At 47.9% G+C, this 64,866-nt stretch overlaps 4 protein-coding genes across 4 annotated transcripts in view; 1 reads left to right on the forward strand and 3 right to left on the reverse strand.

The window, feature by feature from the left end:
- Nucleotides 1–3,892: 3,892 nt before the first annotated feature.
- ascl1b (achaete-scute family bHLH transcription factor 1b) lies at nt 3,893–4,522 on the reverse strand (the record flags this gene model as incomplete). Its single annotated transcript, XM_084451313.1, has 1 exon — nt 3,893–4,522. The coding sequence occupies one exon, from the start codon at nt 4,520–4,522 to the stop codon at nt 3,893–3,895; it is 630 nt and encodes a 209-aa protein (XP_084307439.1).
- Nucleotides 4,523–9,241: 4,719 nt separating this feature from the next.
- Nucleotides 9,242–13,238, forward strand: irf7 (interferon regulatory factor 7; the record flags this gene model as incomplete). The annotated part of the gene is made up of 9 exons (XM_084451314.1): nt 9,242–9,321; nt 9,617–9,779; nt 10,251–10,422; nt 10,534–10,607; nt 10,857–10,947; nt 11,649–11,851; nt 12,216–12,417; nt 12,556–12,671; nt 13,089–13,238. The coding sequence occupies exons 1-9, from the start codon at nt 9,314–9,316 to the stop codon at nt 13,236–13,238; spliced, it is 1,179 nt and encodes a 392-aa protein (XP_084307440.1). The 5' UTR covers nt 9,242–9,313.
- Nucleotides 13,239–14,945: 1,707 nt separating this feature from the next.
- On the reverse strand, nt 14,946–41,158 carry phrf1 (PHD and ring finger domains 1). Its single transcript, XM_084451094.1, has 17 exons — nt 41,042–41,158; nt 39,708–39,898; nt 39,503–39,586; nt 38,983–39,116; nt 38,760–38,851; nt 35,675–35,850; nt 35,064–35,196; nt 28,205–28,314; nt 27,896–28,089; nt 27,689–27,805; nt 27,240–27,388; nt 25,259–27,113; nt 22,973–24,972; nt 22,679–22,740; nt 20,291–20,452; nt 18,357–18,485; nt 14,946–17,021 (listed from the first exon to the last, which is right to left on the reverse strand). Exons 1-17 carry the CDS (start codon nt 41,130–41,132, stop codon nt 16,878–16,880), a joined length of 5,823 nt encoding a protein of 1,940 aa, XP_084307220.1. The 5' UTR covers nt 41,133–41,158; the 3' UTR covers nt 14,946–16,877.
- A 13,585-nt stretch (nt 41,159–54,743) lies between these two features.
- rassf7a (Ras association domain family member 7a) overlaps nt 54,744–64,866 on the reverse strand; it is a 37,778-nt gene continuing 27,655 nt past the window's right edge. The window contains 6 exon segments of the mRNA XM_084451096.1: nt 54,744–54,989; nt 56,948–57,055; nt 57,178–57,343; nt 60,628–61,393; nt 61,395–61,554; nt 62,802–63,001. Coding sequence (XP_084307222.1) covers nt 54,958–54,989; nt 56,948–57,055; nt 57,178–57,343; nt 60,628–61,393; nt 61,395–61,554; nt 62,802–62,904 — 1,335 coding nt within the window. The 5' untranslated portion in view covers nt 62,905–63,001 and the 3' untranslated portion in view covers nt 54,744–54,957.

A 64,866-nucleotide genomic window follows, 5' to 3' on the forward strand; every position in this document is an offset into this window, starting at 1 on the left:
GTCTCATGGCCGGTTGAAAGCCAAGGAATAAAAATGGGTTTTAAGACTAGTTTTAAAAATGGACGGTGATTAAGCTTGTCGAATGTGCAGGGGTAGGTTGTTCCATAGATTGTGAGCAGCGACTGAAAAGGATCTATCCCCCCTGAGCTTCCGCTTTGACCTCGGTACCTCCAGGAGCAGCTGGTCAGCTGACCGGAGGCACCGGGCAGGAGCATGAGGATGGAGGTAGGACGGGGCGAGACCATTTAAAGATGTAAAAACAAATAAAATAATCTTAAAATGAACTCTAAAGTGCACAGGCAGCAAGTGGAGAGAGGCCAAAACTGGCGTTCCCTCTTTCGTGTACCAGTTAAAAGACGGGCAGCAGCATTCTGAACCATCTGGAGACGTGCAAGAGAGGCCTGGTCCTTGATAATCAAATAAAGAAAGTATGCCAATACAGTATGTAAGTGCTAATAAATAATTAGATTTATTAGGTATTATTATCAATACAATTACTGGTAGAGAGAATCCCTCTCCCACCACTTTCCTCATTCATGTGATAAAACACAAACAGGAATAACCGTTATTGCCCGCGGGACCAAAATAACGATGTATATAGGACAACACGACTGTTAAACAAGTTCAACAATACACTCTCTACTCCAGGAGGATCATAACTCTCTCTCTCTCTCTCTCTCCCTCTCTCTCTCTCTCCCTCTCTCCCTCTCTCCCTCCCTCTTTCTTTCTTTCCTTCTCCCTCTCCCTCTCTCTCTCTCCTTCTCCCTCTCTCTCTCACGCTCTCCACCCCCCCCCCTCGCTCTCAATCTCTCTCTCTCTTGATAAGTGGTCTCCAGTATGACAGCGTTCATCTCGTATTCATGCAGATCAAATCGTTGCTAAGGGGTGCAATGATCTATGCTTTATTGAGGGCAGCGTATATTAACCTCTGCCGGTGTCTCCGGGCGCGTTATGTGGGCCAATTTAACCCGGGATAATGTTTACGGTGAATGCGCAGCCGGGAATGGCACGGCTCGTTGATACGTCAATGGTTTTTACGCATGACAATGCGCCATGCTTGAATGGGTTCGCCTTGATTTATTAGTCAGTATTTGATTACCCCCAAAATGAATATTACCCCTTTGCGCGTTGTGAAATGAGAAATCTCCCCACCGTTCAAATGGCGTGTAGGCCTATACATCTTCCTTTTCTCTGCCCTGTTATGGCTTTCGGGTCGCCTTAATTGCATGGCCATTGTAAAGAAGAAGAAAACCATCTACTGCACGTGCTATTTCCACTTGTGCGTCTTATGACAAGGACATTAAAAGTAGCATTTCACGCATGCAATAATAGGCCAGCGGGGTTTTGCGTGCCCACGTTGGTCTGGCTATTGAATTCCTGGGACGAGCGAGGCTCTATAAAGCAATGAGTAATTGATGTCATTTATCACTTGTTTGATTTCTTCCTATCCGTGCAGACAAGGCTCATAGCTGGACGGACGCGAGCCATCAGCCAATGGGAGTGCAGGGGTCTTTGTCAATGAGTACAGGCACGTGGCTTACACCTGCAGGCAGCGGTCTTTTATGGGATGGGGACAGAGAGAGGAGGCGGGGGCCGGGACACTCAGCAAAGTGTGAAGCGCGCGCGCTCGCGCGCGCGTGTGTGTGTGTGTGTGTGCAGTGTGTGTGTGTGTGTGTGTGTGTGTGTGTGTGTGTGTGTGTGTGTGTGTGTGTGAGAGAGTGAGAGAGAGAGAGAGAGAGAGAGAGAGAGAGAGAGAGTGAGTGAGTGAGTGTGTGTGTGTGTGTGTGTGTGTGTGTGTGTGTGTGTGTGTGTGTGTGTGTGTTGGAGGGGGGGGCAGTCAGTTATCTGAAAAGTCATAAACTCCAGCCCATGCAGTCAATGTTCCTGACCAAACATCTTTGCTATCAGTGCCCTTTTCTGGTGGTCAGATAGCCTGTATACTGTACGGCATTTAGCTATTGATCACGTAAAGGCCTATAGGATAGCAGCGCTCGGATTTATATAGGCTCATTATATCTCAGTGAGTATACAGCTTATTTTGCCCACACACACAAAAAATAATTCGAAAAATAACTCCTCTACGCAATGTCCCATTTCCATCAGTAAAGACCTGGAGCTCCAGTTCCTGTTATTAGTGTCTTCGTGGGTACCCGCTCACTAGGCCTATATATAGTTCCGTATAGGGACTAACGTCTGTACAAGTAACGCATATGCCGCTGCTGCTGTGTTTTATTCCTTTCACCGAGAGAAACACCAGATGAAATTAAACTCGTCATTTCTCTTTCTGCCTGGCTGAATTCGGCATCCGTGTTTATTTACAATAGAGGCCCTGTCATAATACGCAACGAGGCGCAAAGGCACACACAATAGTGCGCACAATGGGGCGTTGTGCTCCCCATTTCGCAGGAGATGAGCTTTCTGATTGGGCTCTGAATAACACAGTCGGGGATACAAGTACTCTACAACCCCACGTTTTATTTAGATTGATCTCAATCGGGCAATAAGAATTTTGACCCGCTGTACATTGTACTCCTGACTTTCCCGGCCCGTATTTCAAAGTGACTGTTCCCCGAGGGGAGTGAACTGCTGGGGCCCCCTCCCGTCTTCTCCTCGCTACAGGCCCTCCGGGTTGGCTAAAAGAAAGAGCATGAAAAAAAAGAAACAATGCAACAACGCATGAAACGTAATATTAATCTCCCCGTTCTCAATGCGGACAATGCGCGAGGGAAGGTGCGCGTCTTTAATGGCTGTTAAGTGTTCACACAGCTGCGAATGTCTCGCTTATGCGCCAAAAACAAGTCGGGGAAAGGTCAGACTGTTTGAATAGCATTCATAGAGGAAACTCAATGCTGGCCTTGTCGATTCGTAAAAAAAAAACAACGCAACACCACAGCATTTAATATAAATAGATTCGTCTTTATTTATAAAACTTGTTTTACACAAAATATATCTGTTAAAATCGCATATGTACATTTTTAGGCCACGAGAAATGGAGAGCAAGTGCATACATTGATAAAGGTCTCCATACCATGTAAAACCCTTCAATCGTTCACAGGTAGCAGTAGTAGCCTAAACATGTGTTGAACAGTCACACAACGCGTACATGCTAATTCGCTGTCCAGGATATTAACACTGCAGTTGCGCTGTCACTATCAGGAAAGTGGCAGTGTTTATATTGTTCACTGACATTTGTTTTCGTTTATCACAATGTACAAAAATATGTCTTCATCGGGCTATATACACAGACAGTGTAGGCTACGTCACAAGTTCAATTTCAGAGAAAAAAATCTACACCAAAAAAATAAAAAGTTCAGATCAGATTGCTCATCATCTTTGCTTTCTATCTTTCCAAAAGAAACGGCAGTGGAGGAAGGCAGTCTCGCTCTCATGAGAACAGGCTACAGACAGTAAAGCCCTCGGGAACCACACGACTGTGCACGCGCGGCGCAACACCCCAGTCTCTCCCGTCTCACGTATTTAATTGCACTTATTCAAACATCGATGAAGAATTCTTTAATTCCACACCTCAACTTGGCAGTCCCTCGAGCCCCCCGACGCTTTGTCCAGCACGCGCACAGGCTCCCTTTCTCCTGTTGTTCGCGCGAGGACTTTGGGGCCGCTGTACTCTCTGCCTTGCCGTAGCATAGCAACGGTAACCAGAGGCTCACTGCTTTAGCCCCTTTCTCCCGTTTTGTTTTGCACCTGCAAAAACTGCCTGGAGATGCGGAGGAGAGTCTTTTGCCAGCACGGCACAAAGAGTCTTGCCTTGTTGCAGGGTGAATCGAATAACTTTACCAAATGTCACTCTTTGTAATTCATCTTAGCTTCTGGTAGGCTAGGTTTACGCACGGGCGTGCAGTGTCAGCTGATGTTGACATAGGCTGCCTGTTTATCAGTACCTGTCGAACCAGGTGGTAAAGTCAAGCAGCTCCTGCTCCTCGGAGCTCAGCGGCTCGTAGCTGCCCTCGTCTGACGAATAGGTGGAGTGGGGCGACTCCGGGTCCGCGGAGTAGCTGTTGGAGATGGTCGGCGACGGCAGCCCGCACTGGAACGCCGCCGAGACAGCGTCGTGCTCGTCCAGCAGCTGCTGCAGGGCCCGGATGTACTCCACGGCGGACCTGAGCGTCTCCACTTTGCTCATCTTCTTGTTGGCGGCGCCGTTCGGGACGTGCTGACGCAGCGTCTGAAAGCCCATGTTGACCTGCTTGACCCGGTTCCTCTCGCGCTCGTTCCGCCGGGCCACGGCCACCGGCTGCTGCTGCGGGATGGAGTAGCCGAGGCCGTTGAAGCTGAGCCTCCGCTTGCAGCGCAGGAGCTCCGGCGAGCTGGAGCGCTGTCTTTTCAGCACCTTGGTCTTGCTTTGGTAGCCGGTGGCGGCGGCGGCGTTGGGGAGGAGGGAGGGGAGGACGCAGTCCTGTGCCGGCGCGTGCAAGGTAATGGTGGCGTGCCTCTCTGTCATTCCAAAGGGGCACGCGTTCTGCGCCAGCTGTGTGGTGGTGATGGTGGTGGTAGTAGTTTCCATCTCGTCCAGAGGTGAGATAGGGATCCTGGTGTGGCTCTGGCTGCTGGAGCAATACTCAAATGGAATAGGAGGAGGAGAGAGGAAGCGAACCGGTTCGCCCTTGCACCACTCTCGTGTCTTTCGCGTGGGGACCGTGCGGATGGCTGGTGTGCGCGCGCGGTGGCTATCTCAGGTCCAGGTCTCTCTTGACTGAGCTTGCTTACACCACGAGCCGATCTGACCCAAACTTTGGCAGCACTCCTCTTTTTCAACACGCGCCCCACACACCCCACCCCTTTGGAGACGCACGCTTCTCCGCGAGGCCCCGCCCCGCTGTGTGATTCTTCTGCCCACCGACTCCGCAAGCCAGGCGCGTGGCTCCGGGAGCTCAATAAACAATCCCGGGCTTTCACTGCGCCAGGAGCACGCGCTGGGCTCATTTACATTCCAATGTCTCCAACTTGAAAGCCCATTGGTGGATTCAAACGGCCTGCAACCGGGCGAAAAGAAAGAAAGACAGAGAAAGGGGGATACACGAGAGAATGAAAAAAGTGAATGGTTTGGTTCTTTGAAATGCCTTTTGAATTTGACAATGTACCCCTGGCAAGTCTTCAAATTATCAGTCTTCTCCCCTCCACCCGTCTCCTCTGTCTTTAAAAACCCAAATACCAAGGACGCTCTCTCCGGTATCCAGGCTACAGTCAAAGAAAAGAAAATAAATGGCAAGCGTGTTTCTGTGCAGAATAATTGGCCATTATCAACTCTGCATAGAAACACGATCAATTTAAAGGTAAACATAATGTTTTATGACATGTAGCCTATGTCTTAAAGCAGATCGCGGCCGTGCGTAATGACCCTTAAAATGAGTGCGCTACAGGTGCACATTGTCCGCAAGGACAAAATGTCAGACTCTGCTACCAAGCTATCTGGCAGTCTGCACTCTTAATGATTGTGAACCATTCCAGCACTCCAATGCAAGTCCAATCTTGGTTTATACGTGGGCGTTTTTGACACCTGAAGCTTTAAGTGACCAACTATGCACAGTGATTAGACTAAGCATAGCACAGATTACATGCGCCTAGTTTAGACGCCAGGCTTAGTTGCGTACATCTATGACTTGAGTTTCAGTGGTAGGTTACCATTCTACATCAACCTACAGTGGTAGGTTATCATTCTTTTCAGTAATTGTTTTCAGCACCACATTTGAGTGGACAGCAAGTGAAATGCCGAGAATCTGTCCGCAACACATCAAGGGTTCGGTCAATGCACATTCACGATAATCTTCAAAAGAATCAGTAAACCATTTTTTAGAAGAGAAAAAGCTACGAGTCGCTCTAAGTGGTAGATTCAAAATTACTCCCGGCGAGTATCTCATCTGAAGCACTTACCTGAACGATTGAAAATGAACATGGACTGACCTCTAGCGGCGAAGATAAGCAATCACACCATATCATCGCATCAATAGAGCGTTTTTTTAATTCCCAGCAGAGGGCAGTAGCGGATAACATACTACCCACCTGGTGCTATGAGGAAGAATCGGAATCTCTTGTTACTTTTTACACATGCTAGGGATTTGTTCTGGTCAGTTGGTGCACAACACTGATGGGCAGACAGCATTAGACAGGCCAAGGACGGGACAGGACAGTGCAGCTAAACTTGTGCAGTCCTAGATGCTATAGCTACTCTTTAAAATGTTATTGACTTTTCTGCAATAGCATAAAGAGGGAGGACATCACCTTCTTTTGGTCTCAGCTTGGTAACTCCATGAAGGGACTGTCTTGAGGTGTGTCATGGCTGAATTAATGGAAGCAACATCCTCACATTCTGCTTAATCAATTCTATTTCATTCCGAACTAGTGCTCTACCACCATCATATAGAGCACAGCTCGCTGTACCTCCTGTCAGTGTCACTCAGTGTAAACGGTAGTGATGAAACCCTGTCTATCTGAAACCAGTGACGACCCTACAGGTTGTATTGGTGACCCAACACATATCTCTGAACATACCCACGCACTGAATAACACGCCCTGGGAAGTCCAATATTTTCTGAGCCTGTGATTGTGCCTAAGTCCAAGTAACACACATGTCTTTACCCCTCTGTTTATGACACCGTCAGGATGATGAAACTACTCCAGCATGTTGCCTCATCAATCATGCCTGTGACGAGTACGCACTTCAGATGTGAAGGTGAGGTCCGCTATGCCTGCAGATTGTACTGATAGTCGAGTTGGAGCAGAGTGCAGGAGGCAGTCAGACAGATAGACAGACAGACAGGTAGGCAGGCAGACATACAGACAGACAGACAGACAGGTAGGCAGGCAGACAGACTAACAGTGAGCCAGACAGAGAGAGACAGACAGACTAACAGAGAGAGACAGATAGACAAGAGAGGCACAAACAGACAGACAGACAGGCAGACTAACAGAGAGAGACAGACAGACAGACAGGCAGACTAACAGAAAGGTACAGATAGATAGACAGACTCACAGAGAAAGACAGACAGACAAGATGCTGTTCTGGATTTCCCCATCAAATCTCCCTACAAGACCTGAAGGGCATTAGGGGATCTTTGCCTCAATCATACTTTTGCATCAGATTCCTAGCTCCCAGTGCTGCAAGGCACTCTGTAGGCTAATTGAGACACGCTGATGGTGAAACTGTTCAATCGAAGCCATGTTTGTAGCCTAATCTAGGACAGAAACCGTCTGATTCGTGAATATTTGATTCTTTAATCATGCCGAGGAGACTGTTGAGGCAGAGTGAACAGTCCACCAGAACCTGACCTGATGTAGTTGAGTGGTCCGCATAGGAAAAGGGATGTGAAAACAACACAATGAGGCCAGATCACCCGTATGAGCAGGAAGGGAGAAGTGCTCCCCGGGTCTGACGTCGCTGAGGTATTGAGGACAGTTTGAAGTGAGAACAGACAGAAGGCAGAACCAGCTGGACTATACGCCATACTTAGGCCTATAGTCTCCTCAGAGATGAGCATGTGGAGAGAGCGTGCATGGAGGTGGGACTTTCACTTTCAGTGGCAGTGCTGTGTCACTGACGTGGACTACCTGCTAGGACTACCTAGCCTACCTGATGTGACATGTAGGCTATAGCCTACATGGGTGGATATTAAGCACCACTAGTCAGGAACTTTTTTTTTTTTACCTCGGCCTGGTGAAACTCGCGGACTTGCCAAAGAGTCAAACCAGAAGCCAGGCTTGTTTAGCATGTCGTTCCTTGTGACATGTGATGCATGATGACTTGAGGATATAGGCCTACAGCAGGTGGTATTAATGTTTCCCGTGGTCTATGTAAAGGGTAAATGGACTGCGCTTATGTAGTGTTTTCATCCAAAGCAATGGCCTCCCCATTCACACACACATATTTACACACCAATGGTAGATGCTGGCACGCAAGGTGCTAGCCAGCTCATTGGGAGCAATTTTGGTTGTCTCGCCAGACACTTCAACATGTGCACAGGAGCCCCGACTCGAAGCGCCAACCCTACGATGGCAGGACGGCCCGCTCAGCCTCGCGAGCCTCATGGCACAGCCGCGTGGTGAAAGAGGGGGGCGGGAAAGAGGAAGCGTGATTTTAGGCCCCGGCTCAGCGACAAGCAGCCGCCTCTCTCTCAGGCCGGGGTCACCCCCACTCACACAGGATCCGCATGACGCACCAACGCACCTGCAGGCGTCTCGTTATAAAACTCCTTCTAACATCCCCCTGTATTGATCATGAGGAGATACATTCAGAGTTCGCAGGAATCAGACAGAACCTTTATTTAGAAGTTTCTTTGGATCCTCTCTCAACCAAAAGCAGCTGTTGGGGTTAAAGTTAGCACTTCTCAGGCTGCAGCGTGACTTAACTCTCATACTGTAACAGTAAACGTCCTATAGCCTACTGTGTGTCTTGGGGAAAGTCACCAACTATGGTATGAAACCTATTGTCAAATGTGGTGTCCAAGATACAGTGTACTTACATTGTGTGTTTTAATGATCTCTGTTTGCATGGAGAGTGGGGTCAAGTGTATCACTTTTTACTCTTTTCCAGATTACTTTGAGACTAATTCAACTAGATTAGTCATGTTTTGCTATATTATAGTTACACATGTCTATTAATTTGTCATATCATGTAAAAGTCCCCATAGATTACATAAAGAGTACAATATTGATTTATTTTCAGATGTCAGATTTTCAGAAGTCAGATGTTACAGTTGACCCCACGGGTGAAATTCAAAGTTCTATAATGTTTAAAAGCTTTTGGTATTCGGATTATACGTGTCTGCACTGCATGGAATCCATCGGTGTGACATGGAGGTGCAATTATGAAGGTAGGTGTCTGTCTAAATTCTGACACGCGCGCACATAAATAGCCTACACACAACTATCTTATCATTCTACTGTAAATCCTGTTTGATAAGAGATTCCGGTTTAGTGAGATGGGCTATTTTCGGCTGGTGTTTCATCATATCTTTGATGGTTACAGACAGTGATGCAAACAGGAATGTGCAATGTTTATTTGACTTTCGGTTTAAGACCGATGTTTTCTCGGGATCCTTCAGAGGGCAACACCCACTCCAAAACAATGAACTTGATAGGCTACAATCGTAACGTATCAATGCTGTAGCGGAAATGCCATAGTTGGAATCTCGTCTCCCTCTCTGCTAGGGGGTGCCCCTTCGTGTGACATCACTGACAGGGCTATATAACTATCGGACTCGCCGGAAACTGGCATCAAAACTGTTTAGTGAAACATTACAGTAGCTACGTATAGCCTACGCACGGTGCACGGTGAGATCAACGCGACGCTGCAGTGAAAATGCAAAGGTAGGCTATTTCGCATGCACTTAGTAAGTAGACGGACATGATATCATGTTACCATGCTGCTACTGTATATCATTTCGTATTCACAATTTGAACGACGAGTATAGCCTAATAAAAAAAGGCTACTGTAAAACATAAAATGACACTTGCGCTCTCACTTTAAAGAGCGCTCTCTCTCTCGCTTCTCTCTCGCTCTCGCTTCTCTCTCGCTCTCGCTTCTCTCTCGCTCTCGCTTCTCTCTCGCTCTCGCTTCTCTCTCGCTCTCGCTCATACTGATGTTATCCGTCCAATGTCACAGCAGCGCCCCGAAACCGCAGTTCGCGGGCTGGTTGATCGAGCAGGTGGGTTCGGGCCAGTACGCAGGCTTGCGCTACGTGGACAACAACAGGTCCAAATTCAGAGTCCCCTGGAAGCACAACTCCAGGAAAGATTGCTCCGACGATGACTGTAAAATATTCTGGGTAAGTAGGCACGTGGCTTTACAGTAGCACTCCTGTATCGCAAAATCATCAGTCATTATAGTGTTATGGGTCATTGGGTTGTTTGTGTAGACTACTTCACTTAAAGTCGCACTGAAATTAAAAAAGCATCACATAATTGGTCATAGTGTTCACCTATTCAACGCTATCCTTCTATCGAATCTGTCTAAAGTTCTTAAAACCCGTCCACTTGTCAATGTTCCAATCAAATTCCTCTAAACATAATAGAGGGACATATTATGTCCCACCCTCATAGCTTGTTTGCGTCGGAAATACGTCAAACTACGAAGTTAGATGATCTCAAACGTCCGTTTCAGTGCGACTTTAATGTTTTGTGTTGAGTATTCTAACATGTATTAGCATTTATAATGACTGCAGGTTTAATATTACGGTGGTCTCTTGCTGGCATTATGCCACAGTGTATTTGACGTCCCATGTCTATCTGGTGAACAGGCCTGGGCAGTGGCCAGTGGGAAGATCGCTGAGCACCCCAACGACAAGGCCAAGTGGAAAACCAACTTCCGCTGTGCTCTGAACAACCTGACCAAGCACTTCAAGAGGGTGGAGGACAACTCCAGGGACTCGGACGACCCTCATAAGGTCTACCAGATCATCAACACCGAGTGTAAGACAGCCTTTATAAACATACCAGGTTAATAACCGAGGATCTGAAATCGTCAATTGATATTCTGTTGGCCTCAGGACCGCAGCTATATTTTTTGCCTTGTACTTGCAGATAATTATGAGGACAATGGCATCATTCCAGACCATGACTTTCCAGACATCTACACCTCTCTCACTCCCACAGAGGTACTGTATTGTAGAAGAGAGACTGTCAATGTCACACCACGACTTGGATTAGTACTGTTCTGAATGGCATTCAATCTTCAGCTGTAGAAGCCAAGTGTTCCTTGAAGATGCTGGTCTGACTGGGCATGATCTATTTTCGTCTACTAAATATAAAAATAATCAAGTCTTTCCGTCTACTTCCTTACGACTGTCTGTTGCCTGAGGACCAAGGTCAAGGGACTCAAGGTTCTGCTTTTCCTCTCCCAACAGAACGATGAGCTGCTCATACAGAACCTAGACATCAACAGCCACCAACCAGACATCAACATTTACCAACCAGACATCAACAGCCACCATTCAGGTACGGTATCACTACCTTTTATATAAAAACACATACAGACCCTAGCCATCAACAGCCACCAACCAGACATCAACATTCACCTGCAAGTATGGCGTCTCTTTACTTGTGTAGAAGAACTTAAGCCACATAGACCCCTCTCTTCATTTGATTCACATTCTTTTGTTGATACATTACCTACCAAACCTCTATCTTAACTGTTGGATGTCCTTCAGTGGGACACCAGTTCCTCTAATGGTATCGCTTGTTGTATTATCTGAGGGCACTGGGAACGTCATACGTAGCAAATCTATGCATCCTATAAGTGTTAGAAATGGTAAATGGACTGCGCCTATATAGCGCTTTTATCCAAAGCACTTTACAATGGCCTCTCATTCACCTACACATTCACACACACCAATGGTGGCTTGCTCATTGGGAGCAATTCAGGGTTCAGTGTTTTTGCCCAAGGACACTTTGACAGGTAGTCAGGAGGAGCCGGGATTCGAACCACCGACCCTTCAATCATTGGAGGACCTGCTCTACCTCCTGAGCTATACAGCCGCCCTTAGAAAAATGAAAATATATTTGATCTGTCCTGAATATACATGTCTGACTGTTACTTGTGTGTGTGTGTTACTCTGTAGTCCATGGAAGCCTAAAAAAAATGTAAATATTGACCCCAAATATGGATTTTGAATGTTGCAATGTTTGAATTTGAACAGTGATACCAGAAGCTCTGCTGGAGCCGCTCTGTCAGCCGTCTCTGTGTGACCTGGAGGTGAGCATCCATTACAGGAAGAGGGAGATGTTCAAGACCACGCTGTCCTGCCCCCGCCTCCAGCTCCACTACCTGTGCGACGCCCCGGAGACCCAGAGCTACCCGCTCCGCTTCCCCGACGCCGACAGCCTGCATGACCGCAAACAGGTAGACCACGCCCACTCACCTGTTCAATTACTGTTGACCAATGGCCCATATGCGCAACTGCAGTACTTCTTGAAATTAGCCATGCTTCTCTATTTCCTGTCTTACACTATTAGATGAAATGATTATTCAGGTGTGCCTGATCATTGTGCTGCAGTCAGGCACACCTGATTAATCACTTCATCCAATAGTGTAGGACAGGAAATAGAGAAGCATGGCTAATTTCAGGAAGTACTGGAGTTGTGCATGTAGCCTATACTATAAGTGTCTATCAGGACTGCTGATACCTGCATGAGCAATTAAATCATAAAACAATAACGACATCACGATAAAGCAATGAAATAAAACAATGCTCCTCTTTTGCCAGGCGGAGTTTACGAATCTTATTCTGTACAGCATCCAGAGGGGTCTTGTCCTGGAGGTCCAGACCTCTGGCATCTACGGGTACAGGCACGATAACTGCCGTGTGTTCCCCACCACGGGAGACCCCCGAGAGGTCCAACCCAACCCCCAGAAGATTCCCCAGGACAAGATGGTGCAACTCCTCAGCTTCGAGAAGTACACGAATGGTAGGCGTGGCTCATGCAAAGAACGCCTATTGTATATGCACTTAACACACTGCATTGAGCCGCACACACATGCAAACACACACAGACACACACACACACACACACACACTCATCTGAATCGTCACATCTTTCTGTCAGACCTGATGGCCTTTCGGCAGAACAGGGGCGGGTCTCCGGACTACACCATCCACCTGTGCTTCGGAGAGAAGTTCCCCGACGGAAAACCCCTAGAGAAGAAACTCATCGTGGTCAAGGTAACACTTTTCACGCTCTCCCCTTGAGCTTGAAAGGTGCAGTAGGCGGTTTGGCTCAGAAACACTTTTTGTTATATTTTTTGCAATTCTCATTACATAACACAACCCGACAGCAATCAGTTGAGTTGCCAACTTGAAATGATTGGATGGCTTACCTGCCTGCCAACCTCCCACCCTGCCTAGCGAGTGCCATTTGTTTTCCCCCAGTTTGGAGGAGTGGCTTTGGAGGGAGGCCTGAAGTCTAAACGGGAAAACACAAACCGCACACTGCACCTTTAACCTGTAGTGTCAACAAAACGCATCAACACGCTGGGAATACGCACAATTTTTAAAAATATTATTTTATTTTTTTTAATTATTTTTTTGTACATATGTGACTTTCTTCCCCTTCACCATCTGGTGTCCTCTCGCGCCCAGGTGGTTCCCCTGGTCTGCCGGTACTACCACGAGATGGCCCAGGCGGAGGGGGCCTCGTCCCTCCACCAAGACAACATCAGCCTGCAGATCTCCCACAACAGTCTGCACGATCTCATAAACTCCACCTTCGGTCTGCCCAACGCAGACTGACCCTAGTCTAGAGACCGGCACCGATACTGGATCCACATGGGCCTTTGTGTCCATCCCAGAACCCTCTCTCTCTGGGCCTGCCTTCAGAACCACTGGAGGTGTCCCAAAACAACCCTGTCTTCTAGGCTAGGCTAGGCTAGCTGTCTCGGATCAACAACAAGAATGAACAAATGGTTTGGCGTTTGGTGGAGGCACGTGTGTCTTGATTTGGGACATACCAAGTCAGTCTGTCATTTCTGTTGGTTTCCTGCTGTCTCCATCAGCAGATCATATATATCATAACTGTGTACAGTCCTTGCGTGGTACCTTACCGGTAGCCCACATCACTCCTGGTAATCTGTCCTGGGGATAATATTGTTTACAAATGTATGTATGGTTCAGATTATTGTGTAGTTGAACACCTGAGTGCTAGTGTTGTTGATGTGTCATATGATGTCACACCACACCTGTGTTTATGAGCTGTTTCCAAAAGGTCAAAATCCAGTCACTCTCCCTGTCTGTTGTTTGACGAGCGCTCGGGTGTCGTAGTGTAGTGGTGTTTACTCTTCAACGGAAGAAGTCCCTTCTCTCTGCCCCTATGGGTCATCTAGACTGAACCATCGCTGTCTGATTTTTAGGACCCCCATTTCCTGCCGCCATGACGTCGGCCTGTCTTCTTGGGGGTCTGCTACTGTGTAGACTTGCACTAATTATCGCAAAACTGAACACCAAACTGCACTTTCTTGAAAGGAACAATGTTTATTATGCACTATCATTCTAATAAAGTCTATCTTTTTGTGCTAATATTGGCCTGGCCTCTGCTCTGTACCAGTACTTTACGTAATTTGCATGGAACTGCTTCATTGTACATAACACACAATGTCCTTGTCTCTATAGCTGATGTACAGGAGGTCTGTCCCCTGTTGAAGCTGACCTCTGACCTGACCTCTGGATATGTTGTGATTATGAAACACCTTAAAAGCATCTGTCGATCTGATCTTGATCAGTGCATGTTGCTAAGTCACTTGAAATAAATGTCTTCTTAGTCATTGAGGAAAATGGCACTCTAAAATCCATTAAAAAGCCTTTATTTTTTTAATTAAAAAGTTAAAAACACAGGCCGTGTATCGTCCATACAGCTCCTAGAGGGCAACTGTTTTCTAAATGATATGCCACTAAAATAAAGGCTTTGTAATGGATTTCAGAGTGCCTGGGACTACTTTTTCACTTGCGTATTTCACCGCTCAAAGTCAACTCTTCAGCAGGATGGACAGCAGTGATACTTGCAGTACAGACCTTTGGTCTACTGTCCTACAGTATGCAACTATGTATGTAGGTGGAGGAAGCGTAGATAGCACAGTGCTACAGGTCAAAGTCAGAACACCACAGTAAACTACTAGTGTGGCTCTCCAGGGCAGGGGGAGTGAGATTTGTAAGGCTTACTGCAAAGACTTATGGGAGTGCTGTTGGTGGGTGGCAACGCGTCCGACAGTTAAAACATTACCGGAAAGCTATGACATCTATGGGTTTGCTGGATGACTGTAGTCTAACAACAGCACGGTTCTTCCTGGGAAAACGATCAGTATTTCTGGTGACAGGAAGGTTAAATCAAATCTAGAGAAAAAGAAAAAGACATAAATGATTTATTCTTTCTTTATTAAAACCTAGTCCCAGAGAAGTATTTACAAAGTCAGTTGGAACCTTTAGTTCCAGACGTGTACAGGCATGTGAAGGCAGAGTAGGAGGTTGCCCAGGCAGGAGAACAGATATACAACAGTTCAATATCTGAGGGAACATCCTCTCCGTTTGTCCCAGTTAATCCCGCAAACAATGACTACTCACTAGCCCCAGCAGGTCAGTGTGGGGACAAGCACTAACAGGCATTTCTACCATTCTCCTCACACTTTAGGAAGGACTGTTTCAGATGCAGCTAGTCATTTTCTGGAACACATTTGTTCATGTTAACATTAGCAAATCAAGTTAATACATTATAACGGCAGAAAAGAATGAAGTGGGACAAATCCTGTTTTCCTAATTCGTTTGTGTTCCCTCTTTTGTAGAAACGCAGCCTCGAGTGAATGAAGAAAAAAAAAAAAGAGACAAACATTCAGATCAACTCAAGCACCTGTTGTTTACAATCCCAGGAGGGACAGGGCACGTCCACAGCAGGTCCACCTCTCATGCTCACCTCCGGTACGCGTTCTTCTATGTAACTGTTGACAATCACATGAGCATATCAAACGAAAGACATACAAGATTACTGTGTGGAAAAACACAAAACCGTGAAAGTGATTGCACAAGTGAGGAAGTGATCCGTAGTTTCCCTGGTAAAAGTGAGCGCTCGGTGGACAACAATCAAGTGTGAATCACGTTCAGATAACCATCTAAGGTCGTCATAATTTGGGGTGCAAGACGGGCACGAAGCAGTTAGAGGCTTTCCAATAAGCTTGACAAAACTGATCCTACACAAACTATAAACCGCAGTTCAAGTAGAGAAAAACCAGGTACTGTGTCTGAAGATGGTGGAGCACTCACAGCTTCAGACATACAAGCTCGACTCAAGAACAGTGTTTTCACTGGGTGCTCGGCACATTACTGGTCAACCTAAACCGACTGATATCGATGAACAGCAGACAGATCTGAGCTAAGGCGCGGTGACCCGGTTCCTCGTGTCATGATCAGTAGGTAACTCTCCACGGGGCCCTCAGGAGCACAAAGAAACATCACAAAATACAACTCTTCAAAATCAAAGGAACCCAGAGACAAGGCATCTAAATAATACGATGGAAGCAATTCAACTCAACTGGAAGACAACACAAACTGATATTTCAAAATCGTATCTTTCCACAAAATCTAAAATCCTAAATCATTCATATTTGTCCCTTGTTGGTTTTCTACAAAATTGCATACAGTATATTTCTTTAATGTAATATATTCCTGTACATATACTATATATATACTAATGCAAACATCACTCTTCACACCACTTATCCAACAAAATGAGGATTATTGCCACTGATAAATACACACACATATATATAGAAAACTAGAATACAACATGGCGTCCATCCTTCCAGCCATTCTGCCTGTAGTTAGCTACACCAGGCTAGGCTACTCAGTTACTGGAGCGGATATCCAAGGGCTGTTTCTAAGACGGAAGACTGAAACCGTATACATGGCAACATGGGGGATAGACATGGCTGTGTCCTTGAAGCTCCTTTCAGAAATGCAAGCTGACGTTTGCGAGTGTATGCCAGAAGTCTGGATATTATTGTTTATTTGTTTTGTTGTATGTTGTTTTGTTTCGTATGTTTCATTTATTGTATTTGTCTGTTTTGTGGCCTGCTGTTACTATACGACCCTCTCGAAAACGAGATACCTCTTGAGATACAGTAACTCCTAACAAAGAAATAAATTCAAATTAACAAATACAAGACATTGCCTGCTCTATAAATCCTTTCAACAATATACAAACAAAATTTATTTCCCCTCCAACCCCACCCCAAAACAGGACAGCATCAAGTGTCTGTCAGGGCATCCAAAGAGTCCAGGATTCTCTCACGACGTATCACCATCCAGACCAAATCAAATGAGACCAGGAAAAGGGTTGGGATGAGTCTTCCGGTATTACGAGGATGGATCCGGATCTTCTGGTCGTCATCAGGGGCTGTCGGAGTCTTTGGCCCCCTCCATCTGCGCGCTCTTCCCTCCGTGTTTCCTGGCGTGTCGGTATTTGTCGATGTAGGCCTTGACCAGGTTGGCCACCTTCACTGGGTTGATCTCCCCGCTCTTGCTGTGGCACACCTTCCAAAAAATAAGGAGAAAAATGGTAAATGGACTGCGCTTATATAGCGCTTTTATCCAAAACGCTTTACAATGGCCTCTCATTCACCCATTCACACACCAATGGCGGCCGCTGCCATGCAAGGTGCTAGCCTGCTCATTGGGAGCAAGGTGGGGTTCAGTGTCTTGCCCAAGGACACTTCAACATGTTGTCAGAAGGAGCCGGGATTCGAACTGCCGACCCTACGATCATTAGATGACCCGCTCTACCTCTTGAACAACAGCCATCCCAAAAATTTAATAAGGGTAAACGTTAGCCCAGTCAAATCATTCATCTGATTCACAGCATGAAGACGACTGGGGCTGCCATGTTTCTGTAACAATGTATTTTGATTCGTATTCAGATCTTTATTTGTCACATGTAAACGTACGGTGTACAAACACAGTGAAATGTTGCTGCCGGCTCCGTGATGTGCTCAATTACAGATAGGTTACACATACACAGTTTACAAATGACACATCTATACAATATAAGATCAAATACAAAGTACCAGTATGGATGAATTATGTACATGCTATAAGTATGTTATAAGCAAATAATCGAGGGGGGGGGGGGGTTATGTACATGCTATAGCTATGAATACATAATCCCGGGTGTGAGATATGCTGTCATCTGCATTAACAAGTATGGTGTTGTTATATACACTAGATATTTTTTCACTGTGTACACTGGGTATAGTGACACTGTCTACACTGACTAGAGTGGTTGGGGTACCGGATGGCTTGGAGGAAGAATGGACCTGCTAGAGGCATGCGTGCCTAAGAAACCGCTAAGAGTGAGAGCTGCAGTTGCTCATAAGGTCCAGCCCAATGGGCCGTTTACGTGCTAGTATCAGATCAGATCAAATCAGATGACCGAATGGGTCTGAAGATCCCGCGGGCCAACCTGATAATGAAAGGAGATGGGGCTTTTGCAGTGATGGCGCCGAAATTGTGGAACAAGCTACCTTTAAAATATCAAGTCCGCCAATTCCCTAGGCACTTTTAAGGCCTTGCTTAAAACCCATCTTTTTGATCAAGATGTTCTCCAAGTTAGTTTGGTGCTTTTGTATGGCTGAGGTGTAACGTTTAAATGTCCCCCCCTGTCTGTCTGATTGGCTGGTTGTTTGTACATGTCATCTTAAATGTCATCAATGTACTTTTTTTTTTTTTCTTTCCCCAGGCTGCGCCCTGGGACGATGTCAAAGTTGGACGGGGGGCGCATTATAAATGAAAATATAATATATCATAGTATCAAGGGGAACTGTCCCAGATGTGTTTTTGCATAAAGAACATGATTTAGTCGAGGCTGTGTACCTTCTGGACCGCCTTGCGTAGGATCTCCTTGTACTCATCCTTGGTGATGTCTCTCTTCTGGTAGAAGGGTTTGAGCGCCAGCTTCACCTCCTCTACAGCTCGCTCCTGCATATGCAGCTTCTTCATGTACTGGGGACAGTAGGCAAAGTACATACCGTTATTGTTGACGTTGTTGTTGTTGACAGAGGACAGTAGGTACACATACCATTGTTGTAGATGTTGTTGTTGTTGACAGCAGTAAAGTGTCAGTGTCTACTGCTTGTACTTCTACTTCATGTGGCACTCACACAGAAGCTCTCACAAACATTTCCATGTGTTGCTGGGTTTAGGCTACAATTTAGTTTTATTATTATTATTATTATTAGTATTATTGGCTCCGCCCAGCGGATAGATATATATTTTACCTCTACCTTTACTTCTACCCCTCCCAGAGGCATGGACACATGGCTAGTGCCCCTCTACCCCTCTCAGAGGCATGGACACTTATCAGTTACACCGCCTAAAAGTCTCTTCAATGTGCTATATTTATACTGAGAAGTGAGTTTAACCATTTCAACTCGATTACACCAACAACATGCATTAATGGGCGGAGCCCTGTGCTGTCTGAGCACCCTTTCTAGTTATTATTATTATTATTAATATTACTATTACATTATTTCTCGGATCAGAAAACATGCAGTACTGTGCAAAAGTCTTACGTCACCCAAGAAAAGTATGAATGAATAAAAACACTATATGACATGAGATTGAATAATAAACATTAATACAATAAAAAGTAACATGAATTACTAATGTTTATTTATATCTTGTGTTCAAGCTGTCCTAAAGAATTTTGTAGAAACAAAAGAAAGACCCAAAAAGCCTTCTGCATCTAATGAACAGTGCCTAAAGGTCACTTCCTCATCTGATGAACGGTACTTAAAGGTCGCTTCCTCAAGGGTCAGAAGGGAATCCAGGGAAGTGCTTGTTCAGCACCTGGCAGAGACATCTGAAACCAGAGTACGCGCTTCGACTGTGAGAAGTCTTCTGGTCTCGTTTGGCGCGCTGCAGTTTAGAAACCATTCTTGTGGAAAGGCAATGAGTAGAAGACATGGCAGTATAGCTAGTGGCAGAAAGTCTTATGGAGTGACGAAGTCTAAATTTGAAACTGTTGGTTCACAAAGCCGCCAATACTGTAAGTATGGAAGTAGTGGAAGAGGGGTTGGTGAGAAGAACACTGAAGCCTGTCTGAGGCCTCATGTGAAGCACTGCCATGGTCTGAGGGTGGAGGGGAACGGGTCAGAATTGATGGAATGATGAATACTGAGAAATAGGAACAGATTTTGATTCATCATGCTGCACTTTCGGGAAAATGACGGAAAACTTCCATCTTTCAGCATAACAACCCCAAACATACTGCAAAGTCCAAACACAAATAAGACCTATTGGAGCAGAGGTCTGCAGATGGAACACTTACAGTACTAGATTGGCCTCCTCAGGGACACCGCCTCAACATAATTGAAGCTGTTTAGAATTACGTAAGTCAAAATCATATAAAGAAGAGTTCTACAGTATCTCTTATAAAGACGCTTGGAAGAAAAATAATAGTTACACAGCAGTGTGCCAAAGCGAACTGCTTCAGTTTTTAGGGAGGCTAAGGGAGGCTTTTAGAAACACGAAATTGCTGTTACTTTTTATTGTATTGTTTATTGTAATGTTAGTATTTTGAACTATAGACTATAGCAAATGAACAAAAGACTGTGCACAGTACTGAACATAAACACATTAAAGCAAGTTGAAACTACCGCTGGGATCGTGTAATTGCTAGGCGCACACGGAGGAAAATATAGGCTTTTTTCAGGGAATACGCATTTGTGTAATCCAGGCCTAAGGCACTGACGGCTAAATGTGCAGTACTGACTCAGCTCGTCGAATCCGTTCCCTCAAGGTCTCACCTTATCTTTTCTGGATTCATCTGTGGCTCCGTCCTCGGAGACGCCCTCTGTGGCCTGGCCCTGCCCGGGGATGGACAGCCCTGCTGGGGTCAGACTGTGGGCGCTGCCCTTCCTGGAGCCTTGGAAAGAAGGGTCACCGCCAGGCACTGACCCAAACTTGTCCTATGGAGGGCAGAGAGGGTCAAATAAGGGCTGCGATGGTCAGATGTAAACCTGAGCGGATATTAGTAAACTGTAAACGGTTATTAGTGATGAGAATGAGATGGTCGCACACACTGTATACACACATTACACTTTGTACACTCATTGTGTACACATTGATCGCACTCCATTTTGTATTGTTTTTTGTGTTTGTGTTTTGTACTGCTCATTTGCACTGTCCTGTCTTTGCACTGTCCTGTCTCGTCCCTGCACCCTGTCCAATGTTGTCTCCATGTTATGCACCACTGACCGAAACAAATTCTCCTATGTTGTAAACTTCCTGGCAATAAACAGATTCTGATTCTGATAAGGTTAACAAAGACCTTAGTTATTGTGACTTTGCCCATATAGACACTGCGTTACACAAGGAAATTCCAATGAGGCCAATATTGACATTATATCATGATCATATATTTGTGATCATTATGTCAACAACCTGAGTCAAGAATCCACTTCCCACTGTAACAGAGTGAAAGGAGCGCATTGTCAACGCTTAAAACAAGGAGTGCTCTGCCGATTACATCACTGGTGACTCAACAGAAAAACACTCTTTCAGTTCTGATTTCCCCGGAATGGTTTTACTTTCATTTCGTCTCAAAGTGCCCTCCCAGTTGCAGTTTCAGTCACATGACCCATCATGTGCCGAGTACGGGTACAAAGCCAATGGAATGAAGCTTCACTGTGAAGTCAGCACTACTGCGAACTAACTGGGCAAAGACTGCCCTCCTCTGGCCGTTTAGAGAAGGACATGAACCTCATTGCACACAGGGCTTGACATAAGCACTGGCCCGCTGGCCTGCTGCTGTCTTAAACACCTCCGGGCCAGTAAATAACGCTTTTCAATCGCCCGCTCAGGCCAGTGCAAATATAACTTTGAGATATACGTATATATCTATATCTATATATAGAGAGAGGGATTTGATTTTTAGAGAGACAGACAGACAGACAGACAGACAGACAGACAGATAGATAGATAGATAGATAGATAGATAGATAGATAGACAGACAAGCTTACAATTGTAATCCCATAATAAAACACATTTTTGAGAGATTTGTGACTACGAATCGTTTTTGGAGAATAGGCAGGTACCACGGCTGCAGTCAAATTCCACAAACAAGGCAGAGAGCAACAGAGACGCAATGATCACGAGTGAGTTCAGCCTGACAAAACGTTTATATTTTGCTATGCTTTCCAGGTTGAACGACACGTTTTCTCTGTGTTACCCAATGAGCAGTGTTCCGACACACCACCGTTTAACACCACCGTTTAACGTTTGTTACATTTTGTCAGGGCTGAAGTTCAACTCGCCCCAGCTGTAAGCTTCGCATGACAAAAAAAATAAACCTCCGAGCCTTTACTCTGATTGGCCGTGGTAGCGCGCCAGTGCGAGAGCTTGAATGTGAAGACAAGCCAGCCGAATACCTTGTACATAGCTGATAGCTGCTAATAAAATGTTTCTGAAGGCACCTGCTGCCGGCAAAAAACCTCGCAAAACTGAAAAAAGGAGCCACCTTTCACCAGAAGCACCATAATAAACATTGACTTTACATGTACTTGTATCACGTCATTGTTCTGAAGCATGATGATGATCAACCACTCTTCACTCGATGACAAACCACTGATATCTGATTCTATAAAATGCCTGCCATGCATGTCCTGTTTAAGCGTTAGCAAAATGTGGCTACATCTTCCAGGCTAGTGATACAACATTGGGGCCAGTAACTTTGAAAATCCACTGGCCCTCTGACTGTATGTCAAGCCCTGGCACATGTTACGTACTTGTACCCCCCCCCCCCCACACACACACACGTTACGTACTTGTACCCCCCCCCCTCTATGTTTTTCTCGAGGGGTCAGGGAAGAATTTTTACAGCTCACTTATCTGGCCCCTGGGTGATACTGTTTTTTTGCTTCCCTCTGGAATATGTAGGGGTGGGTCGTCTGCCCACCTCCCTTGTTCTCTGTAAAGCGCATTGTGTTGCCTCTGGGTATGAAATGCGCTATACAAATAAAGCTTTGATTGATTGATGTTTTTAAACATATGTCTGCGTTTTGGACCTTGTACATTACACATAGATATGCTCCATATAGTAAGACAGAGGAACAGCATGTCTGGATCAACATCCTCATGCACAGTTCTTCAACAGAAGAGACATGATTGGCTGTAGAGGGTTAACTGGCTGTACCTGCATGGAGGTGGGTCTGCGCGCTCCTTCCTGTTTCAACCTGAGTTTGTAGAGAGCCAGTTCTGAGGGAGAGGAGGACAGGATAAATACTTAGAACAACTACTGGACTCCCTGCCACCAATCACGTAACACACAGGACCATCATGATGGCTTTCTGTGTTGTAGTTTTCGAAGTAAAACCTAGTTAAAAATAAAAAATAAAATAAAAAACTTAACTTAGTCAAACTAGTCGTGGTTTTGAAACGTAGCCTACTTTTCAACAGAAATCCAACCACGTCACCAGGGGATACTCACTGCCTGTCCTCTCTGGGTGGGGGGCGCCCTCCGGTTCCTGGATGTTCCAGGTCACCCTCTTTCCCCCGGGGGCTTTGCTCTTGGCTCCCGCCGTCGCTGGCACCAGCTCTCCCTCAGTCTTCACCTCCGCCTCCCTCTCCTGCTTGATCCCAGCTCCACCCATCCCTCCCTCTGCCGTCTCTGCCGTCTCGTTCTTCACAAAGTCCAGGTTGTCCAGCATCATGTCCACGTTGAAGTCTTCGTCAGAGTCAGGGGCCTCATCAGGTTCCTGTTTCACAGCTGGCATCTCTGCGAGGACACTGGCTGGTGTCTCCGGTATCTCTGCTAGGACATTGGCTGGTGTCTCCGGTATCTCTGCTAGGACATTGGCTGGTGTCTCCGGTATCTCTGCTAGGACACTGGCTGGTGTCTCCGGTATCTCTGCTAGGACATTGGCTGGTGTCTCCGGTATCTCTGCTAGGACACTGGCTGGTGTCTCTGGAATCCCTGCTAGGACATTGCCTGGTGTTTCCGGTATCTCTGCTAGGACATTGGCTGGTGTCTCCGGTATCTCTGCTAGGACATTGGCTAGTGTCTCCGGTATCTCTGCTAGGACATTGGCTGGTGTCTCTGGTATCTCTGCTAGGACATTGGCTGGTGTCTCTGGCATCTCTGCTAGGACACCGGCTGGTGCCTCTGGCATCTCTGCTAGGACATTGGCTGGTGTCTCTGGCATCTCTGCTAGGACACCGGCTGGTGTCTCTGGCATCTCTGCTAGGACACCGGCTGGTGCCTCTGGCATCTCTGCTAGGACACCGGCTGGTGTCTCTGGCATCTCCGCTAGGACACCGGCTGGTGTCTCTGGCATCTCTGCTAGGACACCGGCTGGTGTCTCTGGCATCTCCGCTAGGACACCGGCTGGTGTCTCTGGCATCTCTGCTAGGACACCGGCTGGTGTCTCTGGCTGGGCCTTTGGCACCGGAGGGGGTAGAGAGGTGGACTCCTGTTGGCTGTCTGCTAGGACTGCAGCCAGGGGAGTCGGGCTGGGGCTGGGGGTGGTGGTGGGGCGTGGGGGGGCAGGTGCTGTGGGGGGTGGGGGGACGCTGGGGTGGTGGTGCTGCTGAGGCAACTGAGACCAGAGAGGCTCAGACTTGATCTTGATGGTGGCCATGGACACCTGTTGTTTATCGCTCTCACCTGACGGCGCCGAGGGACCAGGCTCACGTTTGGGAGGGGCCGGTTTTTCTCTCTTGATCTCCTTGTGTTCCTTCTTCAGGTAAAAGTCCTTGATAGCGCCCAGGGAGGCCGCCTGCGTTCGCCCTTTCTCGCTCGGCTCATCGTCCGACGAATCTTCTCCGAATATATCGAAGCAAGTGAGTTTCTCTTTCTTGACCTCTTTGGCCACTTTGGTTTCCGCGACCGGTTTGGCTGAGGTACGGCCGGCTGGTCCGAGGTGGTCGTGGTCGCTCTCCTTTTTGACCTGGGAGATGGAGAGGGGTTTCAGCCCTGAGACGGAGGAAGAGGTCTCTCGTTTGGTATCTCTCTCCTTTCCTGCTGCCTCTACGGTGACCCGAGGCGGTTCCTTCTCTCTTCTCCTCTCTCTCTGTTCCTTCGGCTCCTTGGATGAAAGAGCGGAGGACGACCCTGATGATGTTGTTGTTATTGCTGCTGTTGTTGTTGTTTTCTGTGGACCCTTTGATGATCCTTTGTCCTTGTTCCTCTCTCTCGACCTCGAATGTGACCGCGACCGCGGTCTCTTCTTGTCTTTGGACCCTGACTCGACCTTGTCTTTTAAGCGTGAGTAGGATGATGAAGGTTGTGATCTGGAGTGGTCTTTCCTCCTATCCCTGGACCTGGACCGTGAACGAGACCTGGACCGGGACCGAGCGCGCCTCTTGTCCTTGCACACCCTCTGTCCCCTGTCTCTTCGGCTCCTCCCTCTGTCGTCGTTCCTCTCCCTGCTCCCTCTCTTTGGCCTCCTCCTCTTCCCTCGCTCTCTGCTGCTGGAGCTGGACCCAGACCTGGGAAGAAAGCACACTGTCAGCCAAGCAGACTACCAAGACCAAGACTGGAAAACACAGCCAAGGAGACTACCAAGACGTGCACCAAGACTGGAAAACACAGTTCGTCAAGCAGACTACCAAGACATCCACAAAGACTGGAAAACAAAGTTAGCTAAGGACACTACCAAGACATCCACCGAGACTGGAAAACAGTCAGCAAAGGAGACTACCATGACTTCCGCAGAGACTGGATCTAAGAAACAGAAGAGAAATACAGGATTAAAAATGAAAAAAAAGACATTACCTTGACCTTCTCCTGTCTTTAGAGCGAGAGCGTGAGCGTCTCTTCGTCCTGTTTGACCTCTCGGAGGCCCCGGAGTCGGAGCTCTCAGAGGGGGAGTGCGTCCTCCTCCTGTCCCTGGACCCCGAACGTCTGCTCCTCCTCTCTCTCCCCTCCTCTCCTCTCCTCCTCCCCATCTGGCCTGAGGACCTGTGGGGGGACTGGGACCTGGACCTGTCTGGACTGTCCCTGGGCTCCTCTTTGACCTCCGTCTTCACCTTCCCCTCTCTGGGGAGGCTGGGGGCAGAGCTGGAGGCAGAAGGAGCCATCTTCTGGAGGGAGGGGGTACTGGCGGAGGACTGGCCCTGTAGCCCCCTCTTCTCCTCTGGCCTCTCAGTCTTAAAAGAAACCAGGCCGTCAGGCAGGGAAGTGGTGGTTCTGCTTACCCCAGGTATGGGTGCGTGTTTTGGGCTCTCACCGGGCCTCTCACAGTCCCTGGTGTCTGAGGGCTGTGGTTCTTTCTTCACCTTAACAAGTTCCCCTGAGCTCTCGACCACCTCCTCCAGCGTCTCGGCTTTCACCTGCTGCCCTGCACCGGCCTTGCCTCCCAAACCAGGAAGCTTCGCCTCAGCCCGAGTATGCTGGGGCTTGCGGTCCGCAGCCTGGCTCACGGCCTCCTCTTGCGTCTCAGCTTTCACCTGCTGCCCTGCGCCAGCCTTGCCTCCCACACCAGGAAGCTTCACCTCACCCCGAGCATGCTGGGGCTTGCGGTCCGTAGCCTGGCTCACGGCCTCCTCTTGCGTCTCGGCTTTCACCTGCTGCCCTGCGCCGGCCTTGCCTCCCACACCAGGAAGCTTCGTCTCACCCCGAGCATGCTGGGGCTTGCGGTCCGCGGCCCGGCTCTCGGCTTCACCGTCCGAGCTGCCGGAGTCGGAGCCCGTGGGGTGGAAGGGGTCGTATCTGTCGGCCTCCTCTTTGACCTTGGCGTGCGAGGTCAGCAGCTTCTGCTTGCTCCTGCGCTCCTTCCTCCGTCGCTCCTCCTCGTCCTCCGAGCTCCCCGCCTCAAGGCCGCCGCTTCCCCTTGGCGCCGCCCCAAGCCGGCGGGCGCGCCATGAGTTCCCGCTGGCGTTGATCCGGAAGCAAACCGTCGAGGACGACGACGACGGCACCGCTGAAGAGGAGGAGGAGCGCTGGGGAGGGTTGGCCGGGGAGCCGGAGGAAGAGGAGGAGGAGGAGAAGGAGTTGGCGAAGCCCGAGGAGGGCCCCGGTCGGTCGGGTCTGTGGGTCGGTCCCTCCGGCCTCCCCTGGGGCTGCTGGTCCAAGCTGCGCTGCCGACCTCGGTTGCCCGTTAAGCCATTACTGCTGCTGCTGCCGTTAGCGCCGCCGCCGCTACCGCTGCTGCTACTGCCGCTGCTGCTCCCCCTGCTGATGCCGCCGTCAGCCTGGCCGCCGCTCTCGCGCTTGATCCTGGGTATCCTGGGCAGCACCGACACATCCACCCACACCGGCTTGGGGGGGCCGGCCTTCTTGGCCTGGGGGCGGGGGGGTGCCGTCTCTCTGCCTCTGGAGCTTGAGTCTGGGGCGGCGGAGGCAGGGTGGTTGCCTCTGCGGGGGGGTCCGACGGTGTCGGCCCGCCGGTGGCTAGGCCCAGGCGCAGAGGGGGGCGGGAGGCGCGGGTGGCCCGGGGCAGGGGAGGAGGGGGTGAGGGGGGACAGGGAGGGTCCTGGGGAGCTGTGGGAGGAGGAGGGTCCGGGGACATCTCCGTTGGGGTGCGGAGAGAGAGCGGCGGGTCCGGGATTGGGGGACGCCCCCGGGGTGACCTGGGGAGTCGCCGTCGCTCCGGAGCCGCCCAGCATCGGCGAAGACGACGACGCGCTCGCTGAAACCCAAAATGTAAGAAGCGTAGTTAGAAACGGGGGCTGGGGGGGTCACTGTCGTGATCTAGCATCCAGTGTGATATTCACTACTGGAGAAGGGATAAGGACAAGCAGAGAGTCACACACACCTGGCTTGATCGCCTTGAGGGAGCCGTCTCTGTTGATGACCACGTCGGAGCTGTCCATCATCAGCATGCTCTGCCCTGATAGGATGCTGCCCAGCAGGTCGGGCACAGCGGGCGCCTCCTCCTCCGCCTGGGGCAGACTCAAGCCCTGCCTACAACACCACGGCAAACCACAGGGGACAGCGCTCTCATAGCTGACCCCAATTTAGGATCTCCATCTTCACGGCACGGCTAGTATAGAAATGCAAATATGTGTTGACCGAGTACTTACTGTCACACTGTAAATGGTCACGTGTGTATAATGATTACAATTGAGCTGGGGACGCGGATAAATCACACAACGATGTCTGAAGAATGCAGTTTGGAGTGTGCATTGGGGGAGTGCATGTTCAAGTGAACAGTATACTGGGTACGGGATGACCAGCGAGTCGTTGATGGAGGGGGCGGTATACCTGGAGAGGCCGGCGGTGATTGGGCGGGCCACGGGCTGGTGAGAGCGTAGGGCCGAGCGAGAGAGGCCCCGCCTCTTGGCGTCCAGCAGCGACGTCGCCTGCTGCTCCTCTTCCTCGCTGAGGAGACACGATCGACATTGTTGAGTCGGACGCACGCGTGCTACACACACACACACACACACGCACGATACGACAAGCTGCCATTACCCGTTATTGAAGGGGTCCAGGTCAGAGGGGTCTCCGTAGACGGAGAGCGAGGCCGCCCCGATGTCGGCTCGCATGCTGCCCAGGGTGTGCTCCGAGGGGCGGTACACCGAGGGGAGGGTTGCACCCTTCTTGGGCTTCGCTATGCCCAGGCTGCGGGCTATCCGGCCACGAGACGTCGGCTGCTTCTTCGCCACCTGGGGAACGCCGCAAATTCAGCTTTCGGCACGTACATAAACGGCAATTCACAGATACATTCCAACTACGTTCCGGGTACGTTCTCCGCGGTGCGGGCGTGTTGAAAACGCTCACCAGCTTTCTCCTGGACTTGGTTCTCCTGGCTTTCCGCCGGCGTCTCTTCACCCCTGTGCCCGCCGCTTTGCCCTTCTCCCCCGACGACTTCTTACTTTTCCTGCGCTTCACTGTGGAACACACAGCAGAGGCACATGTATCACCCAAAACCAGGTCTGTGCATGAAGCCAGTTTGTTTTGTTTGTTTATTTGGATCCCTTTTAGCCCTATTGGGCTATTCCTCCAAGAGTCCATAGCATAAAAACATTTAATACAGATAACAGAAACATAATAGTCTACATTTATAGAAGTCTAAGGCCCAATCCCGATACCCCTAATCTGAAACTGCATCATAATAAGCCCCTGATGTCTACTTGATAATCTAGTACAGGTTTGACAGGTGTCAGCCATGTGGTTTTTGATCTAGGCCTGGTCTAATGTGGTCTAGATGGACAAAAAAGATTGAAATCCCTCTTTTTCTCTCTTTCACAAATAGGACAAAGGTTTCACAAATCTGAAACTGCATTTCAATGAGTGTCTGTTGTCTACTTGATAATCTAGCACAGGTTTGACAGGTGTAAATCATGTGTTTTTTGATCTAGGCCTGGTCTAATATGGTCTAAATGGGGGAAAAATAGTGAAATCGCCCTTTTTCTTGCTTTCACAAATAGGACAAAGGTTTCACAAATCTGAAACTGCATCATAATGAGCCCCTGATGTCTACTTGATAATCTAATACAGGTTTGACACCCCCCTTAGCCCTAGCCCTTAGCCCCACCCCTACATTTTGCGGGTTCACGCGTAGGGTAGTGTGTCCCATTCCTTTTAGCTTCGAGGGCTAGGGGGCATATCAAGGGCTAGTGGACGTTCAAACAGCCCTTCAAAACAAGGGTTTTCAGATGCTGATTTGAAACCGAGGGGTAGATGAAAACTCACAGAATGCTTTGCGAACTGAGGCAGTGATATGAAACATAGCTTCCGGTGCCATGAAAAAATATGAGAAAGAAGCCCAATATCTTCACAAATAAACATAAAAAAATTGTAAAATCTGTGGAAATAGTTTAAAGTAGATGCAAAGGAACATGTCATTGGATCGTTATGACACAAAAAAATCGCTATTCACAATGTCATCTGCATTTCATTGTTGGCCTAACTTAACAGCATTTTGATGTTCCAATAGGCTACAGTGCAATGTTGAATCTAATCTAAATCTAATCAATAGAACTTTGTGTAAACAACTATTTTTGATTGACAATTGATTCCATGTCCTGTTCATGAAGTCCGAAAAATAATCCAGTAGCATTTTTTCTGCACTTCTCTGCTCATCTGATATCAGTGCATTTCTATGGGCAGGACTAACGTTAACAGCCGATATGTAAACATGCTTCCTGGCTGTATAATTGATCAATCTGTTTTGTTCCGTCCTGAAATTTAGCCAGATTTGTCACTATAATAATAGTAATCATACTGTAACATCCCAGGGACTCCACAGAAAATCAGGCAACTAATAAAATCCTGATTGAAGACGTAGCGAGTGGTGTCCCATTTCTTAGGTAAAGATTTCAACCCCTATCCTTTGTGGCTCCATTCTGAAGGGCCACCACCCAGTTGAGGGCACTCCAAAACTAGGGGCTAGGGCTAAGGGGGAGTATTGAGATTGGACCTAAGTGTAAATTTAACACATTCACACACACTGATGGCATAAAACACACAACACAAACTACTGTATGCATACATGCTATACCACCCAATTATTCTTTAAATTTTACATTTACATCCACACCAATATACCATAAGTAGTAGTCATGGTAATCTTCAATTCAGGTTGCCTAAAATAGCATAGCAGTACATTGTCAACACAAATACAAATATTACAAATACACTATATTGCCAAAAGTATTCACTCACCCATCCAAATAATTTAATTCAGGTGTTCCAATCACTTCCATGGCCACATGTGTATAAAATCAAGCTCCTAGGCATGCAGACTGCTTCTACAAACATTTGTGAAAGAATGGGTCGCTCTCAAGAGCTCAGTGAATTCCAGAGTGGTACTGTGATAGGATGCCACCTTTGCAGCAAGTCCAGTCGTGAAATTTCCTCGCTACTAAATATTCCACAGTCAACTGTCAGTGGTATTATAACAAAGTGGAAGCGATTGGGAACGACAGCAACTCAACCACGAAGTGGTAGGCCACGTAAAATGACAGAGCGGGGTCAGCGGATGCTGAGGCGCATAGTGCACAGAGGTCGCCAACTTTCTGCAGTCAATCGCTACAGACCTCCAAACTTCATATGGCCTTCAGATTAGCTCAAGAACAGTGCGTAGAGAGCTTAATGGAATGGGTTTCCATGGCCGAGCAGCTGCATCCAAGCCATACATCACCAAATGCAATGCAAAGCGTCGGATGCAGTGGTGTAAAGCACGCCGCCACTGGACTCTAGAGCAGTGGAGACGCGTTCTCTGGAGTGACGAATCACACCATCTGGCAATCTGATGGGTCTGACTCTGGGTTTGGCAGTTGCCAGGAGAACGGTACTTGTCTGACTGCATTGTGCAAAGTGTGAAGTTTGGTGGAGGATTATGGTGTGGGGTTGTTTTTCAGGAGCTGGGCTTGGCCCCTTAGTTCCAGTGAAAGGAACTCTGAATTAGAGGTCTTCTCGGGTCCAAAAAGACGGACCCGAACCCGAATGGATCCGATAAATTCGTTCCGAGATCCGACTGGATCCGATCATTTGAAAAAAATATATATACCGACCCGAATTTGTCCCGAGACATTACAGACCCGATCCGATAAATTTCCGAGAGCAGGAGTAGCCTAGGACAGAGACCCGAGTTCGGGTCGGGTCGGCGGATCCGACAGACTATTTAAAGTTGCTACTAAAATGCCACACTGCTAAAAACTTTATCAGGTCGTAGTCTCCCTACAAAATATGGTAGCCTCATACAATCAATCAAATAATCGATCAAAACAGAAAGACCTAACGAAGCTTGTGCCACTTTTTGACATGACCTGACATGCTTTAAAAGATGCGAAGTGCCTGTCTTATATGAATCAAACCGGAACAGTCCGCCACACGTAGTACACTTAACAGCGCCTACTTTCTTCTCCTCTTTGTTGACAATATGCATGAAGTTGGCCCAGACAGAAGAGGTGCCGGTGGGTTTGACCTCTTTATATTCATTATTCTGTCACTTTAGTTTAACATCAGACAAGCTGCTAACGGTGTCCATCTTTCTTTGTTTGCTATTTTCCCTGCTCAACTCGCAATCACGCATGCGTTTCTCTCGTGAGATTCAGCGCTGCGCGCCAAAAGAAAATAATGATTAAAAAAAAGAAACGATTCAGCGCTGCGCTGATCACGGATCTTCTCAGATCCACTCGGGTATTACACATAATGATAAACAGACCCGGGACCGACGGTAATAGAATGGGATCCGACCCGGACCCGACTGACCATAATAAAACGAGGAAACGTGGACCCGAACCCGTACGGGTCTCGGGTCGGGTCTCGGGTCCCTCGGGTATACCCGACCCGTGAAGACCTCTACTCTGAATGCTTCAGCATACCAAGTGATTCTGGACAATTCCATACTTTGTGGGAACAGTTTGGGGATGGCCCCTTCCTGTTCCAACATGACTGTGCACCAGTGCACAAAGCATGGTCCATAAAGACATGGATGAGCGAGTTTTGTGTGGAAGAACTTGACTGGCCTGCACAGAGTCCTGACCTCAACCCGATAGAACACCTTTGGGATGAATTAGAGCGGAGACTGCGAGCCAGGCCTTCTCGTCCAACATCAGTGTCTGACCTCAAAAATGCGTTTCTGGAAGAATGGTCAAAAATTCCCATAAACACTCCTAAACCTTGTGGAAACCCCAGAAGAGTTGAAGCTGTTATAGCTGCAAAGGTTGGGCCGACGTCATATTAAACCCTATGGATTAAGAATGGGATGTCACTTAAGTTCTTATACGTGTAAAGGCAGATGAGTGAATACTTTTGGCAATATAGTGTATATACATATTAGAACACAATTTCCTGCCTAATGGATCAATGAGTTTGCAAGAGCTAGCGGTTTAAGCCGTTTTAACCTCCACCCTGTCCCATTCCCAACATCCCAGAGACATTTTGAGTGACACCAATGGGTGTCATCTTAAAGGGGAACAATGGCCATTTGTTAAAAATAGATATTCACCTGGAGGCTACATAACATAATAGAACAAATAGGGCAACCATCTCACGCCCACGCAGACTGTTCAGACACGCCAGGAAACCGGTAGAATCAAAGTTAACAGCCTCCCATCCCAATGGCAAAATGAATGGAGTATCGAATTTCAACTACTTTTGCAATTAAATTGTATACAAGTGCTGCCCAACAGAACATTGAAATCCACTGGGGCGGAGTGATCCATGACGGGATTTCAGCGCAAGTCAAGTCAGTTATCCCGCTCTCGTCAGGCTGTAGCGGCTCGCATCCAGTTTAAAACTCAGGCGCTAGCCTACAGGGCAATGAAAGGAACAGCCCCCTCCTACCTCCAGGCCATGGTCAAACCCTAGACCCCCTCCCGACCGCTACGCTCTGCTACCTCGGGGCGACTGGTTGCCCCGTCACCTCGAGGCCCCTGCAGTCGATCGACACGGTCACGGCTCTTCTCGGTCCTGGCCCTGCAGTGGTGGAATGAACTGCCCACTGATGTCAGGACAGCAGAGTCGCTGCCCATCTTTCGTCGCAGGCTCAAAACTCATCTCTTCAAGAAGTACTACAAGAATCCTCCCTCCTAAGCACTTATTGTATTGTATTGTATTGCACTGTACTTAAGATTGCGCTGTACTTTAGATTGTACTGTACTTTGCCTTCAGCACTAGATTATGCTCTTAGTCACTTGTTTTAGAAAGAAGATGCACTTGTGAGTTCTTGCAAGTAGTAGTACATTGGACCTCATTCCTGAACGCAGTTAAGAAGAAGTTAAGATTTTTTTTTTTCTTAACTCCACTTACGAAGTTCCCGGGACAATTCTGGCATTCCTGAATGGTTTCTTATCTCGGATTTGTTCTTATCTAAGAACAGGATTTAAGAACGCAGAAATGCAGTCGTAGGTAGACCAGATTGGAGTGCGCCCTTTCGCAAGGGCTGAATTTATGAGAAATCCGAGGCGATTGTGTTCACATCCAGTCTACAGACATCCTAGGCTTGAATAATAATCATAATCATAAATACGAGGATATTTGTATCATTTCCAATTACGTTTCACATTCATGATTCTACAAGGCATCGCGGTGTCCTAAAATAAATAAAAGCACTACATAAACACTGCAAATGGCAGTGAATTAATAAATAAGCACTAAACTCAGTCGCTATACTCAGACTCAGCACAACAGCAATTTATATTCCATAGTCAGAATGGACACATCTACATTCTGTAAATACTGTAAATATGTGAATATCCATAACTCAAATATATCATATGGTCCTACATAAGGACCTATCAAGATCCAAGTACTCATGCATTTAACTAAACTGTAGGCTACAATTCAATCTGCTCTCAGCACATCCCATCCCTTTCATGTAGGCTATATATTTTGCATATTGTATTAAAAGTCCATATAGAGGCCTACCGTCTTGTTTTCTTTTGTTATTTTGTATTGGTTTCTTTCACCTTGCTTAAGCTTAGTGTGCACGTTATAAGAGGCAGTGGAGAAACATCTCACTGCTCATTTTACTGGTAGGCTATGTTGCATGTGACGAATAAAACTAATTTGCACGTGACCTTCAACATCAAGCATGTCAATTGGGAACGTCTCAACTTTTTCTGTGTTGTCTGGGGATTTTGTGTGCACACGACCCTGTAGTAAGGAGCTGGCGGGGCGTTTATGTATGCAAATCCAGGTATACGAGAACGCGCATTCAACTTCAGAAGGGGAGCACAGCTGAGAAGACTTTGGCGGTTTAGGAACACATTTCCACCCATTCATGAATCCGGCGGGGATCTTTCTTAGGGTTGGTTTTACGGAGTTCGTAAGAAGACATTTAAGAAGACACTTAAGAAAACGTTCAGGAATGAGGACCATTGGTTTTTCCTATGTTAATGCAATTATTGTTAGTCGCTTTGGATAAAAGCGTCTGCTAAATGACTGTAATGTAATGTAATGTGACGATTACAGCAGGTAGCATTAGCCAGCTAACTAGCTAGCTAGCAAGCTGTAATTCAATAGATACAAGACGTTTATTGACAGTCATGGTGGCGGAACACAGTAGTAGTAGTGATGAAGCGATATACAGCCGCATACAAGAGCGGGACTTGGCATGCTGAAATCCCGTCATGGATCCCTCCGCTCCAGTGGATTTCCGTTGGGTAGCGCTTGCATGTCGATGACACGGTTTCCCGGCGTGTCCGAACAATCTGCGGTCGCGTGAGCAGATTGTAGTATTTGTTCCATTATGTCATGTAGCCTCCAGAATAATATTTATTTTTAATAAATGATTGTTCCATTGTTCCCCTTTAAGGGAGTGGGTGTTGGTAGTATTGTTGTCTTTGTGTGCGAGTCTGTTCTTTTATTCCAGGTGCAGCAGATGAGACCTACAGTAATTGATTGACCAACTGCAGGCACCTGTGTCAAGTGGTGGGGCCGGGCTATAAACTGTAGGTGGCAATATAGCTCAGCCCAGTGGCTCTTACCCTGTCTTCAGTTGGCCATATGTTGACCATATTCTTTTTGTCTTGTTAACTTTTTCGTTATGTACTATGTTGAATATATGATTTTATTTGCATCCAGTTCTGCGTTTTGTCTTTTGAGTTGCGGCCTCCGAGCTTGTAACAATGTGTTTTATATATATGTGTGTGTGTGTGTGTGTGTGTGTGTGTGCGCGTGTCCCCACCGGTCCTGCGCCTCCTGCTGGTCCCTGCGCGCGGCGCCAGATTGCGCACGTACACGGCGGTATTGAGTCCCGCCACCACTGCGTTGATGGTCTCGTCCAACCAGGTGGACTGCATCAGGAACCTGGGGGCCAGCTGGAGACGGGGACACGCTGACGCTGCATCACTCTACACACACAAGCGCACGCTCCCCCACCTCCTCGGACTCCAGGGTCACGCTACACTACACACACACCCGACTTTACAGAACCTTCACAGCTGATGAGTAGGGTTAGGACAGCCATGACAGAACACACACTAGACATGTTTTTAACCAGGAAGAAAACATAACATATGGCATCCATTTTGGTTACATGGAAATTTGTCTCGTGTCTCCCATCAAAACAAGCATTTTGCAGTCGGCTCGTCCATGTTTTGTGTCGCTTTATATGAATTGAATTGAAACCTTTTATTGCCCCAGAGGGGAATTTGTTTAGCACACGTCAAGCATACATAAAACATTAAAATGTACGCCCATATATATATATATATTTATATATATATATATAATAGTAGTTAGGGGCAGTAGCTGAGAGCAGTGAACACACAGGGAAGTGCATGCCTCATGCCAAACCTGCGCTGTGCGTGCCTGTGTGATGCGGTGGCGGTTGACGTTGGCGCGGACCCTCTCGCTCTGCTGGGTGCGGGCGATGGCCCGGGTGGGCCCCGTCGCAGGGGGGCGAGGGCGGCTGGTGGTGGGGCGGGCGCTGGTCGAACTCTCCGCCTCGCTCAGCTCTTCGGCGGAGCCCCCTGAGTCGGCCAGAGAGAAGACGTGCCAGTGAGGGAACACTCTGGGCCACACGTTTTAGGGTGGCTTTTACACATTTGGACAGAGTTAGCCTAGACTAGCACTGAGGCTAACTCTGGCTCATGTACATGCTTGACTGTTGGTGGGTGTGCATTGTCCCTGATAAATAAACCAGCAAATAAATGAAATATTGACCGTGCAAAGTGTGTACAATTCGGAAATCTGTGTCATCAATTTGTTTGTATATTTAAAGTAGACTTTAAGACAGGCTTGTTTGGTTTTGCCCTCTTAGTTGTTACTTTGTTGTCAAAAATCTCTTTAGTTTGGTTGCAGAAGGGAGGACTGGGTGGGTTTCTGGCTACAGCTGGTCCTAGGTTCGATTCCCTCTTGGGGGAACGATGTCAGCACTGGGGATGTTCTACCCAGGGTCGTCAGGTACTCAGGTGGGGTATATCCCCAGGGTAGTCAGGTACTCAGGTGGGGTATATCCCCAGGGTCGTCAGGTACTCAGGTGGGGTATATCCCCAGGGTAGTCAGGTACTCAGGTGGGGTATATCCCCAGGGTCGTCAGGTACTCAGGTGGGGTATATCCCCAGGGTCGTCAGGTACTCAGGTGGGGTATCTCCCCAGGGTCGTCAGGCACTCAGGTGGGGTATCTCCCCAGGGTCGTCAGGTACTCAGGTGGGGTATCTCCCCAGGGTAGTCAGGTACTCAGGTGGGGTATCTCCCCAGGGTAGTCAGGTACTCAGGTGGGGTATCTCCCCAGGGTAGTCAGGTACTCAGGTGGGGTATCTCCCCAGGGTGGTCAGGTATTCAGGTGGGGTATCTCCCCAGGGTGGTCAGGTACTCAGGTGGGGTATCTCCCCAGGGTAGTCAGGTACTCAGGTGGGGTATCTCCCCAGGGTGGTCAGGTATTCAGGTGGGGTATCTCCCCAGGGTAGTCAGGTACTCAGGTGGGGTATCTCCCCAGGGTAGTCAGGTACTCAGGTGGGGTATCTCCCCAGGGTGGTCAGGTATTCAGGTGGGGTATCTCCCCAGGGTGGTCAGGTATTCAGGTGGGGTATCTCCCCAGGGTGGTCAGGTACTCAGGTGGGGTATCTCCCCAGGGTAGTCAGGTACTCAGGTGGGGTATCTCCCCAGGGTGGTCAGGTATTCAGGTGGGGTATCTCCCCAGGGTGGTCAGGTATTCAGGTGGGGTATCTCCCCAGGGTGGTCAGGTATTCAGGTGGGGTATCTCCCCAGGGTGGTCAGGTATTCAGGTGGGGTATCTCCCCAGGGTGGTCAGGTACTTAGGTGGGGTATCTCCCCAGGGTAGTCAGGTACTCAGGTGGGGTATCTCCCCAGGGTAGTCAGGTACTCAGGTGGGGTATCTCCCCAGGGTGGTCAGGTATTCAGGTGGGGTATCTCCAGGGCCTTTCTGTGCAGAGTTTGCATGTTCTTCCTGTGTTCACAAGAGTTTCCTCCCAAGAACCCCAATATAAAAACATGCAGAAGAACAGATGGCTCTTCAGTCCGGTCCCTGACCACTCTGACTTGGTCCCCAGGCCCCACTGATGAGGCTGAACACTGCTCCTGAACACTGCTGAACCCTGCTCCTGAACACTGCTGAACCCTGCTCCTGAACACTGCTCCTGAACACTGCTGAACCCTGCTCCTGAACACTGCTGAACCCTGCTCCTGAACACTGCTGAACACTGCTCCTGAACACTGCTGAACCCTGCTCCTGAACACTGCTGAACCCTGCTCCTGAACACTGCTGAACCCTGTTCCTCTACACTATTGAACCCTGCTCCTCAACACTGCCCCTGAACACTGCTGAACCCTGCTCCTGAACACTGCTCCTGGCTGCCCCTGCAGGTGGACAGCCTGGGTGGGAGACATGCAGACCACGGGAGATGTATGTGTGTGTGTGTGTGTGTGTGTGTGTGTGTGTGTGTGTGTGTGTGTGTGTGTGTGTGTGTGTTGGGTACTGTCACCGCTCACTCACGTGTGTTTGTGTGTCATGTGTGGCAAATAAAGACCCACAAGGTCCAGTAATGAATTATTATTAATTGTCAGAGACAGTTCGCTCTACTTGCTTGCTACTGCCAAACTGTCTCAACTCTCAATAATAAGGAAAAAGGTTTATTGGGACTGCTTATTGTTTGCCAGATTTCAAACAGAAAGAAACCTGCACCTGTGTTAATTCGATGAAAACTATGACGAAAATTATTTGGCAACGACCTTTATTTAGTTCTTGTCACGAGACGATAACTAAATAAAAACTAGTTTATGATGACAAAATTATGATGAAATCTATTGACATTTTTGTCAACAAATAAAATCTAGACTGAAATCTTAGGGAGGGACGATTTGGGAAGAGATCCAATCAGAATGCAGAAATTTCTGTGAAAGTTGTGGCTCACGCTGAAAAAACTCATACAGGCGAGGAGACACAAATGTTATTCAGCAGCTTCGTCCATCAGTCCAATAGATGGTTCCTCCAAGAGTACATGAGTATGGAAATTCTAGAGAAATGGTTAAATAATGCACTACACTAACTAAACACATTTGATTTTATTCAACTAAATCTACTGTAGATTCAGTCAACTAAAATCATAATGCTATTTAGTCAACTAAAACTAGAGTAAAACAAACAACTCAGATGACTTAAATATGACTAAAACTAAATAGCATTTTAGTCAAAAGACTATGACTAAAACAAAATTTCCTTTCAAAATGAACACTGCTCTGCACATTGTCTAACACACAAGATGTTGCCCTCTGTCCCTTACTAATCAGAAGTGCTCTGATAACAAAGACAACGATAAATGCAGGTCAACCTCTTGCTCTCACACGTCTTCAAAAACATCCTGTACTGCCCGACTGCAAGCGATGGCAAATTCAATACGAGTCTGACGTGAGTGCTTACTTGTGTGGCGATTGTTGGCTTCACACTCCGGGCAAAACCATTCCTCCACAGGAACCGCATCCAGGGGGGGGGTCAGACACTCCATGTGGTACCTTCCATGACAGGGAACACGCTGGGTTGGATGTATCTGTCAAAAACTCTTCCTAGGAAATCTAGAAGACAACTTCTACTTGAGCCGAGGAGGGCCAATCACGCGTCGGGGACGGCGGCGTCATCTCCTCACCCTGCGTCACAGCCGTCACAGAGCAGCAGCCGATCCTCGCGGTCACTCCCCCCGCACACCTCGCAGCTGGTCTGCTCCAGGTCCAGGTCCACCGGGTCCTCCTGGCCCTCCTTCACCGGCTTCTGCACCGTGATCTGAGCATGGCCAGGGACACACACACACACAGGATTAGCACGACCGTGCTTGAGCCACAAGCACATGAAACACACTAATGTGTATTATTGCTGTAGTCAGGCATCCCTAACCCAGACACAGGCTCGCTCATTTAAACAAAGCTGTAGCTCAGTTGGTAGAGCAGGTCGTTCTAACCTAACCCCAAATTACTCCCAGTGAGCAGGTTAGCACCTTGCATGGCAGCTACCGCCATTGGTGTGTGAATGTGTGTGTGAATGGGTGAATGGGTGAATGAGAGGCCATTGTAAAGCGCTTTGAGTGCCGCTAAGGTGGAAAAGCGCTATATAAGTGTAGTCCATTTATCATTTACCATTAAACAGAAACGTGACGTTTGACGACGACTCACCATTTTCTGCACTTTTCCTCCGTAGTCCTTCCTCAGGTAGATGTTATTGAAGACGATCCGGTCCACGGGACAAGAGTTGGCATTCTAACAGAACACAAGTTTTCATCAATTGAGACTTAGGTCTCTAATTCGCTATCGACGGTATAACACATAGAAGGCTTTAAAAACAAACAAAGAATAACAGGAAGAGGTCAGTCCCGCCCACCTTGGACCACTCCAGGATGCACTCCAGGCAGAAGTAGTGGTCGCAGCTCTCCGGGGTGGCCACGGGTTGGCTGTGGAAGGAGTTGAGACAGATGGGACACTTCTCCGCGTCCTCGTCTGAGCTCAGCGCTCCGGTGTCAGCTCCTCCCACTGCCCCTTCCACGGCCTTCCCAGAATCCTCCTCTTCCCCATCTGCCGAGGAAAGTGACGTTTTGAAACTCGAGAAGGCTCCAGTCAAGCAGATTATCGTAAAACCAACACTTAATATACAATTGGTAGGATTTGAAGCATTTAAATATTTCTATATACAGTAGCTATAATACACAGAGACGGCTCAGTTAATCAGACCCTCAATGTTAAGACTCACAAGTCAGTCTCAAAGCAGTGCGCTCAACTAGACTGACGACGTTCGTCCGATTTCATCGCTAAAAGTGTCTGGAAACAATGAGAGATTGAAAAAAGCCTGCACTGCAGAACCAATCCAGCGTCTTTAGGGCGGCCCTCTCTAATGGGGCCGTGAATGTTTTGTTTTAATTCTCCACTCCAGTTTGGAGGACATCATTTCTGGTCTTTCACCCTATTGGAGATTCAGACAGTGGCTCTGATTGGTAGCGTCGGTTTTCGGCGATGCTCTAGCGACGATTTTCAATGGAGACGTCTGCAGACTTTCAGAGGCGGAGATCTCGAAAGTCTGGTATCACGAGACTACCTCTACATAGACCGCTTTCTGGCTCTGCTACAGACATTTTTAAAATACAGTGTCTGCACCCCCAAAAAATGAAAAAAATGCCACTAGGATCTCTGCCAGTGAGTTCTACAGCTTGATTTGGGAGGTGGTGGTGTTTCAGAGCAAAAGCTACATATTGACCACACCCAAGATGCACTCTGTTCTGTTCTGTGCTGTTTTTTTGTCTGATTGTGAAAAAAAAGGGAACAAAAAGGACGGACCACACTCACATACCTGTATCACGCCGCACACACATACACACACACACATACACACACTCACCTATACACTACACTCTGCATACTCACTGTATATACACTGGCTGCACTAGTTTATGTATATTGTTCTTTCTTAGCTTATCCTTTTTTTGCACTAGCCTTTTGTGCTCGTTCTTTGCACTGCCCTGTCTCGTCCCTGCCCCCTGTCCAATGTTGTTTCCATGTTATGCACCATTGACCAAAAGCAAATTCCTAGTATGTTGAAAAACTGCATGGCAATAAATATCAAAAACAAATTCTGATTCTGATATTGTCACTTTAAATCGCTCGTTGTCTCCAGTCAAAGTTTCATCACAGACTAATATCGGCTACACTTTTAAAGCCTCTCACCATCACTCTCGTCCTCCTCTTCCTCCTCCTCGTCATCGGGGTGATCTTCCTCATCTTCATCTTCCCCGCTGTCAGACTCTCCCTCCTCCATCTCTTCCCCCCCTCCATCGTCAGACTCCTCCTCTGGTTGTCGGCAAAGATGTCCAGACACAAGAACACATGGGTGAGTTCAGAGCAAAGATGGAGGTGTGTAGCTCAGAGTATATTAAGAGTGGATTCGATGACAGGCTTGTCTAATGGGGGGCTTCTGTGGCTCAGGAGGTAGAGCGGGTTGTCCGATGACTGCAGGGTCGGCGGTTCGATTCCCGACTCTTCCTGTCCACATGTCAAAGTGACCTTGAGCAAGACACTGAGCCCCAAATTGCTCCCAAGGACACTTTGCGGGTGTCTTGCCCAAGGACACTTTGATATGTGGGCAGGCAGAGCCAGGATTCGAGCCGCCGACCCTGCGATCATTGGACGACCCGCTCTACCTCCTGAGCCACAGCCTTGCATGGCAGCTGCCGCCATCGGTGTGTGAATGTGAGTGTGAATGGGTGAATGAGAGGCCATTGTAAAGCGCTTTGGATAAAAGCGCTACACAGGTGCAGTCCATTTACCACTGTACAGTCCATAATGGGAAAAGGTAATTATCCCTCACCTGATCCTGATATGTCCCACACAGCTGCTCTCCTGGCGTTCCCGTGGGAAGCACTCCTGTTTATCAGCTCATCCTGGCTGTCCTCCTCGTCCATGGCTGACCATCAGAGCGCCTCCAACACCGAACTCTGGAAGACACCGGTTCCAAAATACTGTGGAAGACACAGGTTCACAAGGACACAGAGCACCCCAAAATCTAAGATGTTCTCTGTGTGCTTTGCAAGTTTACCTGCGCCTACAAGCAGAATGTTTCACTGAGTGGTGCACATTAAACATGAACGATGTATCGTCTCTTGGTGTCAATGTAGCAGTGGAGGCATGTGAATCCACTTTTCTGAATGAATATGTACTATATGAAACGTGTTAGGTACATACACCATGCACTGTTTATTTTATTATTATATTATTATTATTATTATTATTTATTTATTTGTATTAGTATTGCACAACCCTTGGGCCAATCAGTGTAATTTTTGATTTCAGATCTCAACGCACCATTCACTAAAGTTTCGTCCAAATCGGCCCAGCGGTATCTCGCCTGACGGACGCACCGCACGAACTGACGGAGACCACAGTTGACTTCATGTCTCCACAGATGTCCACCGTGGGGGACAACAACATTGGCTGACGGTTCAGCGGGACGAACAAACACTCACCAGTGCGATGGACAGGCTGATCGCTTGGGGTTGCTGGTTATTTCAAAACGTCCGTATAAACCCGTCTATTTTACCTTAAGATAGGACACAATGCCAAACATTACAAATCATTAGGCGATGACTGTCAGACTCACGCCCACAAAGTTGTGAATCGCGCAGCTATTAGCTTGAAGTTGCAAGACATATGTTAGCCAACTACCTGGCTTCCTGACTGACACCGCAGTTATCCACATTTCCCACAACAACAAACACGTCGTTGAGCACACATGAGTGATTGCTAGTGCTAGCTAGCTGTGGGTGTGTGTGCATGCCCGTTAAACTCTGAACGCAGAGAAAGCTTAGCATTGACAACAATCAAATTATGGTGACTGCTTTGTTTGTTTCCTACTCATGCAACCATGGCTGGTGGCTATCCCATCCCGTTTGCTTTGTTATGGTGAGTTAGCTCGGTAGCTAGCAGGCTAGCTAGTCGACTTGTTAGCTAGCTAGCTAGTTGACTCGTGCCCTGGCTAAATATAACTGCCAGATAGTGCATGTGCTAAGTGCATGACATTGCTGAATTAACGGCAATTCACTACTTGGCTTTGTTCAGGCTACATTAGCATAGTCTTCTAAAGTGGAGTGTGTGTTTTACACCTACCCTATGCAGTTGTTATGGGCATGTTTAGAGTATTTGAAGTCCGATTGTTGGGTAGCCGTGTGTGACGCTAGCCTCAATCAAAGCCTCGAACGAAACTAATTTCCGGTAGCGTTCTTTCAAGGAATTTCAAAATAAAGGTAATGCAAAAGATTTGTACTTTTTCTTACTTGACTGAAAACATATGAATAATACAGAAACAAGATTAAAATAATCTATCAAAATAAATAATAATTTAAATAAATCGTTCAATTAGTAAGGCTGGTCAAACTATGCCCTGTCAACATGGGGGTGAATGATTCAGTAGGTGGAGGAATCAGAATACTAAAACACTGGAGAGTACCTTGGTGTGGGAGGCCTTTAAAAGGAGGTGATGAAATTGCATGTGAATTGAAAGATAGAGGTAAAAATGGATGTGAAATGAAAAATAGAATGCTAGATTATCAAGAATTTGATTCATTTAAAGCCGATTTGATGAAAACAGCCATAATTTCATAATTTTCCCCGTTTACATTCACCATTCGGATTCAGCATCTTTTGGATTTATAATGGTTGTACTTTAGCTATGTTTCTAAGGTGGGAAAATGATGTTTTCATCACCTTGTTGATGTGGGATTTGAAGCTTAGATCTTATTCTTGGGTCCACCAAGACTTGTAACCTCAGGTTTAATCCAGGATGTCAGTTTCCCTAGATTGTTAAATACTGTACCATTTCTCTTTTTGTTTTAGGGCCGATCAGTAGGATCTCAGCTGTGTCCTCATTTAGCTTTAAGAAGTTATTGCTCATCCATTTATGTATTGCTAGAAGACAGGTAGTAATGGGGTTTATAGCTGCAGCATAATTTGTTTCAGCAGAGATGTACAGTTGTGGGTCATCCACATATGGAAACATACATTATTCAATCAAAACCACACCACTGACTACTCTTGTTAATTAGCCAACCAGAAGCATCCTGCTGCATTTGAACTTCACAGAGTGGGGGCAGAAAGCAGCATTTAAACTACAGCGCGACTGTGCGACTGCGACCAAAGCAGGACTGAAACAGGTGCGTATAGAGGCCTGCTAGAATGCTTCATCTGAGTGACTTGTTGAGAAGGAGCAGAATAGGGGACCTCTAAGAAGGACCTGGAGGAAGACAGAGGTGGACGATTTGCCTGCTAGTCCCTCAACGTGTGTGCTCAGCTCACACATGGTAAATATAAAACACTTTATATTACCCTCCGCACACACTGATATACTCACCACACTCCATTCTGTGTATTGTATTTTGCGTTTGTAATTTATTGGATACATTGCATTATGCACCATCCTGTTTTTGTTCTGTCCCGTCCTGTCTAATGTTGTCTCAATCAGTGTGTGTATCATCAACCTAAACAAACTCCTACAGGAGTATGTGTAAACTATAGGGATGCACCGATATTAACATTTTGTCCGATACGGATAACAGATATTAACATTGCCGATAACCGATATTTACCGATGTCAATATGTTCTGTATAAAAACACGTTTCTATTATAATCAAATGTTATACATACTGAAAAACACATGGAAACACTGTCTCTATCTCCAAAACATTCTGAAAAGCTGATAAATCATAGATTTACTGCATTGTTTCCTCTCAAAAACAACAACACAACAGCAGCTAAACAGAAATAATTATCGGCTGTTCATATCGTCCCTGTTTTGCACATCGGACCAATACCAATATATAAAAAAATGACTAACATTACATGATTGCTAATATATTGTGCATCCATAGTAAACTACCATGGGTATGGGTGTGTTATGTACATATAGCTATGAATATATAACTATGATATAGGCTACTGCCATCTGAATTTACATGCATGATCATGTTATACTAGATATTCTGACACTGTGTAGGCAACATTAGATACTGTATAGTGACGCTGGATACACTAGCTAGTCATTCAGGTGCCGGATGGCCTGGTGAATGGAGAACATGGAAGGCGAGAGGGGCAGTCAATGTGTACAAGGAAACTGAGAACACAGGAACAGACAAAGGAGAATAATGAGTGACCAGTGAGGGTAGCATGCTTATTCGATTATTAAATGTAAATGCACATTGTCCTAAAAAAACAACAAGTCATAGTGAATGCAATGGAGTGGGTGCATTCAAAAGTCTGGACCCAAGCTAGCCCATACTCTTATTCTGAAAATAAGTCGCGTTATCAGAGCGTTCAGCCACAAACCGGAAATTCCATTCAGACTCTTGAAACGTGCTTTATGCTACTTTGTTGAGTGACACCACCGGCTGCAGAGAAGATATGGACGGAAATGGCCGCGCGCACTCAAATCACAGTAACACTCTTAAAGATACAGTGTAGCAGACATTCAATCCATAATATTAGGTCATGAGACAAAGTTATTCCCATGTTGTAAGTCTTCTACTGTGACATCGATTTTAAGAATTGATTATAAATCGTAAGCGTAATGGTGCATTTGTATAAAATGTATTGATTGGCGACTCCTTCTGTACCGTCGCTGTGGCCACGTCGGTGATAAAGACGGAGCAATAAGAGAGCGTGTTATAAACCAGGCCAGGTCCAGCCTGGCTTATGCATGTGGCTGGCTTGTTTCTGTGCAGGACTGGTAGGACCGCAGCTAATCATGCCACTGAAATAACTGTGAATTGAAATGACATGAAATAATGTCTGATAAATAAAGATGGGTTTCGTCACCTCGACACATCAGTTCCAATGCTTCCAATGCTAATCCAGCACAATAAGAGCAGGATAGCCATTTAGCTCATGAGCTCACAACAACTAGCAGCAGCTTCCAAAACATTAATGGTAGCGGCCAGTGGCTAAAACCGTTACACTGATGATTCCTGTAACGTTAGCTGTTTTACTGAAACTGGTTCAACTTCTGTTTCTGGACAAAGGTAAGGGGATAAACCCAGATAACATAAGGCTAGCGGACCTACAGCAGGTCCCCAATGGACGAGTTGGCGGACCTCCGGTGGAATATAACACAAGGCTAGTGGACCTACAGCAGAATCTGCTGGTGGGTTCCTGGCCATTTGTGGTGAATAATTAGACCAAGACATAGTGGGTTATCTGGACATCTACTTGATTGAGTCAGCAGGTAGCAAAGTTGTTTGTAAATAGTTAAGTGTTAATAGGTCTCCTTTTAATATATATATATATATATATATATAATCTTGATATTATATTGATATGAACATGTGAAAGTAATGTATTTGCTCTTAGAAATAAATTGTAAGTAAAATGGTTCTTAGCTAAGTAACCTAAGTGTAGGCAGACCTGAAAGCCCAATTGTAATAATATCACAATTGAACAATTCTAAACATAGTACTGAACAGAATAGGTAATACTCAAGTCTTGATTGAAACTTTTCCTAAATGCTTTATTAAACATACATACACTTTAAAAGTAGCCATAAGATGTTATTTTGCATGTGCTCTCAGGACATGTTGTGGTTGTGACCATCTTTGTAAAGAAGAGAGAAATGTAATGCACATGTAAATGTGCATAGAAGTTACAAATATATATATTTTTTTTTAAAACAACAGGTATATACATATAGACAGTGTTTATTTGAAGACTACATCTGGAAAAAATCTTCAGGATTCGTTTTTAGTGTTGATAGTTCTTCATTGTCCTAGGAATCACAACACCACAAGAATGGTGTCCCATTTACTGGCAAACTAGCATTCTATCAGTATCACGCTTAAGTATCTACTTATCCCATCTGATCATGGATGCCTGTGACTGTCCATGATACAGGCAGTGCAATTACATAACATGTCAAGTATACTGTACAGTAGTATACCGTAGTGCAGAGTCAGTTGTCTATTTTATAGACAAGGTGTTCAATTGCTCAAGTGTTTTCAGGTGTTGGTTCGAGTGTACAGTGGTGCAGAGTCAGTTGTCTATTGTATAGACAAGGTGCAAGGTGTCACATGTTCACTTGTTGATCCAGGGGGTGGCATGTGTGCCATTGTGATAATGAGTGAGAACCTATGTACAGTACAACCAGAGTACTATAAACGGACAGTCTTCTTCTTCTGAGCTGCTGGTTGGCAGGGGGCTTCTTCTGAGCTACTCTTTGGCAGGGGGCAAGTGATATCAACTGACTCTGCACCACTGTACACTACACGCATTTCTGTGCGACTTTAATGACTTATAGCCACAGGCGACTCCGGTTCCTCTGAAAAGGCCGGTTTCCTCTTCAAACGAATAAAACTAAATTAAAACGAAAGTTTGAATCCACTAGAGCGCCGATTTGTACACCTGTAGACGCAACAGCCAGACATCTTGATGGTATATAAAAAAACTAGTCTTTGCACTAAAAGCTCCTTGCTCTGAATTCGTCTGTCTCCCCCTGCCACTGTTTCAAGAATGCACGCGCACACTTGTGCCGACGTTGGCTGTAAAAGGGTCTTTAATTAACAAATATGACCCACGCTCGTTTATTTATGGGCAGTGGCTCTACCACATAAATTCAATAACTGACATAGCACCATCGATGCATTTGATTGATGGACCAGGTGGCATCCGTAGTTCATTATTTTGTTGCCAAAATGCACACACTTAAAGGAGAATGTTCTTTTTCGACAACCTGGACCTTATTTACGGCTCACCGAGATAACTTTGGTGTAATTCGGAGGCCTGTAGAAGAAATTTAAAAATGCGCTGCAAGCCAAGTATATCCATGTAATGGCGGCGGACGGGGCACTGAGAATGCAGCTTCTAAAAAATTTATTTTCTGCCGCGAAACGGTTGTTTTCATCAATCTGTTTTTATACATCGCTAGTTGTGCTTCCCTAAAGCAAGGGCTTGTTGTGGTTTTCAAACGTATAATATGCCGTAAATAAGGTCCAGGTTGTCGAAAAAGAACATTCTCCTTTAATTGTTTACCAACAGTAAAAGGGTATATATATAATGGGTAATTACTGAGACACATATTGTAGGTATAATTTCAAAACAGAAGTATTTCAAATGTTCAATAACTGACATACAACCAACAGGTAACCGCATTTTTACATAGCTTCTATAATATCCAGTGACAAAAAACTGCCCACACCACGAGTTTTGAACCCATGAGTTTTGTAGGTTTTGAACTCGCACCATCAATGGTGTCATAGTGTTTTGTTTTGATGTTCTGGGACCACTGCCTCTTATGGTAGCAACATAGAACTACAGGTCAACAAGGGAATGGGGACTGCAAGTCAAAAGGGAAGAGAGGGAGGGACAACCCGACATTTGCTCTCCATGCTGCGCTGGCTTACAACCACTTTCTGCGTGGCTTTCAGACACGCACAAAAACAGGGTAACTCTAATTCCATAGCCTACATTATGTGGGATAATTTATCATCGTGACTATCATCTTGAACTAGTGTGGTTATTAGGCCCAAACTATATCTTTCAACAAGCAGTCCCACGCCCAAACTATTTAAAGGTATATTTATTTAAACACAGGTAAAATTGGATTATACCCCTTATAAGAACTCATTGACAACCTTTAGAGTGGATTAAATCATAAATATTACGTTCCCTACTATTTCAGCATACTTTATACATATAAAATAGGCTATATATTTAAAAGTTAAATGAATAGGTTACACGGTGTGACTTGTGTCCAAAGCCCATATTGTAGGCCTATGATATAATGACCAAGTGTTTTGTTCAGATTAGATGGATCCCAAGGGGATATTCCTTTGTTGTAGTCTAGACACAACACAGGTCTGAATCGCAACCCTTTTAATTTGAACTGAACTCTCTTTCGGTGCGTTTTGAATAGCCTAGTTTGGACGCGCTACCCCCATCAGTCCGTCAGACAGAGTCATCCGTCTCACTAGCCTCGCACTGGCTCGAGATCCATACTGACATGCACACTGCATCCTTGGTACGTGCACAGCCACACTCGCCTCATGGCAACACTGTACACAAGCGAACAGAGTTCAACCACTTTCTATAGTACGGGTAGAGCACTCTTTCTCAAATCGAGTTAAAATGCATGTTCTTTGACTTCTGTCACCAATATTGCATAACGGTTCGCCTAAATTACACGAGATGAATCTGGTCGTGGACCCAGTTGTGAAGAATCTCGCCCATGGCAGGAAATCGATGACGTGAAAATGGTTCATTCCTAATGTAAGACGTGCAAAAATGAACGCGCCGCACCCCAACTATAACTCAGAAAATCCACCAAACGCATTGGTAGAGATAATCACGCCCCTTGGTCGCTCTAATTCGATGGTTGTCTTCATTGGGCGGGACATACAGCAGAAAGTGTACAATCCACGGGCTTTATGAGACATCAGTAACTGTATAATTTGCATATACAGGCCAGGTTGCAGATCAGGGGAGTGGGCAGGGTTGGGATAGTGCAAGTGAACTGAACTTCTGCTTGGTGTAGACTACATTGTATTCTTGAAATGCACTTAACTTTAATGAAATACTGTCATTATTTTTCGAGGAGCGTGCTCATGCATACTGCCTGGGACTCGTCAAACCATGTATACGTTTTTTTTCTCCTAAAAATATCGTTTGAAAAGAAAACTTGACTGGTAAGCGTCTATTTTTTATATGATACCTCATATTTGTGATTATTTAGCCTACCAAATTGTGTTGAAATTGATCCATACAGTGTTTTAATATGGTATGGTGTCATAAAATTATTTTCCTGTGGTGGAAATTTAGCAAGTTGGACAGGTAGGCTGCTGAGACTGGAAGCATGTGGTTAAATATTTAACAATAGAAATGATCTATTGTTGGGACAGTCAGCTATTGAATTGAGATTAGCTATGGATTAATTGTCAAAGTTTTGATGGACGGTGTTTCGACAACAGTAGGCTATACAGTAGAACTTAAAACACAATGAATATTATTAGGCCATCATGCAATGCTTTTGATAGATTAAGTGTTAACCTGTCATTATCATTCCTATATCGTTATCAGACAGACTATTATTATTAGGCTAAGTCGTTGTAGTGAGTAGCCTATGTGATATTTGTATTATTAGTGGGCTAGTAGGCTACTTGTTAGTTATTATGCCTACTACAAAACTGTTAATGGTATTTCCCTACAGAACCTCGTGTTCCCACGGCGAGGGATTTTTAATCCTTGAAATCTAAAAGCAGGTAAGCCACTGACTAACGCACATTGCGCCAGTAACTTATTCCACTGTGCGTGTGACAGCGGCTAACCTGTTTTTGGGGTTATCTCTCCTCATCTCTGTCCGGGGGAACGACCCACTGTCTGGCACAGACCTTCTAATCAAGATAATTTATCCGCAAGTTCATCATGTTCCATCCAGTGTGGGAGATGATCGCTTCAACATTGGTTGTTCACTGGGCCCTCCCAGTGGCCTGCTTGTGTACTGTATCCTAATTCATTCCTAAGCGGTTTCTTCATCAATATAAAAATACCCACTGAGTAAAGATCACTTTCCATCGTCTCTCAGGACTCGGTGAGTGTTTACAGAATGTGCTCTGTTTGATGTAGGCTAGTAGACGGGCTTCTCAAACCCTCATCTGTGCCCATGTCTGTAATTGTACACAATGTACTTTCTCAGATTTCTTTTCAACGACAGCATGTCTGAAGTGTACACCGTGTATCCCTGAAGAGACCTAGTAAAACGGTTCTGTTGAGATCAAGTGTGGCGTCAGGCAGTCATTTCTGCATTACCATTTATAGGTATTGTAGTGTGTGTATGCGTGTGTGTGACAAGCCTATGACCTGATTTATGACTCAGTGGTATAAGTTAAGGGCGTCGTGCCAGATCCTTTACTGGGTCCCTGCCTCTCCCAGCAGGATGTGGACGTGCAGAGGCTCACCCTCCAACAGGGCCTTATCCCAAACACACTATCACCATGAGCGATTACAGCATGGTGACATTTACTGCCCTACTGCCATCACTATGCATGCTCTAGTTGGCACCTCAGTCTATTACATTTGGGCATCAAGCTTTTTTTACCTCAAGTTGAACCATCCAAAACATATTTTTGGAGGGTTCATTTTGAGTGTATTGTGCCTGTAAGATGGCCTAATACCCACATTGCTTCGCCCTGAGCACCCATCATAATCTGTTAATGTTCTCCTGTTTATGAGATTGTCCTGATGGTTAGATTTTCGAGTGGGTGAGGTTGTGTGTCTGTGTGTTTGCTTCGATGCATCTAGGCCTACGTGTCTGTAAAAGATAGGGCCAGTGTGACTGAGTGGCTATGGCCCAAAAACAAAATATTTTCCAAAGATGAAGAGACCTCTCTGAAACCGGAAGCCTTTCGAGTGTGGTAATCCCTGACAGGGAAATTATCCAGTTTTCTCAATTTCTTTGTTTTGGTGTCCTTTTTCTACTTGCCTTGTCTGTTCCGCCAAGACTGGCCACGTGACCGATCCTTGAACGTTTCACTTCCCACGCAAGTTCATGGCAGCGTGACCCAGCCACGTGGCCCAGGGTGTGTGTGTGTGTGTGTGTGTTTTCCAGGGTTTGCAGGTATGCTTCAGAGAAGACGCTGGAAACCAGAAGACAGGGAGAACGTGGAGACCGCAGGGGCTTATTGACGCCCTGCCTAGCCAGACAATCCCTCATTTTATCTCCATAATCCAATTTCACTCAATTCATCCTAATCTCAAAACAGTGCAGCCCTCTACAGCAGGCCGTGTCCCTCTCCTTCAAAACATACCAAAATGTCTTCAATTACTGATATGTATAGAGAGAACGCTGACTAGATAAACATGAGGATGTAGAAGTGAGCTGGGTGAACTAGTGTACAGTATATGGACAGTCAAACAAAAATGTCTACGTGCTTCCCTTGGGATTCCTAACATGTGAGCAAGAACAATATTTCCAGAGCTCGACAGCGGAGGGATTGTGTGAGTGTGCTGGTGGTGGTCCAACCGTCTCAGACCGCATGCATATTTGTTCCTCGCGGTCAACATAGGGATCCGGAGAATTGGGATTGTCTGATATAGCCTACAGTCAGTGGCCAGTTTATTACGTATAGTTACACCTATCTAGGACAGAGTAGGGCCCCCTCTTGCCTCCAGAGCACCCTGAATTATTTGGGGTGTGGATTCAACAAGGTGCCCTTCTGACCATCACTATTATTAATTATAAACTTGTTATTTGAGCATGTGTCCCTTCTGTTTGCTTGAGCGAGTCTGGCCGTTCTCCTCTAACCTCTCTCATTAACGAGGTGTTTTCGCCCACAGAACTGTCGCTCACTGGATGATTTTGTTTTATTTTTGATCGCACCGTTCCCTGTAAACTGTAGTAACGGGTGCGCGAGATTCCCAGGAGCGCGGCCGTTTCTGAGATGCTTGAATCACCACGTCTGGCACCGGCAGTCACACCACGGTCAAAGTTGCTTAGATCACGCAGTCGTGCACGTTCGGTTTGGTCGAACAACAACAACCAAACCTCTTCACCACGTCTACATGCTTTATCGAGTTGCAGAAGGAGCTGTTGAGGAGCAGGCTATTTGCGTCAACGAGCACGTGTAGCCTACCTAATAAAGTGTCAACCGAGTATATATAGTCTAAATATGCCCTGGGTGCAGAACTATTGAGGGATCCAGGGCTTGTTTGACTGGGATTCACCTTGCTATATTCACATATTGCATTCTCCTAAAAAGAATCTAGCCCAACATATAAGAACAACACAAGCTGCGCGGTAGTTTGAGGAGGAAGTCGAAGTGGGGAGTGTCTGAACGGAGGTCCCAACTGCCACGAGCCCGGCCAGAGATTAGAACGTCCGTCTGAAGGAATAACACGCATTACCATCCACCATCTTGAATGTGTGCATGTGTCAGCACCAGGATACTGTACCTATCCGACAGCTCCTATAGCCTAGGTCAGGGGTGGCCAACCAGTCAGAGACTAAGAGCCACAAAAATTACTGTGGTAGCCTACCACCCAGAGCCACACCATATATACCAGCGTTTCTCAACCTTTTTTTCAGTCACCGCACCCTTCATAAGTCCTTAAAATCCCAAGGCACCCCAGTCTAAAATAAGAAGAAAAACATTATTGTCCATTAAATATACATTTAAAGTTAATTTATTTAAAATTAATACATACAAGATATTTTCTGACATAATATATTTTGGACTGGGCTGGGTTAGGCTGGACTGGGCTGGGTTAGGCTGGACTGGGCTGGGTTAGGCTGAACTGGGCTGGGTTAGGCTGAACTGGACTGGACTGGGCTGGGTTAGGCTGGACTGGGCTGGGTTAGGCTGAACTGGGCTGGGTTAGGCTGAGCTGGACTGGGCTGGGTTAGGCTGGGCTGGACTGGGTTAGGCTGGACTGGACTGGGCTGGGCTGGACTGGGTTGGGCTGGACTGGGCTCGAGATGAGGCTTTGAAATGTCCCAATGATGTCTGGCATATCAGACAGAATGGCTTACCATTACGTTCTATGAAGAAAAAATTACTCTCCCCACTCGGGTAAAAAATGTCCTGTGTTCGTCTTCATATTTTCTTTTAGCTGCGCATTTCTTTCCAGCCATTCTTTGGTTGTGTACAGTAGCCTAGGCTACGTTAGCTTTTGTCGTAAAAGAGAATGACCCACGGAAAGCAAATTATTTTGTTTACAATAGGTGCGTTTACATGACAAATATTTTTCAATCTGGTTGATTTCAAGCTGATTTCAGCTTCAGCGTATACATGGGATACAAAGTAAACTGGTTGGATGTTTACATGCGACAACGAAACAAATGTTTCGAACGCCCACGCAGCCGTGAGTGATTGCGTTACGATGGTTACAAACAGCTGACTACGGAACTGTCGAGCGTGCCTTGATTAGTCAAGTCTTGAGCATGCGCAGAATGAACGCAGAACGCAGCATCAATCCGTTTCAAGGTAGTATACATGACGGACCAAACGGTTTCGAAAAGGTTTAAACTACCTCCTTGAAAGCGATTGGGATTTCAATCGGGTTGGGGCATTTCAGTCGGATTGAGGTGTTTATATGACATTTTCAATCGGTTTGGTCTTCCAAACCTATTTGAAACCGATTCAAACTGTCCATGTAAACGCACCTAATAATTTTGTTACCAAGGTGATTTGCTACCTATATGATTGGTTTGAAGTGGTTCTCACGCGACTTCCTCACTAGCGAAACGAATCATGATTTTATGACAAATCTGCAATAAACTAAAATGGGCGGGAAGAAATGCACAGCGAAACTAGAGAGAGAGAAACGTTATTATGGAATGAATGAATTTATTTTTTAATTAAAGGATGGAAGAGGCGCAAGCCAACTTTTTGGGGGAATGGATGGAGGAGCCGCACATTGACGGGCAAAGAGCCGCGGGTTGGCCACCCCTGGCCTAGGTCGTCTACTTTATGTATGCTGCTGTGTTATATCACCCCCCCACCCCGCCATGCTAAACTTGGGCCAAGAACTATGCCCCATTTCCTACGGCACCCTGGGAACACTTCCTGTAAGCCACCCGTTACCCTGGCCGACAGCAGCCTTGTGTCACAGGGTTTTATACAATAAGACCATACAGAACAGCCCCTCCATTCATGTTGTAGTAGCACCTATGATGTATTCATAAGGCATTTAGAGAGGCTTTCTGATAGACAGATAGATAGATAGATAGATAGACAGACACAGACAGACGGATAGGTAGATAGATAGATGTGTAGGGTGTGTGGTTCCTCCAACAACCCAGAAGAAATCACGTCACGACAACCAAGTTATCTAAAACACAATGCACGTTTTTTATTTTTTATTTTTATTATATTTAAATACACAGACAAAGTAAACGTTCATCTGGGTAAAAGTTTCCTACAATTATTTTACATTTGATACATACTTTGCAGTGTACAGGTAGCAAAATGCTGTAAATATATTTCTGTATATACATTATGTATATATATCACGGTAGTCAGGATAAGGACAGTGGTTACACAGACAGCGTAGTGGGGGTTAAACAGGTGACGGTGACAGAAAGTGAACAAGTCCCCCGGCCCTGCGGTCCTTGTTTTTATCTCCATGACGACTCTCGGGATGTCAAGACTGCAAGACACACAAAGATAAGTGGGGTGATGCTCGCTGCGCTCGGCCTGGTCATGAACACACTTTAACAGCCCCCGGATCAGAAGCCCCAAATCCAGGTCGGGTGTTTCGTTAACCCCCAATCGTTCTTATCGAGCGGCTTTTAGCCGAAGCACGGCACCCAGGCGGAGGGAGGGGAGGGGCCCAGGTTTTAGGGAGGGGTGTGATGGAACAGCCCACAGCACAGAAACACCCCGGGACGTACGCCACAGCAACCAGGAAGAAGGGAGAGCATGGCGTCGCACATATAACCCTTTGACCTCTGACCCCGATAGTGTGTGCACACACCAATGTGTTTCAGAAGCTCGCAGGTGAACGTGTGACCACAGGGTCGGGCGGTTCCCTGACCTCCCGGTACCGTTACTCCTGTCTGGGCCTACGTTTCGAGCTGACAGGTCAGAGGTGAAAGGTTAAATGCGTTAGGGCCGAGGCCGGGTAGGGGGGAAGGGGGCCCTCACCGCAATCGGGAACAGGCAGAGGCAAAGCCAACATCAGACTGTACACAAGCCATGGCCCTACTCTGACACCTGTGAAAGACATTCTCTCCAGAACCCCCCAAATAGAGATGTTATAGAATTGACACGGACTGCTGAAAGCTGCATTAGTCATGAGATCGGTAAACGCTGCATTGAGGGGAAGAGAGTTAGAATGTCTTTGTGGGTGTCCAGACCAGGCTCATGGCTTCTCACAGGAGAGAGGAGGAACAGAGCAACACCCCCCCCCCCTCCCCCTCCACAGAGGCCTGGAGAGTAAGGACTCTTTCTTTGGAAGTACAAGACAGTATAGGAACAAACGCTGTATGTCCGGTTCATACAGGCGAACGTCGACAGTCGACGGTCTCGTATCTCTCTCGGTCTAAATCACAATCGGCATGTCTGTTACAGGCGTTCTCTGATGCGGGAGACGCTGAAGGCCGTGAGGTTCGTACGCATCGGTCTGTCTTTGTGTAGAGAACAGTACTGTTGTTAAGAGTGGCAGAACCAGTCGGCCCGGGGGGGGGGGCAGGAAGAGCTCACAGCTGCACCACGTACCGCTGGAGCAGCCAAGGGTCACGACTACTATTAGACCAGAATACAGAGAGAGAGAGAGAGAGAGAGAGAGTCCAGAATACAGAGACACACCCAACTACTATTAGACCAGAATACAGAGAGAGAGAGAGAGAGAGAGAGAGAACTACTATTACACCAGAATACAGAGAGAGAGAGAGAGAGAGACAACTACTATTAGACCAGAATACAGACAGAGAGAGAGAGACAACTACTATTAGACCAGAATACAGAGAGAGAGAGAGAGAGACAACTACTATTAGACCAGAATACAGAGAGAGTCCAGAGACAGAGAGACACCCCACTACTGTTAGTCCAAAATACAGAGAGAGAGAGACAACTACTATTAATCCAGAATAGAGAGAGAGAACTGCTGTTAGTCCAGAATACAGAGAGAGAGACACACACCTACTGTTAGTCCAGCAGAATACAGAGAGAGAGATTGAAATCCAGAGGAAGGAAATGGAGATGGAGAGAACAGAGGAGGTAAGGAAGAAGAAGAACGGAGAGGAACGTAGGCGTGAGCGGAAGCTGGGAGCACGAAAGACCCACGGGACAGACAGACAGGCAGAGGGACAGACAGACAGACAGGCAGGCAGAAGGCAGACAGACAGACAGACAGACATACAGGCAGACAGACAGACAGGCAGGCAGGCGACAGGCAGACAGACAGACAGACAAGAGGCCAGGCCCGTAGGAGGAGGATTCCAGAGGGGGGTGGCTAAGGTTAGCAGAGGCTCCGCCTTCACCCTGGTGTCAGAGGGGCACAGCAGGGGGCCACCGCGCCGGGTCGGAGGGTAGAAGCCGAGGCAGGAAGTGAGACTGAGGCGGAGACTGTGGCGGGGCGGGGGGCGGGCTCTCACACATACACACCCTCGGGGTTGAGACTGGACACCAGGGGGTTCTGCAGGTTGCGCGGGTGCCCCAGGAACCGCTTGGCCGTGGGCCGGGGGGGGGACTCCGACGGGAGCAGGGAGAGGCCTGGGAGAGGGGGAGAGAGAGAGAGAGGGAGGGAGGGAGAGAGAGAGAGACCGGAGGAGGTTGGACGGACAACCGGGTGACGATCGGCGACACGTCATCGTGTGGTGCGCGCGCATCCCTACCTCCGTTCCGGTAGCCCTCGTGCAGCAACTGCACCAGGTCCAGCTGCTCCAGGTCGGTGCGGGAGTGTGAGTGGGTGGCGGGCAGCACGCCGGCCTGCTGGATGAACTGCTGCAGGTTGCACTGCCTCAGCTCTTTGTTCAGCTCTGCCAGCTCCGCCTGCTTGCTCTTGGAGGGGGGGGGGGGGGGGGGGGTCAGAGGAGAGAGGTCGGTCAACCGGCTGTCGTCCACCGCCCAACCGTCTAGCCTAGCGAGCCTGGCTCCCGACCGCAGCCCTTATCGGAGCGATTGTAAATGGTAAATGGACTGCAGTTATATAACGCTTTTATCCAAAGTGCTTTACATAATGGCCTCTCGTTCACCTAATCACACACATACACACACACACATTCACACAACAATGGCGTCCAGCTGCCATGCAAGGTGCTAGCCTGCTCATTGGGAGCAATTTGGGGTTCGGTGTCTCGGCCAAGGACACTTTGACATGTGGACAGGAGGAGCCGGGATTCGAACCGCCGACCCTGCGGTCACCGGACGAGCCGCTCTACCTCCTGAGCCACAGCCACCCTGTACTGTCAAAAACAATATTTCACAGTAATTATGCTGTAAGGTTAAAGTAAAGTGCAGGGAGAGCCAACGAGCAAATAAAGACACATTTACTAGTGAAGCCCTGACGGATATGAATCTCGCCGCAACGCACCACTATGACCACTGGAGGGCAGCAGAGTCTCATAGGACTGCGGATGGGTATCCCACCCCATCACTTACTGTAACATTCATCTGAATCTGAATCCGTTTATTGCCAGGCAGCTGACAACATACTAGGAATTTGCTTCGGTCACAGGTGCATAACATGGAGACAACATTGGACAGGGTGCAGGGACGAGACAGGACAGTGCAACGACAGGGCAGTGCAGATTAGCAGTACAAAATTCTAATACAAAACACAATAAACAAAATAGTGCGATGAGTGTAGGCTACTGTAAGTGTAGAGTGTAGCCTAATGTGTGTGCGATGTTTGTATGTACGGTGCGTGTGACGTGTGTGCGGGCGCGAGCTATGTACAGTACAATCGGCGGTCGCGCGCAACTGTGAACCGCCAGCTAATTTCTGTACACAGCCTACAGGAGGGACGAACAGTTTACGCATGTGTGTATTATAGAAAGTTTGAGTTCATCTTGATCATCGGTGGTGCTCAAGAGTAAACTCAGATTTATATAATGGACAAACACACACGTCTATACGCCTATGGACTAGGCCTAGATGTCCGTCACTGATGCGCGCGAACACACTGATCCATCAACCTCCATTGATCGCGCACCTGCGTTGAGGCGATATGTCAGTTCAAGGGGTCACACCCCGACACCTGCATGTTATGGATCCTCTATAGATCCGGCCGGGCACACTTCCGCGTCTCTATTAGACTGATGACAGGGGCCCTGCTTTCACCAGCATCTTCATCACAATCATCGGCTACCGCGCCGGGAGGCCGATCAGGCCTGCCTACAGCGCCACACGCCCTACTCCTACAGTGGCGAGTGGTAAATGGACCGCACTTATATAGCGCTTTTATCCAAAGTGCTTTATAATGGCCTCTCATGCGCTCATTCACACATCAGAGGTGTCAGCTGCCATGCAAGGCGCTAGCCGTGCTCGTTGGCAGCGATTTGGGGTTCGGTGCCTCGCCCGAGGACACTCCGACATGTGGACGGGAGGAGGACGATCAATGGACGAGCCACTGTCCAGTACCTCCTGAGCCACGGACGCCCCGTAGGCTACTGGTTCATGTGAGATGAACGGAGCTTGATGACACCGCAGCTCCATCCTGACCTGACTCTTCACCGGGCCGGACTAGCGGCTGGGTTTGTGTCGACGCATCAAAAACTGTATCTGTGTCTGCACTGTACACCAAACACAGCCTATTTGTGTCTGGATTTATTTCATTCAACCATTATTTATCCAGGAAGTCTCACCGAGATTAGAATCTCTGGCAAGAGAGACCTGGCCAGGATAGCAGCGGTACACAGTAGGTTACAGTCAAGACAACAGTCGACAATACAAAAAACAATATAAAGACAGATAAGTTAGTCTGGAGAAAAACAAAGCATCTCAAAAACAAGGTCCATCTCATAGTCTGACATCTGTATCGACGTTGTTGTATAGCGACGCGTTGGGGGTCTGTGTGACCATCAACGCACACGTTGCCGCGGTCTCCGCGCCACCGGCTGACGTCGGGGCCGTGAACCACATCGCCAGCGTCTGTTATAAAGCCATTACCAGGTCTCGTAGAACACAGTGTAAATCTGTCCCCCCCCCCCCCCCCCCCCCAAAGAGAGTCACCACCAGCCCATTCAGATGATTGACTGACTCCAAATGAGCTTTTCATTGTCTTTCAATCAGCTTCATAGCCGGCGGCGGAGCGCGGCCTGTCTGTTCCGCTGAAGAGGCTGAAGATGTCGCGCGGCGCTCTCTCCTGATGAGGCGCGCCGAGGATTACAGTCATCCAATCAGAAACACATCAGACGAGGATTACAGTCATCCAATCAGAAACACATCAGACCGGAGACCAGAGCCGCTGGAGGAGGAAATGACACGAACGGCGACGGTCTGGTTTCTGATTGCACACTTGCGGCGACGCGCTGAAAGCCTATCCACGTTTCTATCACGTCGGCGTTACCCGCGAAGCTTTTAGGCGTGGGCGCTGTTATGACACCCGAACCCGGCTTCGGTCCTGCGCAGATCAACGTCTAGGGTTTCATGTGGATCATGAGGAGGTTTGAGTTTCACTTGTAACTGGGTTAGCCTTTTATTCACCCTTCCAACCGGGCTGGCCTTTTATAGTCACAGCCTTATGACAACAGCCATGTCTGTGACACGTGAGGCCAACAGGCAGCTAGCGCGGGGTGACTACGGCTTAACCAAGCCAAGGCCACGACAATGAACATTACTGCTATTCGTGAATGATTTTTATTCTGTTTTTTATTTATTTATTAAATCTATCAAATCAAATCAATTTCAGATACAAGAACACAAATAAATGCAGATGTTAACAATGGCATATATACACAACACAAGCACACACACACACTTTCAGAGGAGACAGCACTCATCAGGCCAGTTCAGCAACATTACTAACATGGTCTAAAGATACTACAGATTCAAAGGATACAAGTACACAACGTCGCTGATATCATCATCGGTTCCCTAATAAATATCAGTATTATATATCAGTATATATCATTTTAGGACATCATTTTTTGCCAATAATGCCTTTTGGCCTTTATTTGTTTGTCTCCCTCCGTGGCGAGTGTGTGTGTGTGTGTGGGCGGACTGCTGGCGTGTGCAGAGAGGAGGAGGGGGCAGGGTAGGTGGAAGGGGCTTTAGGAGCGGGGGGGGGGGGGGGTTAAGCACAGCTACACCCCTCTCTCCAGGGCCCCGCCCTCTCTCCTTACCTGCAGCACAGACTCCGCCTTCCCCAGAGCCCTGTCCGTCTGCGTTAGCTCCGCCTCCAGCTCCTCCCCGCGCCTGTCCTGGCTCCGGAGCTCCTCCCTCACGGCGCCCTCCTCCTCCCCGGGGCCCGGCTCGGCCCCGCCCCCCTCCCGCCCCTCCCTCTGGATCTCCTGCTCCAGGCGGACGGAGCGCGCGGCGAAGTCGCCCAGCCGCCGGCCGCAGTCGTCCATCTTGGCGCGCAGCTCGGCCAGACGCCGCTCCAACCCGCGCTCGCGCTCCGACTCCGCCCGAAGCTCCTCCTCCCAGAGGGGCTCGTCAGCCAGCTCCGCCCGGTTCCTCCTCGCCATCTGCTCCAGGAGCTCCGTCTCCTCCCGTACGCCGGCCTCCGGCGAGGGGGAGGGGCCTGGCGAGGGGCGTTCCCGGCCCCGGGACTCCCGGTCCAGGGCCTCCAGCTGGGTCTCGATGGCGCGCAGCCTCTCTTGCTGCTGGAGCACCTGGCGGAACGCCTCGTCTTTGGACGGACCCCCCGGGGGCGAGGGGAGTGCCGGGGGTGGCGAGGGCGAGGGGGGCGCGTGGGGCGGGCGCGCCGGGCCGGGCGACGCCCTCCTCTCGGGGGAGTCCGACGGCGGGGGCCTCCTCAGCTGCTTGGCTTTGGTCCTGGGGGAGGTGGAGGGCCCCAGGTTGAAGGTCAGCGACTTCTTGGGCTGACCGCCGCGCCGGGGCGGCTCCGGGGGGCGGGGCAGGGGGTGGGGGGGGGGCGGCGCCGGGGGGACCGTCGCTGCTGCTGGGGCCCGTGCGGCGCAGGAAGAACTGGACCTCGCTGCCGTGCTGGCCCAGCTTGGCCAGGGACTGCAGGGGACGGTCGGTGGCCAGCAGCTGACGCTCAGAGTCCCGCAGGCGCTGGATCAGAACATACCGACCCGTCTGGCCTGGGGGAGAGAGAGAGAGAGGGAGAGAGAGGGAGGGGGGGGGAGAGAGAGAGAGAGAGAGAGAGAGGGAGAGAGAGGGAGGGGGGGGGGGAGAAGGGGAGAGAGAGAAAGAGGGAGAGAGAGGGATGGAGAGGGAGGGGGGGAGGGGACGAGAAAGAAAGAGAGGGAGAGAGAGAGAGGGGGAGAGAGAGGGGGGGGGAGAGGGAAGGAGAGAGAGGGAGAGAGAGGGATAGAGAAGGGGAGAGAAAGAGGAAGAAGGAGAGGAAGGGAGAGAGAGAGGAGAGAGAGAAAGTCAAAACAGAAATATAACAGAGCCCTGCCCTCATCAGCATCACAATCATCATCAACCACCGAGGCTGATATCAGGCCCACATTACTTTCCTTTTTTACTTTGACAGAAATGCAGAATGGAGACTTGCGGCCGACATCAAACCCACTAGAGGTGCTGCCTCTGTTTCTAAGCTGCTGCTGGGCTGGACCGGGCCCAGCTGCGCTGGATGGTGAACAGATAGGTCCCCTTAGGCGCCTAAAAACTCTCTCTTTTCAGCCAATGAGGAGACAGACAGCTGTGTGAGGCGTGTTACACAATCAAACGAAGGTTTCAACCGGGGCTGGGTAACGAGGACGGACGCTCCCTGGTGAGCCAGGCAGCTCTCTGGACAGACAGAACTACAGACACTTCCTGCCAGGCAGCTCTTTGGACGGACAGAACTACAGACACTTCCTGCCAGGCAGCTCTCTGGACGGACAGAACTACAGACACTTCCTCCCAGGCAGCTCTCTGGACGGACAGAACTACAGACACTTCCTCCCAGGCAGCTCCAAGCTGACCACTAGCCCCCCGCCTCTGGAACCCAGCTTAGAGCCCAGGCTCCTCAATCAGGTCAGAGAAGTCTGGATACGTATGAGGGGTGTGACGATGCACTCATCTCACAATATGATACCATACTATGACAATATTTTTTTTTTAACAAAACTTGAATGATTTTGTAATAGTTTGTATAGAGCTTTTCTGGGTACCCAAATGTATATATCATTTGTCATCATCACACCCCTAAATACGTATGCAAGAAAACAGCTCCACCTCGTTCTGAAATGGCGCGAGGGAGTTTTGCGGCGTGTTGCTCCAGCTTCAGTGCATGTGGAGATACAGCAGGGGGCGCCGGTTTGGAAGGATACCCGTACTCTGGGTTTTATTCTGAAACGGCGTTCTCCAGGGAAGGAGGAGGGACTGAGGCGCTACTGACCGATGGCCTGGGCCAGGGCGATGACCACGTCCTGGCAGGAGGTGTCCTCAGAGAGGCCGCAGACCACCCGCACCACGCCGTCCACCCACACCTTCAGCTCCATGATGCTGGCGGGCCAGGTGTCGGGTCGGGTCAGTCGGGCTTCAGAACCGCGGGCTGGGCCGGGTCCGGGCTCAGCACCTCATGGCACCGACTCCTCTCTGCAGGGGAAAGAGACGGGGAGCGTTAAGAGCGGAGTGTGTGTGTGTGTGAAGCTATCGGCCTCGGATGGGAAAACCGGTTTGTGTGCGTCGGCGTCACAGAGGAAGTTCAGCTCAACGGACCGGTGACCCGTGAGTACGAGAGTGACGTGTAGCGGGTTTAGCTTTTGTCCGCGGTTAAAATAGAACGGGGTGAAAATGACATCACCGGTGACACACACACACACACTGTTGCTAATGCAAACACAAGCCCCCAGGCGGAGTTGTGTCACACAAGCAGCCTCCTCAGTCTCCCTGCTGGGCTGGTTATCTAGGTTAGCCTATCATGTTAGCGTCTCCTCAGGCTAGCCTAGCATGTTAGCGTCTCCTCAGGCTAGCCTAGCGGGTTAGCGTCTCCTCAGGCTAGCCTAGCATGTTAGCGTCTCCTCAGGCTAGCCTAGTGGGTTAGCATCTCCTCAGGCTAGCCTAGCGGGTTATCTCCTCAGGCTAGCCTAGCGGGTTAGCATCTCCTCAGGCTAGCCTAGCGGGTTAGCGTCTCCTCAGGCTGTCTCCATACGTAACCGCTGGTGGTTTGACGTCAGCCGGGCCACCGGCCTGCGCGCGCGGGGGAGTCTATCCGGGCCGTCATGACCGGGGTGGGGATTTTGTTGACGTCCGGCCCGCCGGGCGCGCACTGAGTAAAGCACTTCTGTCAGCTTAGCGTGTGTGTGAATGTGCGTGCATGTGTGTCTGTGTGTGCATGTGTGTGTGTACAAGTGTGTCTACATGTGTATGTGTGTGCGTGCATGTGTGTCTGTGTGTGTGCAAGTGTGTGCGTGTGTCTACATGTGTGTGTGTGTGTGTGTGTGTGTGTGCGTGCATGTGTGTCTGTATGTGCATGTGTGTGTATGTGTGCATGTGTGTGTCTACATGTGTGTGTGTGTGTGTGTGTGTGTGTGGGTGAGAAAGAGAGATATCCTCTTTGACATATCCCACCAGGAGAGACGTCCCAGATCCCAGGCCTGTCTGGGCTGAGAAGCAGCAGCTAGTCGGCCTGAGGTAACAGCTACTGAACATGTAAATGGTAAATGGTAAATGAACTGCACTTATATCGCGCTTTTCCACCTTAGCGGCACTCAAAGCGCTTTACAATGGCCTCTCATTCACCCATTCACACACATCTTCACACACCAATGGCGGTAGCTGCCATGCAAGGTGCTAACCTGCTCATTGGGAGCAATTTGGGGTTAGGTGTCTTGCTCAAGGACACTTCGACATGTGGACAGTCGGAGCTGGGATTCGAACCACTGACCCTTCGATCATTGAACGACCCGCTCTACCAACTGAGCTACAGCCGCCCCATATGTACATGATGTTACAGACAGACCTCCCTCTGACGAGGCACTTTCATGGCTACACTTTATATTACAGACATGACAAGGCAATACTCACAGTGAAAAGCCTTGGGTAAAGGCACAAGCTTAAAGTAACTAGCCTAGGTATTAGGTATTGTACACGTGGGCAAATGATTAGTTTGTGGTGGAATGACGTGTGGGTCTGTGTAACCGCCACAAACACCCGGCCAGAGTTACGCAAGGGCTCGTACTCTTTCGCCCAAAATCCTCCCCCGCTACAATCGTCTGACCCCCTCGTTGGGGCTCGGCGCTGGACCGACGGCTCTCTAATAAGGTGTGTGTGTGGGGGGGGTGGGGGGGCGACGGAAGGGGGGGTTGCCCGGCAGGAATGTGCTGACTTCATCTGGCCGCCCGAGAATCGCTGTCGTCTTAACAGACCTGCGCAAAACATAAACAGCCTCTGTCTGCCTGTCGCCCCCCCCCACACACACACTCCACAGACCCCCCCACACAGACACACACACCAGACCA

Source organism: Borostomias antarcticus (assembly GCF_949987555.1).
Source record: "Borostomias antarcticus genome assembly, chromosome: 16".
Taxonomy (NCBI): domain Eukaryota; kingdom Metazoa; phylum Chordata; class Actinopteri; order Stomiiformes; family Stomiidae; genus Borostomias; species Borostomias antarcticus.

Coding starts and splice junctions, on each gene's coding strand:
- phrf1 (XM_084451094.1), bottom strand. CDS start 41,132: ATGGAGGAGGGAGAGTCTGACAGCGGGGAAGATGAAGATGAGGAAGAT. Junction 35,197..35,674: donor CACAGGCACGCACAGCGCAG/GTTTGGCATGAG, acceptor CCCCGTCTCCAG/CTGGCCCCCAGGTTCCTGAT. Junction 24,973..25,258: donor AAAGACAGGAGAAGGTCAAG/GTAATGTCTTTT, acceptor CTTTCTTCCCAG/GTCTGGGTCCAGCTCCAGCA.